Source organism: Pongo abelii, chromosome 15 (assembly GCF_028885655.2).
Source record: "Pongo abelii isolate AG06213 chromosome 15, NHGRI_mPonAbe1-v2.0_pri, whole genome shotgun sequence".
In the NCBI taxonomy this organism is placed as follows: Eukaryota; Metazoa; Chordata; class Mammalia; order Primates; family Hominidae; genus Pongo; species Pongo abelii.
This window is the reverse complement of record NC_072000.2, coordinates 100,443,222-100,515,110: the sequence shown is the minus strand read 5'-3', so window position 1 is coordinate 100,515,110 and position 71,889 is coordinate 100,443,222. Positions and strand designations below refer to the sequence as shown.

At 47.9% G+C, this 71,889-nt stretch overlaps 1 protein-coding gene and 1 pseudogene across 1 annotated transcript; both read right to left on the bottom strand.

Moving 5' to 3' along the window:
• Positions 1-12,493: 12,493 nt before the first annotated feature.
• On the bottom strand, positions 12,494-18,780 carry LOC129049832 (uncharacterized; annotated as a pseudogene).
• On the bottom strand, positions 12,494-66,953 carry C15H14orf132 (chromosome 15 C14orf132 homolog). Its single transcript, XM_024231610.3, has 2 exons — positions 66,708-66,953; positions 12,494-19,886 (listed from the first exon to the last, which is right to left on the bottom strand). The coding sequence occupies exons 1-2, from the start codon at positions 66,732-66,734 to the stop codon at positions 19,662-19,664; spliced, it is 252 nt and encodes an 83-aa protein (XP_024087378.1). The 5' UTR covers positions 66,735-66,953; the 3' UTR covers positions 12,494-19,661.
• Between the last annotated feature and the right edge of the window lie 4,936 nt (positions 66,954-71,889).

The following is a 71,889-nucleotide window of genomic DNA, read 5'->3' as shown; positions in this document are numbered from 1 at the left end:
CTTTTGCCCAGTGATTACATTTTGGAGAACCTTTATCTAAATGAGGGCATCCTCTCCACTGATGTGTGTCAGCTCTCCCGCCCTAGGCCTGGCACACGACACACTTTCAGTGAGTTGTTGCTGAGGGAACGCCTGAAAGAAAGAACGCATGTGGGCAGTGACATTGTCATCCCGCCCAGCTTGCAGCCTGCTCTGGCACAGCTGCCTCATGGTCTGCACACCCGTGACTCCGAGGTGAGTCCTAGTGGCCCCGCCTAGATCTCCAGGGAGGACCACCCCGCACATGGCCCTGGCATCTCACGGGAGGATGGGAAGAAGAACTTTGAAGGCCACGGTCATTGTCATGGACACCAGGCTTACTCTGCTTGCACAGAGTAAGCAGGGAGGTGGGGGGGGATAGGCTTCAGTAATTTGGGGGAGGGGTGTCTGAGGTGGGGGCAGCTCCCTTTTGGAGGATCAAAGCGCATGCGCTCCAGCCTCCTCCTCTGTGCTCCAGAGCCTTGCCCAGGTCTCAGAGGGGAGGGCGGGTTTCTCAGCTGCTCTGGTTTATATCCACACTCAGATGGGGCCTGGTGTGAAGTCTCAGTACAGACGGTTTCTGGAGCAGGGCTGTGTCTAAGGGACCTGAAAAATGGGAGCCTGAAGTCCCAGGAGCTCCCGGTGCGTCCCCGCTGCTCGCTGCTCTCCAGCCCATTAGACTCACATGCCAGGCAGATCAGGCCATTCCCCACCGCACAGCTAAATGCCAAGCAGCCTGTCTTCTGCCTGGAGCGTGTTTTCTGTGACATCAGTCTCGTCGTGGGCTGGGAGTCCGAAGGACACAGGTGACTTGGGGATTCTTCTCCTGCCTTTCTTTCTGTCTTTCTTCCTTCCTCCCCTCCATCCTCCAGACATGATATTTTGAGGTGCAGCGATAAGTCAGGCAGTGTGGCAGGCACTGAGGACTTCAGGGACCTGAGTCAAGCAGAAGGGTCCCTGCCCTCCTGGAGCTTACGATCTAGTTGGGGACAAATATGTAGCTGGAAGGTAGTGAAGGCCTATGAGAAAGACACAGGAGCAGTGACCCCAACAAAGTGGGTTGGTCAGGGCCCCAGGGCAGGGCCAGCCATGGCAAATCAGAGGAAGAAGATGCTGGGTGGGGGGTCAGCATGGGGCGGGCCCTGAGACCAGGCAGAATCTAAAGAGAAGGAGGCCGTCCTGTATTGGGGAGCAGGATCAAGTACCATGGGGCAGGCTGTCTCCACACTAACAGCTGAGTAGGGTGACCAACCCTCTCAGATTGCCCAGGACCTAAGGGGCTTTCAGTGCTAAAACCAGGAAAGTCCTGGGCAAACGGGGATGAGTTGGTTACCCTGGGGCTGGGTCACTGGGTGAAGCCTCCCAGAGGAGAGACGAGCTGTAGCTGGGCCCGGAATGTGGTGCGGGCTGAAGCATCCCAGGGAAAGGCTGTGGGCGGGGTGACGGCATCCCTGCCTGGTTTATTACTGCAGGGAATGATCTGGCCAGCTGGCCACCCACTACCAGCCTGAGATGAACTTTTGCTTTCACCGCTGGCTGCACTCGAAACCAATGACGCAAGCCGAGGCATGTAAATAATGACTTCACGGCCACCTGGCCTGCCTCCCGTGGCTGTGCAAGTCTGGAAGGGGCCGAGGATGCAATGACTGTAATCTCCACCATATGGCCTCCTTCCCTTCCTCGCGTGGTCAGAGGTCACTCCACGTTTCCCCCAGGAGGTTCCTGGGGCCGGAAAGAGGCAGGAGGTGGATAGGGGCAGAGGTTCGGAAGCCCCAGTATTGACCGAGTGGCAGTGGCTTCCACTTACTGAGCTCCAAGCTGTGCCCCAGGGACCGAATGCTTAGAGGCCTCATCTCAGTTCATCCCTACAGCGATCCTCTAGGGGAGGTGCTTGTGGTAGAGTTTCCTACATCTGCTGTTACCAGTGACTGCAAATTTAGTGCTTAAAACAACATCAATTTAGTACCTTACAGTTCTGGTACTGGAAGTCCAAAATTAGTCTCACTAGGCTAAAGTCAAGGTGTTGGTGGGGCTGGGTCTTTCTGGAGGCTCCAGGGGAAAATCTGTTTCCTTGCCTTTTCTGGCTTGGAGAGGCAGCCCACACCCCCAGGCTTGTGGCCCCTTCCTTGCATTACTCCAACCTCTGGCTTCCTTTGTCACATTCTGAGAGCTCACTCTGACCCCCTGCTCCCTCTCATGGGGACCCTTGTGATGACATTGGGCCCACCTGGATAATGCAGGATGGTCTCCCATCTCAAGATCCTGACTTAATCACATCTTCAGAGTCCCTTTTGCCATCTAAGGTAACATATTCATGGGTTCAAGGGGTATCTTTGGAGGGCCTTCATCAGCCTAGCACAGTGCTACTCTTTCTCCCATTTTACTGATGAAGAAACTGAGGCTCAGATAATGTGTGTCTCTTGCCCAAGGTCAGGGCCAGGATGGATATCCAGCCCAGCCCCTGGAGGGCCACCACATTAGCTCATATGGCTCATGGGTTCCTTTATGAAAACTAAGAGGAAGTGTTTGTCCTCTGGGCACAGGTGGCCCACACTGGGTACACAGCTTGGTGAGTGGCACAATCTGCACGTCAGCCCCTGGAAGCCCCTAGGCCAGATGCCTCTGTGTAGTGACCACTTGTCACTGTGCAGCCATATGTGGCCTCCAAGGCTGCTTCCATCTGTCTCTCTTAACCCGAGGGCTAATGATAAGTGGCCTACTCGGGGTAAAGATGGGATGAGAGGACAAATGATTGTGGGGCTGCCTTCTCTCTGCCAGTTGTGTACACAACTGCTTCCTCCTAAGCTCCCTAGGGGCAGCTGCCCCCAAAGATGACAAAAGGGAGGGTGAAGAAGAGAGACTTTCCTGCTGGACTAGCCAGGTGACCTTGCCTGGTCTTTAGGAAGGGCTAATTCTCAGAATTACCTTCTCTGGTGAGGCTGGCAAACGTTTTCTATAGAGGGCAGATAGTAATTATTTTTTACTTTGCTGGCTATTTGGCCTCTGTTGCAACTACTCAGCTCCTATTGCAGTACTTAAACAGCTATAGACAAGGACTAAACTCATGGGGATAGCTGTGTTCCAATAAAACTTTATTTATAAAAACAGGCAGTGGGCCAGACTTGGCCTCTCCTTAGTGCACTTTCCTCTCTCTTGCTACCTCCCAAATACTAACCAAGGAGAAAGGTGCTCCCTAAAGAACTCTAAGGGAGATGAGGCCCTGCCCAACTCTTCCAACCATGAGGGAATGGGTTTTAGTAGGAGTTGGGCTGCTCTGTTGAGCAGTGAGCCCCCACAGTGGCAATCACTGCTGTGGTCTGTGGGCACACACTGTGTGTAAGGCCCACTGCTGACATCATCTCTTTAAATCCATAGGATGCTCCTCTGTTGTATTCCCAGGAAATAGAATCGTAATCCCCCACCTCCCATCTCCCACCACCATACCCAGTACAAAGGCGGGGGCTGGGTGACTTTGATGGGATTTCATAAATATTCACAGAACTAGAGCCAGTCTGAAATTAATAGGCTGGCTAATAATTTCATCCCCTCTATCCCTTTCCAAACCGATGTTCTTTAAGTCCAGGATTGCAAACACAACACCTACAGGGCCAGACAAGTAAGATGAGGCTAAAGCCAGCTGCTGTAGAAAAACCTGGCATTTCAGGGAGGCTTCCATTAACTCACGCTGGGCCAGGGCTACTGCACAAATGGAGGACAACACGCCATTTGTCAAAACGTTTTAAAGATATGATTCAGCTAATGAATTGTGAGCAAAATATGCCCTCTCCTTTTACCTGGACAGATGCACCTTTGCACCCTGGAAGGAAGGCTGGGTTTGAATATAGCCTTCTGGGAATCTGTGATGATGACTTTTATATCAGCTTGGCTAAGCTATGGTGGCCCAGTTATTTGGTGAAACCCAGTCTAGCTGGCGCTGTGAAAGTATTTTTTAGATGTGATTGACATTTAAGTTACTAGACTTTGAGTTAAGCAGATGACCTTCCATCGTGTGGCTGGGCCTCATCTAATCTGTTGAAGGCCTCAGGAGATAGACTTTCCCCCAGGAGGAAGGAATTCTCAAGACTGAAGCACAAAAACTTCCCCTGAGATTCCAGCCAATTGCCCTGTGGAATTTGGACCTAAGACAGCAATATCTGGCCTACCAGCCTGCCCTACAAATTTCAGCCAGCCCTGCTTGCCAGGACCCACAGTTGCATGAAATAATTCCTTATTCCTTAAAATAAGTCTCTCTCTCTCTCCCCCCATGTATACACACACACACACACACACACACACGCACGCACTATATTGGTCTGTTTCTCTTGTGAACTCTAATAGTGGCTTCTTAGGGTGCTGTGCTGGGGTGAGGTGCCCAGGACAGTGGGCTTGGCCCCAGGTCTGCCCCCCTTGTCTTCCCACCCACAGCTTGAACATCATTTATTTATTTATTTATTTATTTAGAGACAGAGTTTCACTCTTGTTGCCCAGGCTGGAGTGCAATGGCGCACTCTTGGCTCACTGCAACCTCCACCTCCCGGATTCAAGCGATTCTCCTGCCTCAGCCTCCCGAGTAGCTGGGATTACAGGCACCCACCACCATGTGCCGGATAATTTGTATTTTTAGTAGAGACGGGGTTTCTCCATGTTGGCCAGGCTGGTCTCAAATTCCCGCCATCAGGTGATCCACCCACCTTGGCCTCCCAAAGTGTTGGAATTACAGGTGTGAGGAAATTACAAGTGTGAGCCACCGTGCCCGGCCAGCTTGAACATCTTGCACATGCCCTTTCCTCATGTCACAGACAGCTGCTCCTGAACCATGGCAGTCAGCTCTCAAAAATACGAACACAGACAGAATTCTGGGGTCCTGAGTACAGAAGTGTGATCTAGAAGGGGGATGACAGAGCCAGGTGGACATGTCTCCTGGCCTTTGGAGCCCTTGCCTTGTGGGGAAGGACCATGTCAGAGGAGGACAGGGAGGGCCTTTAAAACAGAGGGCACATGGCAGGTTCCCCTCTTCCCTGGGCTAGGTGGCCAGGCATGAACTGCTGTTCCAGGCACGGGCAGGCAGCTGCTGTGTGAATCTTTCCATTTTCTCCAGAAAAACCAGAAATCCAAATTTTCTGTTGCTGTTATTGTTGGCAACCAGTTTAAGTGAGTTTCACAACAAGGTGCAGGCTGAAGACGTTTCTGAGAATGTTCCGCTTGTTGGCCCCATTTCTGGATTTATGGGGTATGAGGACTTTGTCAAAATTTGTTGAACGGTATACACAGTTTTCTTTCTGTATGTTGTACTTCAATGCAAAGCTTTATTCAAACAAATCAGAGCCATGCCCAGTTCCATCAGAGGAGGTCTGAGGACCGGGTTCGACCTGTTCACCTGTCTGGGTCCTGTCTTAGAAGGTTTGCTTGGCATTTATTTTGGGGGTGGGGCAGGGTGATCCCAGGGAGTTATCAGTTAATTTCCTCTCTGGGACCTCGTGGTTTGTGGGCTATTTCTCGTATGGGAACATGAGTTCCTGAAAGGTTCTGGGGGGAATCTCAGAGCTTCTTCTGTTTTTCTTTGCAACCACCAGCGGGCGACAACCCACTGACCCCAGAGGCTGCCGGGGTCTCTTCCCATCCCTAACACCCCACTGCCCCCTGCTGGTCCTGGCTCACTGCATTTTTCCATCCGACTGATTTTCCAGGCCCAGTAACTCATAATTGCCCCTGGGGGCAAATTTTGGGAATAAATTAAATGTTTTGGAGTTTCTTGGGCAAGGCAGGATTTTGAATGTGTTTCCAGGGAGTCAAAAATTGAGCATCAACACAGGTGCAGACAAACACAATACTCCTTGCAGGAGGAGAGTGCAGGTAGGGAGGGGAGCACAGGGAGGGAGGAGGGAGGTAGGGAGGAGGGGAGCATAGGGAGGGAGAAGGGAGGTAGGGAGGAGGGTAGTGTAGGTAAGGGAGAAGGGAGGGCATCTCGGCAGTGCCATGTGCTCCTCTGAAGGCAGCCCCGGCTCACACGACCCCCTGATGCTGCAGGCCTGTGGGTGTAAGGGAGCCCGGGAGCTCACAGCTCTGAGCGGCCCACCGAGGATTCCGCCTCTGATCCAGCTTCTAGCAGCACTTGGAGCCAGCCAGTAGGAGTCACACGGGGTCATCACACAGCCACGTGCCTGCAACTGACCGGTCATCCATCACATGGTGTTTTCATGTTCACATTTGCCCAGTAGTGCTCTTGCCCCCTCCCCCAAACAAAAGGAACCCTAAGCACACTGCAAGGTGGGGAAGCCTTGAGTGGATATAAGAAAACCTTCATCAGTGGCTGGCTTCATAAGAAGTATCTTTTTCTTTTTTTGCAAATTTGACTCTACAAAAGCACATTATCACAATATTGACATTTTGTATAAGTATTGCCCACGTACGCACAAACATTGAAACTTCCTCAGTAAATGGAGAGATGTCCTTTTTGTACATCTGCACATATGAAAAATGAAATATCTCGGGATCTCGGCTCTTTGGTCACCATCATGGTGACCCATCACAGTTTTTGACAGAACGTCTCAAAATGCTTAGGTTATTCATTGCAGTATCTCAGATGACTGCAGTTAGTGAGCCAGCCATTGTGGTATGTGTTTATACATCTCCCTTTTTCACCGGTTTCTTTCCTTTCCTTTTTTTTAAATTTTTTAAAATTATACTTTAATTTCTAGGGTACATGTGCACAATGTGCAGGCTTGTTACATATGTACACATGTGCCATGCTGGTGTGCTGCACCCATTAACTAGTCATTTACATTAGGCATATCTCATAATGCTATCCCTCCCTGCTTCCCCCAACAAGTATCTTTTTCAGAGGGTAGAAACAGTCACAGTTGGGTTCAGACCCTGCAGCAACTGGGGCTCTGTGTTTCTCGTCTTCAGGGCTATCTGGATGGACATGAAGGGTTCCATCCTGGGATCCACACGGTTGGCTTACAGAGCAAGAAAAAGGATGGACAAGGCTCGGGTGAGAGGGCAGATGAATCTCAGGGCTGTGGCTGCTGTGGTCAGTGTTTACGATGACTCTGGGCTGCAGAGAGCTCGCTAAGGCTCTGGTATTAATGTCCAGCTTCTGAAGACTTGATTGCTAATTGCAATCCCAGGCATCTAATTAATCAATGGAGGATGGAGTGCCTTGGGTTGTGGGGTCTAGAAGAACTGAGTTTAAAGCCTACCCTGTCACTCACTGGCTGTGTGATATTAGACAGGTTGCTTAACCTCTCTGAGCATTAGCTTCCCTATGAACATATCTAGCTCTCATGGGAGTTAGGGCCATTTCTTTCTATGTGTTCCCCAGAAACAGACCTAAGACAAGGGTTCAATGCAAGTGATTTATTAAGGAAGTGCTTCTGGGAAATGGGGTGTTTACAGGAAGCAAAGCCAGGGTAGCAGTTCCAGGCAGTGTCCTGCTGGGGGCAGCCTCAGCTTGGTCCTGCAGGGAGCTCAGGGGTGTAAGTTGTTAGAGCCCATCGGAGGCAAGGGAGCTGGGACACCTGTCATCAGTTCCACCATGTGGGAGGAGGAAGGGAGCAAACTGCCTGGCCTTCCTGGCTGCTCCCTCTGTGTGGGCAAAGCTGCTGGACCCATAGCCGGAGGGCAGGCTGCAGGAGTTGCAACTGGAGACAAAGGCACACTGCTGCTGGGAGGGGGCAGACCAAAATGCACCAGCCCTCCGAGGGCATCTGGGCAGTGCACTGCAGGGCTCCTGTGTGATCAAATTAGAAAATGTATGCGAAATGTATTAGCTTGGAGAAACAACAGAGATTTATTTCTTGCAGCGCTAGAGGCCAGAAGTGTAAGAGCAAAGTGCCAGCAAGGTTGAGTTCTTCTGGGTTGCAGAGGGCCATCTTATTACATCCTCACTCAACAGAAAGGGGGAGAGAGAGCTCTCTGGGGTCCCTTTGATGAGGGAACTTCCCATTCATGTGGCTCCACCCTCATGATCTAATCACCCCCCAAAGACCCCCCCCCCACCTCCTAATACCATCACATTAGGGGTTAGGATTTCAACATAGGAATTTTTTTGGGGGGTGACACAAATATTCAGTCCACTGCATGAAAGATTTCTGCAAACTACGAAGTGGGATGCATAATATTGGTGATGTTAGGCTTCCCAGATTCCCAGAGCAGCAGTAATGACAAAGGGCTGTACCGGGGCGGTCCCCCACCCCACTCTACTGGCATGAAACAAAAATGAGGAGGGAGTTTGTTTGACACATTCTAATTCTTTGGAGGCAGGGTCAGGCTAATTCTGGGGTCAGGTCCTAGGTGTTGAGCCTCATTGGTGGACAGTATCTGAGGCCATCAGAAACCAGCAGATAAGGCCAAAACCAAGGACAATGTGTCGAGCCAGACAAGCTGAACCTGTGGCTGGACTCAAAGTTCAAGCTTCGAGGGACAAAGGGAACTGGGTGAGAGCAGGGATAGAGTGAGGCAGCAGCCAGGCAGGAGAGCCCAGGATGGCCGAGGATGAATAGGACGGCCCCCTAGGGCTCCTCAACCTGGGGGTGGCCATCCCCATGTGGGGTGAAGGTCAGAGTGCACTGAAGGAGTATCGCCAACACCCTTTCTATGACAAGGGGCAGAAACCCAACTCAAACCGGTTCAAGTAGACAGGGAATTGATCAGCTTACATGAGGAGAATCAGATGTGGCTTGATCCACAGGGGTCCAGTTAGACCCAGCAGGAGCCAATCTCTTTCTTCCCAACTCTGGGCTCTGCTTCCTGTGCCTCCACTCTCAGCAGCTTCTCTCACAGTGGTGAGATGGCAGCTGCCATGACAGGCGCACATCCTCCTGGCTTTCCTTCCAGCAGAGAGACAGAGTCCCCCGTGCAGACCACTTCCCAGTGCTCGCTTACAAGTCAGGGCATCTGTGCTGCCTGCATCTGCCTGGTTGTGTAATCACTCCTGGCCCAGCCACTGGGATCAGGGGGTTGCAAGGCCACCACTGCCCAGGCCAGAGCCAGGCACACACCCTGCACATATCACTGTGGCCATGGGCATTCAGGCTACCCAGCCCAGGAGGGATCAAGTACACAGACTGCGGATTGTGGCTCCCCAAGAGGAAATAGCATGCTTTACTGAAAGGAGTGACAACAGATGCTGAGAGTCCAAGACCAGCATGCACCTGCCCCAGCAGCCATGTCTGACTGCTTGAGATAGATGCCAGGGTGCTAGGCCCCAGCAGCACCTGCAGGAGCCACACAGGGAGGTGACTGTCCCACTCAGAAAGGTCCAGCGAGGTATAGGGCACCACCTGAGCATTCCCTGTGGGCAGCAGTCTCCAGCCAGTGTCACCCGCATGCAGACTTTGGCTGGTTAACCAGGTGTCTTCTGAGACTTAATCTCAGGGGAGAACTGGGTCCTGCTGCCCCAACCGTGATCACGACACAGGGACTTCAAGCCTGGACCGTGAGTACCGTGGGGGCAGGAGCCAGGGTGTATTCTTGCCTGTCCAGCTCAGAGTAGAGACTCAGTGAAGGAATGGGTGAATGAATGAATGAATGCTTGAATGAATGAATGATGCTATTTCCAAAAGCACTTCTGGGACAAGACAATACTCTGTAAGAACTGAGTACAAAACTTTTTCTATCCAGAAGCTTGGGGTGGCGAGGCACATTGTCAGGTCACCTCTCTGAACTGTCACCCTGTCCTGAGCCACTGGCACCACCTCTCCCCTGGGGATAGGAGTGCCTTGATCATCCTCTCCAAAACCGCATGCCCCTCCCGCTCCAGCCCCACACTTACTTTCTGTTTCCCCCAACACTTGTCTCTATTCCACAGCGCATTCTTTCACTGTTTCTTTCTTTTGGTTTTTCAGAAAGTGAGGCTTGATCTTGTTTCTTTATTGGCCTTCGCCATCAGCAGGATGGGGGCTTTGTTTTGTTCACTAGACACCCTGAGTGTCTAGAACAGTGCCTGGCTCATAGCAGGTGCTCAGTCATTGCTTATTGAATGAACAAGTCAATGAACTTCAGTTTTGTTTTCTAAAAACTGGAGGCTTGTCTCCCTGGCGTTCTAGCCTGGAGTGCTAGTCTGGTTAGGGGGCCCTCCTCAGCCCCTGCCCATTTCAGCTTCTCACTATCACGCAGTTACAACCCATTGTCCTCATCTGATCATTTGCCTCCCCAACCCCGCCACACACAATACAGAGAGTAGGTGCCCTGCCTAGTTGTGCTTGGGGCATGGGAGAGGCCGACACAGGTCACCTGTTCAGAGGATGGAAAACTGGAATGGAAAGTGCTTGCAAACCCTAAGGGCAGCACAGCTCAGATGCTGGTTGCTGTGGTAGTTAATATTATTTGTCTTGCTTGCGAAAGAGGCCTCAGCAGCTGGCTTGTATCAATATTAATCGTGGGGCCATCTCTGCTGCCTGGTAAGGCCAGCACCCTGCGGGAGCCTGAGCCACTGGAAGCCAAATGGAAAATCCCCAGCAAGGACAGGCTTTGGAGACGTGGGTAGCAGACAGCGAAATAAACAGGCAGCCTCGCCAGAATCACTAAGGGGCCCATCTCAGCCCTGGAAACCCGTTCCTCCTCTTCCTCTCCCCCTCCTCCAACCCTAAAGGCTCAGGCAGCTCTGGGGAGCGGATGCAGGGCCTGGCCATTCCAGCAGGCACCAAAGGGAGGCTGCGGTGTTCATCCCTGCCCCCCCTCATTAGTTCATTTATGGAAAGCCTGACACTGCCATCCCTGGGCTGGGCACTGGGGAGGACAAAGGGGTGAGCCAGAGGAGGCATTAGCCCTCCAAGGGTACACAGCTAATGGGGGGCTGGCTCATCCCTAGGGGAGAGGAACACCCCACTACCCACAGCATAACCAACTCCTGGACAGAAGTGAAGAGCTGTGGTTGTCTGAACCTTTATTTCTTTACAGGCCCCACATTACAGATGGACATTCTGCTCCAGGAAAGCTGCCCATACCCTTACAATACCAGGGTTGACTAGGAACAGGCACATTGCATGAGGATGTATGTGTTTACAATCCTGATTGGTAAAACCAAAAATTCAATTAAATGTTAGCAAGGAGGGTGGGGCAGGAAGTGAGGGACATGTTGTGGCCTGGGCTGGACTGGCTGCAGCTTCTTGAGACATAAATTCAGCAGCATTGGACCAGGGATGCCTCCTTTTCTTGAAAAACCTTGCTGCTAGCCATTTTTGCTGTTTCAGAGTGATGCTTATCAGTCTTGAGAACGCAGTCCTTTGGGCCATGTGAAAGCCTCTGCCATCTTTGCAAGGCACACGACTGGGAGGGAGACCCCAGCTTATCAGCCACGCTGGTGCAGGGCGGAGGTGCCATCCAGCGAGCTAGGGAAGATGCCAGAGGGGCAGGTTCGAGGGGCAAAATCAAGAGCCCCTTCCCAGTTCTCTTGCTGCCTCCCTGCTCCAGAAACTGCAGCCCTCTCTACTTGAGAATCAGCCCTGCTTCCCTATGGCCAACGGTGGCCCATGACCCACCATGGTGCCCACCTTGACATTCAAGGCCCCTTCCAGCTGGCTGTATCCCTTCATCCTCAGAAGCCTCAGATCTACTGCTGCCTTGACCTTCATCCAGCCTGGCCTTCTAGCCCAACCCCCATGCAACCTCTGCTCTGCACCTGCTTCTGCAGATTCCATGCCAAGTTAAGTCTTGCCTCCTCCAGGCAGTCCTCAGTGATCTCTTTAGTTGCTGCCTACAAAGTCCATGCAGCTCTTGACATTATGGAACACCTTCCTGCTCAAACCCCTCCCTTGGCTCTCTTATCTGTTGGGCTGTTGGCAGGCTAGGAATGGCCAGGCTCTGGTCTCTCCTCATCCAGCAGGCTACCCTTGCTTTCATCCTCAGGGTTCCAAAGACAGAATAAAAAAAGGCTTCTTGAGGCCTAAGCCCAGGACTGACCCAGAATCAGTTTTTCAGTCCTGGTTCACCAGTTACATGGCCCTGGGCAAGAAACCTCTGCATGCCTCAGACTCCTCATTTGTAAAATGAAGATTAAGTGAGTTAACATGTGTGGAAAGAGCTCAGAGCTGCGCCAAACACCTCATAAGTGCTATATGAATGTTTGTTATTATCAGTGAACTAATAAGTAAAATGATATGGTCCATGTTCCTGGTAGTGTTGAAATGTACTGGGCTGCTCATTCAGGTGTCATTCACTCATTCACAAAATATCGGATGTTTGCTAGGAGCCAGGCACTGTGCTGGGTGGTGGGGATAACATGTTGAATAAGATAACTTTGCTCTTAGATGGCTCAGATAGTTGGGAAAACTGAATGTAGCTTCTGCGATTTGATTTGCTACAGGTGTGATGATGGAGTGGGATCAGGACGAGATAGGGAGGAGGGGACCCATCCTGCCTCGGTGGGGCAGGAAAAGCATCAGAATGGAGGTGACGCTGGGGCTGAGCCTTTTAAAGCTGAGTAGATCATCTCCTTTACATAAAGCACAGATGAGAACCAGACACAGAGGAGTTCATGTTTTCTTCTTTTCTCTTTTCAATTATCATAATAGAAAATGACAACAGCAACAACGCTAACAAAGTGAGATTTCACAGATACATTTTTACATCTTTTAAGGTTAGATATTTTTAATCAAAAGAGCACAGCGAAATCCTACATTAAGAAAGAATCTTCACTGTAGAAAAGTCAGTGATGATTGCATGGTGAAACCAGGTGCTTGGGTAGCAAAGGACTCCAAGAATAGTTAAAATACCTTTTATGAAGTCAACTGGTTACATTTACAAGTTGATCATGAAAACATCAGTAAGACACAGAAACATTTCTGATGCTCTCAGCATGAAGAACTGGTATCTGGAGAGTAGCAAGTTACAATAATAAGGTTTCTGCAAAAGATTAAATAGTATAAAGAATATTAGTATGCCTTCAACTGGCGGAAATAGGACTGGACACGTGGAAAAAGGTCAGAAATAAGATTAGATGCAGATTTGCTCAAAGGCTGCTACCCAGCACTCCCATGCCCAACCAATTCCTAAGCTCTTCCCCAAGCATGCTCCTCAGTTGCATTGGTGAGGGGCCAGGTCCCTGGAGTTCCCAGAGACACAAAGTTAAGGGTAGGGAAAATTTCAGCCCCACACTCCCATCCACTTTGTAGGGCTTTCTCCCTCCTGTCTGGGGATCCCCACAAATGCCCAAGATGGTGGAAACAGAGTCACATGGATTTCTAAAAGACTCATATGACATGCTGGGAGTTCCAGATCACTGTCCTCAGCTGGCATTATTTGAACTCAGGGCAGTGACCATGGTCACTGCTGCTGCTCAGAAGAGCTTTGATTTATTCGATGACTCACAAAGGGGGAAAAGTGGAAAGCATGCATAGTTTTAGAATCAGAGATAGGATGGCCCAGAGCAGGGTCCCCTGACCTCGGCACTATTGGCATTTTGGGACTGGATAATTCTTATTTGTGGGGGGCTGCCCTGTGCATTGTAGGATGTTCAGTGGCATCCCTGGCCTCCACCCATGAGATACCAATAGCAGTCCCCACCAAGCTGTGAGAATCAAAAATGTCTCCAGACATTGCTGATGGCCCCCAGCCCTTCCTTGAGAATGACTGGCCTCATGAAAGTCACCACTAAGTCTCCCAGTGAAAACTTGATTGTTAGGTGTCCTGGGCTCAAGACCCCTGTCTCCTGAAAATCTCCACCTGGCAATACTCCCAAGCCTCTCAGAGATTCAGTTTCCTCAAGTTACAAGGTTGGAAGCTCCCTTCTGCCAGCATATAGAGCCCTTGTCAGAACCATCTGCATTGTTGGGACAACGCTTCAAACGGCAAACGCAGTAATGGCGTGGTTCTTTAAGAAACTGGCAGAAAGACAGCCAGTGAGACAGATACAGGGGACACAGGGGTGTTGCTCAGCCACGTGGATGGGGCTTGGTGTGGAATGGGCTCTGATTCCCCCAATAATTGAGGCCTGCAAATTCCCTGCAAATATGCTGTTCACATCTGTCAGGATTTATTTCCAAGGCAGGATGGGGCTCAAACCTCCTCTTGGGGAGGCAGGAAATCAGCTTGAAAAAGGACCCAAGAGCAGATGACAGCCTTGCCAAATGTCTGGATGGAGCCATCCGGGCAGGCGTGAGGCTGCCGCCACGGTCAAAAGACCAGCATCTGGATTCCTCCGAGGACTGCACCACCTGTGCAGCCTCTCCAAGGACCAATGTCCATGTCATTCTCTGCTCTTTTCTATCTTGATAATAAATGCATGACTTCTACAGTGACTCAGAACACACTATACACTTTTATTTCAGAATTTATGGAGTCAATTTTGTGTATTTTTTGGCTCTTCCATTCTGCTTCTGGCAGTAACTGTTTTCTCGCTCCAGGGAGTCTTTTATCGTCTTCAGTCATGACGATTTGCATTGTTTTGTCCTTTGTCACTTTCCCTCTTCCTCAAAAAGAAACCCAGTAAATGCTCAAGGTCTGAGCTCAGAAGGACGTGCTGGGAATGCGTGGGTGCTGTGATAATTCTGGTTATCCAGATTTTTCAGAGAGGTCCCTTTTCCTGCTTGGAAGCTGTGGGCTCGCTCTGTCCTCTGGGTTCTCAGTATTCAGTTCAACCACCTTCTCCTCCATCCCTCTCAGTGAGTGACCATGGTCAGGGGCCTGCGGAGTGGGCCAGGGCGGGAGGGGCTGGGGTGGGTGAACATAGAACATTCAGGGTCTGTCTGTTCCCTTTGGCTCCCTGAGCAGAACTCCCTGGGCCTCCCTGTCATAACAGCTCAGCCCAACCCTGGCACTTGCTCAGGGACAATCACTGGGCATCTGCCAGGACGAAGCAAAGCGGGCCGGTGGCAGCTGCAGCGAGCACAACCCACCTCGGGACTGGGGCAGGTAATCCTGGGCGAGCCCTTTGCTTCCCACTGAACGCACAACGTGCTGGACCACGGACCCCTGGGCCAGGAGCCCAGACACTTGTCAGCTCTCCACTAATTTTCCACATGGCCTCAGCTGCTCTCCCCCAAAAATTAAAGGTCTCGATTAGATGCTCTCTAAAGCCTCTTATCACTGTGAGGTTCTGAAACTGATAAATCCATGTGCGCTGCTGCCTGCCCCTTTCCTGGACTTACACTGGAATGTGGCAATCTGGCTACAAGCTCTTCAGGACCAAACCTCAACCCCAGCCTCCAAGGCCTCATATCCCGAGATGGTTCATCCCAGGGGGATCACCCTGGTGGGCATGGATGCAGGGTGCCTCTGGAGCTGACAGAACTGGTCTGAATCACAGCTCCTTAGCTGTGAGCAGTCAGCCCTGGCCTCCGTTTTCTCCACAGAAAAATGCGACAGTAATTGATGTGCATCTCTCTGCATCCTCATTCCTGCCCCCAGGGGCAATTTGAGAAGTAAATGAGATACAAATAGGGCAACAAAAAGATGTGCAAAACCGGCACCAGTAAGAATAATAACTGGGAATAATATTACTGCTAATAACGAAGGCAGATGATGCTTCTGAAGAAGGAAAGTGCCATTTGTCTTGCAGGGATCAGGCAGCAGCGCTGACAACAGACAGACTCCACTGAGCCTCTTCGGTCTCCAGGGACCCACTTCAGGATACGCCAGAGTGGTCTGGCCGGCCTCCAAGCCTTCCAGCTGAACCGGGGCTGGAAAAGCGTCTGCTGCCTTTCCAGCGAAGTGCTGCTGCCCCTCCTCCCATCCTTTCTCCCTCAGATCCTGGGGGATCTGAAAGGAGTGAGAATCATTTCTCTCAAGGGGGTGGAGTGGAGCAGGGAGTCTTATTTGCCTCTTGACCTTGATTTCATGGGAAAGGGGAAGGCAAGCATTGGCTTGGAGTAGGGAGAGCTGCGCCATCATCCTGCCTGGGTCCCTGGAGGCACAAGTCCTCTTAACACAGGCCTGGCTACAGTGGCATCTGGCCTCTTCTCAAAGACCTTCAGTGGCAGCCACTCACAACCTCACAAAGCAGCAAGTTGCTCTTTTTTTTTTTTTTTTTTTTTTTTTTGAGACAGAGTCTTGTTCTGTTGCCCAGGCTGGAGTGCAGTGGCACGATCTCAGCTCACTGCAGCCTCCGCCGCCTGGTTCAAGCAATTCTCCTTTCTCAGCCTCCTGAGTAGCTGGGATTACAGGCACATGCCACCATGTCTGGTTAATTTTTGTATTTTTTGTAGAGATGGGGTTTCACTATGTTGGCCAGCCTGTTCTCGAACTCCTGTCCCTGCCCGCCTCGGCCTCCCAAAGTGCTGGGATTACAGGCGTGAGTCACTGCGCCCAGCCTAAGTTGCTCTTTTGAATCACCTAATTGCTTGTAGAGGAGCAATGGAGGGGCACACAAAGGGGCAAGCACAGAGAACATTCCAGAAAATGCAGGACCCTTTCTCTGAGGCACAGCTATTTAACAGGCAACCCCACCCAGGGAGAAGCCAGTACAGAGGGCCCAGCTAGAGTCTGAATGAGGACGATCCCTCTCCCCTGTCCTGGGGAGCCTGGGATCACCTTGCAGAACAAGATGGTCCCAGGACTCTGACTCTGCACTTCTGGCTGCAGTGAGCCTCTTTCTATGTGTGGGTGCTTCTGTTGGGCTCCTGGGTGTTGGTCAGGGAGGGTCCCCTTCTGCCTGCATCCCAAGAAAACCAGTCTCTGGGAGCTTCACCGGGGCCTTCCAAGGAGACTTGAGTTCAGTCTTAAAGAAGGGGGCAGGCCTTGGGGACCGGAACCCCTGAAATCTGGGCAGAGAGAGAGCAGTGGGTGGGAGGTTGAGCATGTTCCACTCTGAGGACAGTCAGGGACCTGTGGAAGCCAGAGCTGGCCCAGGCCACACAATGATGGGCATCTTGAGAAACAGCCTCTGCAGATTCAGGGCCTGGTGTAAATGTGCCCTGGAGGTGCCACCCAGTCACAGAAGGCAGTACAGTGTGGCAGAAAGGTGTGGCAGAAGGCAATACAGTCTAGCTTTAGAGCCCAACTTCCCAGGTTCAAATCCTAGCTCGTCACTTTCATGCTGTGAGACCTCAGGAAGGCGACTTCACTCCTCTGAGCCTCTGGTTCCTCATCTGTGCACTGCGGCGATGATGCTGTGTGGTGATTGTAAGGAGTTAGTGTGCATGCAAGTCTAGTGGCACCTGGCCACAAAACTCAAGCAGTGAGGACTGGCATCTTTTTCCCCTTTCCGAATTGCTAAGATGGACCCCCGCTGAGGCAGGAGGGAGAGTGCAGCTCACTGTGGTCAGAAATCCATCCTTTGCTCCTTAATCAGACACTAATGGGCACATCTATCTTCATTGTTATTTGAGAGATGGTGGTAAAAAAGTTGATGAAGAAACCATAGGAGACCAAGATGGGGCAACCCCGAGGAAGTCACTGTAATCTGCAATGCAGAGTGGTCGAGGCCTCCAATGCCCTGGACCATCTACTGCTCTGACACTGAAAAGGGAGAGAGGCTTGAAAACTGAATTTAACTGACATTTATGTTAGGGCTGGAGGCTGAGGGGCCTCCACAGAGAAAACTCAGCAGCCAGAAGCACCCGGTGCCTGGGATGCTGGAGTCCTCTTCAGGGCTAGAAGCCATCCTTTCCTCCTGCCTTCTCCTGCCTTCACCGCAGCAAACACAGAACCCTCTCTCCCGTCTGCCATCTCCATGGGCCATTTGGAGGCCAGGGAGCTGCCTCCTGCGTCTTTACAGGGGTCAGGCCCTCCTAGGGATGTGGGGCCAGAGGGAAGATTTGAGCATGTGGGGCAGAGTGACTCCATGAGGACGTCAAACAACCCCGCCTTGGCTCTGGGCTTCTTGCCTTGGGTTTTCTCATGGAGACATCCATCTGTTAAAGATCTTGCTTATGGGTCAGACCTGGGGTTTGATGGAGAGAGACTTGCTGGAGACACAGCCACCCATGCACACTGCGGCTAACTCCCCAGCCCAGCCTCCGCCCTGTCAGTGATCCCAGGAATTCCAGGCAGGTGGTCCATGTTCCTTCTCCCTCATTGCCAAGGGTCAGGTTCTTTCGCACTCGTGACCTCCCCTTAAGCTGATGCACTGGCAGATGATATACGGTGGCAGTGAAGGATGTGATCGGTAAGAACTGGCAGCCATGAGCAGGCACTGTCTGGAGCCAGGCTAGTAATCCTATTATCGTGGCGGATTCCAGGGAAGAGTGCGGCTTCTGGACAACTAAGATGTCCCTTTGTCTGTCATCAACAACACTCATTTTTCCTGAGGCCACAGTGGCAAGTCCAGCTTTCTTGTAATTGTCCCTAAATATACACGAGAGCTTCCTAACCAGCTTTTTAAGTTTCTCCACCACAGAGGGTGTTATTGACACAATTTTTCTGTTTTTGCAGTGTATAAAGTGAGGAGAAAGCCTCTCTGGGCCTAGAGGTGAGTGAGCCCCTTTCTGGGACCTTTCCCACTCTATCTGCACTGGGAGGCTGGCTTCGGAAGGCGTGGGGGGTGGGGGTGGGGGTGGGTCCTGTGCAATAAGAGTTCCTAATGAAGAAAGAAAGTGTGCCCTTCTCTCTGGTTTTTACTTGGAAGCTTCCTTGTTTGCCAGGACCCCAGATGCTGATTTTTCAGAATTTAAGGAAGTGGCTTGGGCAGAAGCACTTTCACCGCTTCAGGAGAATGCACGGTATCCACACTGAGTGTAAAGGACAGGTGTCTGAGCGGCCCGCCAATCTTGCACCCACCTTCAAGATGCCTGGACATTCTCCCGAGGGCAGCTTCTCAGCAGTCTCCTCAGGGAAGTGCTTAGTTGGGGCAGAGAGCGCAGTGAGCTGAGAGTGAGGACACATCTTTCTGTTCCGACTCCTCCACGAACCTGCCTGGTGACCACAGGCAAATCACCCCTCTTTCTGACCCATCCGTTGAATAATTCAGTGGACATGAATCTTGTTCATCTTTAAAATTCCACGATTCCTCAGAGAAGAAACAGCATCCTCACGTGGGTGGCCTGAAGAGTCCACTGCCTGGCAGATCTAGCTCTTAAAGACATCCTCTCCTCTTCTTAAAAAGAAGAGAAAGTCTGACCAGGAGATAAAAACCGCCAACAACACCCCCAGAAACCCCACCTATTACCAGTAACCCCCCATCCCTGGGTCTCCCAATGCACTTGGGTCTTGGAAGGGACCAGGTGTCTCGTGGCAAAGGTGCCATTTCAAAGTCAAATTAGGAACATCCAATGGCCCTACTAGATGGCCAAGGGACTGAATGTGAAACCAGAATTGGGTCAGGAACACTGAAGTTCTGAGGATTGCTCTTGCCCCAGCACCCCACGCCCTAGGTTCGATAAGTTTGCATAAAAACAAGACACACGAGTGATTATTTACCACCAGCAAGCGATCATCAAATCATGTCTATGTTTTAAACTTAACTAGCTGTCTCATCTGGTCTCATGTTCCTGGAATGTAGTTTCAAGGATCCCCAATCTGCCCTCTGAAGGCCTTGCCCCGTCATGCCTCTAGGGGCAGGAGGCCCATACTTCCATGTCTTCTGACTCAGCTGGACCACAACATGGGATATTTGAAATCAGGGCTGCTGGGGGGAAATTCCAGAAGGATGGCAGCTGCCCCTGGTCAAAACTCCTGGTTCTAGAACACAGGAGAAGCCAAAGGCCAACAGCAAGTCAGAGTTACGTGCCAAGCCTCACCCCATGGTGGTGCAGGGTGTGCCGTCCTCAGAAGGTGAAGGCATACACCACGCCCACCACCACGATGTTCCCCAGCGTGGCTATGATGGCAATCCATAGCAAGACGGCGTCGTTGGAGGACCGAGGAGGATCTTCCGGCTGGCCCTGGCCGTTGGCAGCCGCGTGGACGTTGGCAGAGGAGTTAAACAGGGAGTACTCGGTGCTGAAGTCCTCGTTGGGCGAGTCCATGAAAGCTCCCCCCATCATGGGCAGCTGCGAAGAAGGAGAGAGAATTATCCAGGGCCATGGGGGCTTGGGCCCTGCAAAAGGGAAGTGGTCTGGTCAAACAACCCCACATGAAGCTACGACCTCTACTGCACCTGCAAAACGGGGCTTTGCTTTTGTAGTTTTATAATTGATGGTAATCTATAAAAATCAGTGTTCACAGCAGCCTTTTGAGGCAGATGTTCTCATGCCCACGCTACTATGAAAGCATCAAGGAACTCACCCAACAGCTAGCTGGTGACTCACCAGGACTCACAGCAACCCCTCCAGCCATTCCCCTCCCCTCCGTGCCAGGCTCCTCCATAACGATATGGGTTGTAAAATGCCTTCATTCCTCTTCTAATTTTAAAAATAATATATGCTTAGCATAGAACCCTAAGAAAATATAAAACAGGATAAAAAAATGAGAATCATGATCCCACCACACAATCAGTGCTAACATTTTGATGGTTTTTCTTTTCAATCTTTTTTTCCTCTGTGTGTGTGTGTGTGTGTGTGTGAGAGAGAGAGAGAGAGACAGAGAGAAAACACATTTAAACGTGTTTTTTAATCCCTGTTTCAAAACGGCCACCAAAATTCCATTTTAACAATTGTGTATTATTCTATCATGAACATAAGCCACAGTTTAACCACTCCCCTAGTGTTGGACATTTAGCAATTTCCACTTTTCCTATGATAAATGACGCACTGATCAACATCCTTGTACATCCATTAGCATGTACATGCATCATTGTACACACATTATTATTTATTAGGGCAGACTCCCAGACACACAATTTCTGAGTCAATGAGTATGAACATTGTATACCTTCCGGTGGATAGGAACAAATATGCTAGAAGAGGTTCCCTAATTCCCACCACCCACGCCGCACATCACTGCACACGGGATGCCAGAATGTTTGCATTCATGAATCAGAACTTCCTATTTCTGTTTTTAAAGTTTCTCTGCTGCTCAGACTTCAGGTGGCAGGTGGGGTGCTCCAAGGGAGGGGGTGATCCCAGACACAGCAGTGAAGAGGAGGCCCCTTCCTGCCCCAGCCCAGGAGGCCCATGTCCAGGCTTCCCAGGCCCTCTCCAGAGGCAGAATGTGCATGTGTATTCCCAGGCTGGCACTGATACCTATTTGGCCCATAATCAATGTTTCTTTTGAAGGGAACCTGAGTGAATGAACACGACACAGTGAGGCCTGCATCAGATGCACAGTTACCGAGCACTGCATGAGACAGTATTCTGTGTGGAGCTCCTGCTATGGTCAGGGACTGTGCTAGAGATATTAAAATACTCTCAATCACTCAACTATCCTGGGGGAGGCTAATACTGCAACCCCATTTTACAGGTGGATAAGCAGAGGTCAAGGCCACAGCACTAATCTGTGGTGGTGTCAGGGTTGAGCGCCACGAGTGTCTGACTGTGAGCCCAGGCACTCCCGGCTCTGCCCCATGGGCTTCAGGGTCAGGCTCCTGGAACATGAGAGGCACACAGGTGCCTGGGCAGCTGCTGCTCAGAAGCTCTCTGGCCTGCCTTGAGTCTCAGTGGCCTCCTCTTAAAGGATGACCGTTACTAGGTTACCAGGTGGTCCTTGAGCATCTGCTTCTGATGGGCTCCTGCCAGGAGGCACTCGGCACCTATATTCCTAACATGGTGCTGTCCTTGAGGGGACGGAACAGGGCAGTTGTTGACCTGGAGAGTGCAGTGACTGGAAGGGACTGCTATGTGGCTCAGGGCAGGCCAGGTGCAATTTCCGAGTGGGGGCTGCAGGTTACCATGCTGTGTTCACCCCTCGTGGGGTACATTTTTATATAAGTGCTTCTTATATGTATAACATAGTCTATTAATATATTTCAATTAAATATAATAACCAATGCAAACAAGAATATTACAACAGTTTTTTATGCTAAAAATACAATTATAAGTGGAAATAAAAGAATTACAGGTCAGATGGGGTGTGGGTGCATCAGACACATGCCAGCCTAATGGGAGGCTTCCCCTTCCCCAGGCGACATCATCAGTGCCTTTGCCCAACTTGTCCACAACAGAAGGCCTCCCAGGCTAAGGTAAAGCCGCCAACATTTGCTGGAGGCCTCTTGGAAAGCAGGCTCAGTGTGGGAAGCTGTGCTTTTTTCCTCTTGGGCATGACGGGGGCTGCGGGGGCTTGTTCTGCCTCCACATCCCCCTGTGACCCCTGCCAGATTCCCCGGAATTAACCAGCGTTTCTGTGCCTTCCCACTCATTGCTTCTTGTCTCTCCTCCCTTACCAGGCCCATGCTGCTGGGTGCTCAGACAGATGCCTCCCCGGACTCCACGCATGGGATCTGAGCCATTCTCCCACCCTATGGAGCTCTCTGGGCATATGTCCTGTCTCTCTCTTCTCTTTAGGGCAAATGTGAATGAGATGAGTATTTTCATCCAAATCACTGGGGAAAGAGGAAGGGAATCTGGACAGAGCCTTTTGTAGGGCTCCTGCCAACCAGGCCATCAGGTGGCCCTTGAGCACCTGCTTCCGATGGGCTCCTGCCAGGAGGCACTCGGCACCTGTATTCCTAACATTCCTGCCAAACGGGTCAGGGCGATGCCCTCCAGCCTCTGCACCCCTCACTTCTCTGCCTCCCTGCAGGTATTTATTTAATAGCTTTGCATGTCAGTTTCCTGTTGCTGCTGTGACTAATTACCACAAGCACAGTGGCTGAAAACAACACTAATTTATCATACAGTTTCAGAGATCTCACTAGACTAAAATCGAAGTGTTGGCAGAGCTGCACTCCTTCTAGAGGCTCTAGGGGACAATCTGTTTTCTCGCCTTTCCCAGCTTCTAGAGGCCGCCCACATTCCTGGGCTCATGGCTGGGCTCATGGCCCCTTCCTCCATCTTCAAAGCCAGCAGTGTAACATCTTCCAATCTCTCTCATCTTTCAATCTCTCTCTCTCATCTTCCAGCCTCACTCTTATAAGGGCCCTTGTGATGACACTGAGCTTCCCTGGCTAATCCAGGCCATTCCTACCATCTCAAAATCCTTAACTTACTCACACCTGCAAAGTCCGTTTGGCCATGAACGGTAATCCATCAACAGGTTCTAGGGGTTAGGACGTGGACATCCTTGGTGGGGGCATCATTCTGCTGACCATACCCCGGACTTCTGTTCCAGAAAGGAGTCAGGACGGTGTGCATAACTGGATGTCCACCTCCCATTAGACAGAGAACTCCTGAAGGCAAGGATATGGTCTACTCATCACAAATCCCCTCAGCCCCATCCTTAACATACAAAAAAAGTGACAAGTAAAAGCATGCGGAATTAATGAATTTGAAATCAGCAGGAGGGCTCCCCACAGGCAGTACTTCATAAACCCCAATCCTGGAGCTCCCAGCCATGGGACAGGCCTCATGGGGAGTCCCCTTTGCCCTGCACCTGTGGTGGGAGCTCAGAACTGCCAGAGAGGATGGTCAGTGTGGGACGGATTCTGCTGTCTCAGAGCGTGGGAAATGAGGGTGGGTTCTGGTGTCAGAAAGGCTCGGGGGTGAATCCTGCTTTGCCACATATGGTGGAGCTTGGGTGAGTTACTTACCCACTTGCCTCAATTTCCCTGTAAGTAATGAAGAAAATGCAGTCCAACCAGTGAGATTGTTGCAAGCAGTGAATAAGATCATGTATAAGAAAGCATGGCCCAAGACAGTTACACAACAATTACCAATATTCCTTCCCTCCGTCATCCTTGTAGGACAGTATCACATGCATCTCTTATCCAGCTGCTTAAGCTAAAGTGAGGAAATCAGGAACACGGCATTTCTGGTCATGTGCTTTTTGTGTGATCGACAACCAGATACTCATTTTCAGTTGTCAGCAGATGGCCGCCCATGCCCCCAATGTATGCTGAGACAGGCGGCTGAGAGGTGCTCCAAAGCTGGTCAGCCCTGTTGCTCCATCCGTCTCAGGTTTGTTGGTTTTATTTTGTTTTGATTTTTTTTCCTTTGTAAAATAGGTTCTAAATGGAAAGTGCTGAGTTAGACATAAAAATAACTTCCAACAGCAGAATTCCATGACTCAAAAACAAAAAGTCAGTCTCAATTTCATCATTTGGAAGTCACAAAAATTTGATCAGGAGCTGGCTTGTGGTCAGCATGAGGGGTGTTGGCTGAGGTCATCCTGGAAGCAGGTGGTGAGAGAATGTCACTCTCAAAGCTTGCCCGACTAGCTCCAGTCTACTTTTAGCCACTTTGAAAGATGCCCTTCTGGTGGTACGCCACTGCTGGAAACGAGCAATGGGGCTTTCTCATACCAGTGGGCAGGGGTGGCCACTGGCCTTCAGAGAATGGGATTCTTGGATGAGGTTTTCACTCAGAGCAGATTTGGGGGTGTGACCCTAACCTTAAACCCTAGAAAAGCTATCGTGCAGAAGACAGAGTGGCTTAAGGGGGCAGAACAAGAAAACTAGTCTCCTCTTGCTGAGTTAGACACTGGCAACCAGGACAACACAGGGGGTGATGGGGGGCTTGTTTCCCTATCAGAGGAGATATTCACATCAAGATTAAAAAAAGAAACAACAACAACAACAAAAACATTTGTTGGCCAGGTGCGGTGACTCGTGCCTGTAATCCCAGCACTTTGGGAAGCCAAGGTGGGAAGATTTTTGAGGCTATGAGTTCAAGATCAGTCTGGGTAACATAGTGAGACTCCATCTCTACAAAATATAAAAAAAAATAGCGGGGTGTGGTGGTGCACACTTCTGGTCCCAGCTACTAGGGAGGTTGATGTGGGAGGATCGCCTGAGCCCAGGAAATCATGGCTGCAGTGAGGTCTGATGGCACCACTGCATTCCAGTCTGGGCGCCAGTGAGACCCTGTCTCAAAAAAAAGAAAACAAAAACACTTGTTGGCCTGTTGAAGAGAGAAGGCTGTATTTTCTGGCTACACTTTTCAGAAGGCAAGTCTCTTGCACAGTATCACAGTATCCCCAATGCCTAGACCAGAGCAGATACTCAAAAAATATTTGGTGAATGAATGAATCCTAGGACCATCAGTCAAGAATCCTGAGGGCGTGATGAGATTTAGCCCCAGGGCCAACATTGCCTCGTGGTATGATCTAGGCCCACTTCTTAACCTCTCTGAGGCAGAGGTTTCTCAGTTAAAAACAAGGGAAATAATAAAGACAGCTGTATAGAAGGGGGCTGCTGGGAGGTTCTTAACACTGGATGAAAAATGCTTTCTAGGGAAAAAGGCAAGTCACAAAATAAACTCACATAGCATTCTTGAAATCAAAAACATGCATGCATAATATGAGCATGTACTATGCATGGATTTATACAAATGTTAGTAAAAGTACCAACTTGGATTGTGAAGCCAGATTCATGATCGCGGCTGCCTCTGGGAAAGGGGGAGATGGGACAAAGGAGACTGATTTCATCTGCAGTTGTTTCATATAAGGAAAGACAAGGCAAACATGATGAAATATTAGAAATGGCCTATTCTGGTCAGTGGGTATATGAGTGTCTGTTATTTTTTGGTATTTTTGAACTTCCTAAAATTAAGAGCAGGGCTTCAAGCATTGGAGTGCACCAAACGCATGATGGTTATAATCGATTGTAGCTGTGGGATTAAGTGCTCTCTGAATTCAGGAGCGTGCCCCAGGCTCAGGGTCCCTGCCCCGCAGTGTCAGGGCGCCATGTAGCATGTGGTGGCTGAGTGCGATGTGGGGTGTTCCAGGTGGTCCAGGCCATTGTGGAAAATGGGACGGCATCCCCCAGGGGCCTCAGAGGGCCCTGCCTTCCCGACAGTCTCCATCCTGCTCCCAGAGCAGAGCTGCTCCAAGGAGTGGGGTGGCCTTTAGGCCTCCACCTGTTCCTGCTAAGGAGGTAGGTGTCCGTTATATAAATCTCCCCTAAGCTCCACCTCTACAGAGAAGGGAATGGAAAATGCTTTCAGAAGGAAATCTTCAAAGCATGGTTATCAGAGGTGACCCCAGCAGGCCTTTCAGAGGACGGGTAAACACAAAACAACAGAAGTGTGATTGTGATGGCTTGTGATACGGGGGCCACCAGACCCTCCTCCCTTAGATGCAGTCTCAGTGCCCGTCTTGGCCGCGCCCGTTCTGCAGCAACCTGGCCCAGAACAGTTAGAATCTGATGTCCCTGGGCTATGAATTTTACAGTTAAATTTGTGTGGGGGTAAAGACAACCATGTCCCCAGTGGGCTGTGCTGCTCCCACACTGCTCTGGGTCTGGAGACCTGAGATCTGGCCCTGCTCCAGCCCTGCCCTGTCTTGGATCCTTACATACTAGGGAGTGGCTTGGATGGGGTGATATCTAAGGTCAGAAGTCCCTGCCCAATACTAAGAAGGCTGAAGTCAGTTATAGACGGGCCTAAAGTGAGAGTCTGTGTGGCAAATATTGCCATATAAACCCTTCAATAAAATTCTCAAACAAAATTTAAGATGCTCAGTTAAATTTGAATTTCAAATAAACAACAACACAATTTTTAGCATAAGTATATCCCACATATTAGCATAAGTATATCCCACATATTGCACAGACTATACTTATCCTAAATAATTATTTGTTGTTTATCTGACAATGAAATTTAACTGTGCATCTTTTATTTGCTACATCTGACAACTCAATATGTGGCTAATCTAAAAACTAGCAGCAATTTCAGAATTTGTACAAGGGACCACGCCTTCAGTTTTGTCTCTTCAGAACACACCATCTGTGGCCCAGGCTCTCTGGGGGACCTAGCACATCAGAAAATTCCAGAGAAGACTCCAGTTAGTGTGCAAACATTATAAAGATAATTTCTCTCATCACTAAATTCTCACAGGGTCTCTGTGGTCTAAACATAAAGGCTGGATAGATTTGAATACCATCCATCCATGCTTTCATTATTCATTCAACAAATACCAAAGGCCCACTTGCACCAGGAAGACCAGGAAGTAATAGACAGACATTAGGCACACCAAGAGTTACTCATGACTTCTGAAGGGCTCAACATTTAAAAAGAATATAGACTGAAACACACCGTCATAAAATGGTGTCATGTGCACTTTCACAGAGAGAGGAAAAAGGTGATGGGATTTCGACGGGGTGAAGACATTTCGGCTAGAAAGAAGCAACACAGGTTGGGATTCATTACAAGAGCTGCAGAATCAGGCATGAGACTGAGCTCCCGCATGGTTCCTTTTTAGCTGTATGATGAGGGCAAGTGACTAACCATCCTATGCCTCAGCTTCCTTATCTGTAAAATGAAGATAAGAGCAGGAACCACCTCCTAAGGTGCTGTGGTGTGACAGAAACGCACAGCACCTGGCTGTACGTGTTCCATGCTCGTGAACTGTCATTGTAAGTTTCATCCTTGCTGCCTGGCCCCATGACTCCCAAGGCAGAGAGCTGGACCTGCTGTCTCAAGGTGTCTCCAGAGTGGGGTCTCTTTCGATTTTCTCCATTTTCCACATTTGGGTCTGGTTTATTTTATGTGGATTACACTGGGAACGTAAGAAAAAAAATGGAAGGTGCATGGCTAGGTACACGCTGATCCCCTCATAAATGTCCTCTGATGGGGAGAGCTGAAGCCCCACCGAGCAGGAGGGTCAGCAAAGGATGGAAAGGCACCTGAGTTTTCATTTCCCACTCGTGGGCTCTTACAAATCAGCAGGAACTGCTGGGAGGCTCGGCTCTGAATGGCACAGTGGCCTCCTGACCTGGAGCTGGCAGGACTGCAGGACCGGAACAGGCAGGCAGGTCCTCCTGAAGGGATGGGTGGTACATGAAAGGGCCCCAAAGGGAGATGTAAGATCTTGGTGCCAGCCCAGTCTGCCTGCTGGACTGGGCCACTTCTACTGCTGGATCTGTTCCCTGTCTCAACATGAGAACTCCTGCCTGGGACCCACAGGACCATTATGAAACTAGGAGAATATGATAAAATGCTTGCAGTGCCAGCACAGATGGAGTAAGCCCACTGCAGATTCCAACTAAGAACCCCAGGCAGGCTCCAACAAGCAATGGCCGAGGCCCCTGACAAGAAGGTGGCAGCAGCTGGCTCGGGGAGGGAAGATAAACCTGGAGAAAGACAGGCATCACGAGCTTACTGGAGTTTTTGTCTTTTTTATCTCCCAGGACTGAGCACAAAAGCTCTAGAAGAAACCTTCTCTCTCTAGACAGAAGACTGAGAAACCAGGCTCCTGTGAGCTGGCAGTTTGAGGGGAATCCCCGATTTTTACTTGCTTTCTCTTTTTTCTCTCCTGGTCCTGCCTCTCAAGGCAGTGTCAGTTGCTGAGCTGTGTTGCCATGGTCGCGATGGCAGCAGTGACAGTTCCGCTGGCCAGAGGAAGCCGGGGAAGGGCCCCATGGTCTGAAGGGGGTGGGGGCTCCCTTGATCTCTTCCATTTTCTCTCACTGCTTTGCCTGCAGGGTGCCCCGGCAGTGCAGACCTGTGCAGCAGCACAGAAGGATGCAGCGGGCAGAAACGCAGGCTTTGCAGCCAGAGGGTTACAAAGAAAGGCCCCTGGGAGCTAGACAGTGTCAGGGGAACCCAGAGGGAGGAAGCTGGAGAAGGGAACCCCCTAAGTTTGTGGTGTGAACCTATACACATTTTGGGCTCACCCCAAACTCACGCACAAAAGAGATTCAAAGGAGCACTGTAAAGACTCTGATAACTGAACTATGGTGCAAACCCCTGCCATGTCGAGACTAACCCCCGAGGGGAGCACCTGCAAGACACACCCAAACGACATGCAACCACTGCTTATAGAAGGTGACAGAGAATTTTCAGACCAGACCCAACCTGCTAAAACAAAGCAATGCTCTAAAATTTTTAACAAGACACAGTGTACTAGTTTGCTCTGGCTGCCATACGAAGTACCTCAGACTGGGTGGCTTAAACAACAGAGATTTACATCCTCACAGTCCTGGAGGGTGGACGGCCAAGATCAAGGTGTCGGCAGGGCTGTTTTCTTCTGAGGCCTCTCTCCTTGGCTTGCGGGTGGCCGCCTTCTCCCCGTGTCTTCACATGGTCTTCCCTCTGTGTGTGTCTGTGTCCTAATTTCCTATTCTTATAAGGACGCCAATCATACTGAACTAGGGCATACCCTAGTGACCTCATTTTAACTTAATCACCCCCTTTAAAGACCCTATCTCCAAATACACTCATGTCTAAACTATTGGGAGTGAGGGTTTCAACATAGGAATGGTGGGGTTGCGAGAAGGAGCAACAACTCAGCCCATAGCCCCCAGCATCTCACAACATAATATTCAGAACACCCAGAATCCAATCCAAAATTATCACACCTCAGCACTTCTCTCTTGGTATAGAAAGAAATAGGAAATCAACAAGGACACAGAAGACCTGAATGTCGCCATCAACCAACAAGATCTAACTGACATACTGAACCTTCCACCTGACAACAGAATGCACATTCTTCTCATGGGCAAGTGAAATAGTCACCAGGACAGACCATATCCTGGGTCATAAAGCAAACCTTCACAAGCTTAAAGGAATCAAAATCCTATGAAATATGTCTTCTGATCATAATGGAATTAAACTAGGAGTCAATAACGAAAGATATTGGGGAAATCTCCCAAAACTTGGAAGCTAAATCACACACTCCTAAATAATCCATGGGTCAAGCAGGAAGTCTCAAGAGAAACTAGCAAATATTCTGAACTGAATAAGAGTGAAAATACAAGTTATCAGCACGCATTGATGCAACTAAAGCAGTGCTTAGAGAAAAATTTATAGTACTAATTGTTTATATGAGAAAAGAAGAAAGGTCTCAATTTAATAATCTAAAGCAACCTTGTCCAACCTGCAGCCCATGGGCTGCATGCAGCCCAGGACAGAATGTGGCCCAACACAAATCCATAAGCTTTCTTAAAACATTACTAGATTTTCTTGCATTTTTTTTCTCATCAGCTATCATTAGTGTTAGTGTATTTTATGTGTGGACCAAGGCAATTCTTCTTCTTCCAATGTGGCCCAGGGAAGCAAAAAAAAAAAAAAAAAAAAAAAATCTCTGTTGTTTAAGCCACCCAGTCTGAGGTACTTCGTATGGCAGCCAGAGCAAACTAGTACACTGTGTCTTGTTAAAAATTTTAGAGCATTGCTTTGTTTTAGCAGGTTGGGTCTGGTCTGAAAATTCTCTGTCACCTTCTATAAGCAGTGGTTGCATGTCGTTTGGGTGTGTCTTGCAGGTGCTCCCCTCAGGGGTTAGTCTCGACATGGCAGGGGTTTGCACCATAGTTCAGTTATCAGAGCCTTTACAGTGCTCCTTTGAATCTCTTTTGTGCGTGCAGTTCGGGGTGAGCCCAAAATGTGTATAGGTTCACACCACAAACTTAGGGGGTTCCCTTCTCCACACTTGGACACTCCTGATCTAAAGTATACCTTAAGAAATTAGGAAGAGGGGAAGATTAAATTAAACCCAAAGCATACAGAAGGAAGGAAATAATAGAGATAAGAACAAAACTCAATAAAATTGAAAACAGAAACAATAGAGAAAAATCAGTGACTCTACAAACTGGTTCTTTTAAAAGATCAATAACAGTGATAAACCTCTCGCCAGGCTGAGCAAGAAAGGAGAAAACACAAATTACCAATACCAGAAATGGAAAAGGGATATTGCCACAGATATTACTGACAGCAAAAGGGAAGACAATAAGGAATTACTGAGATGATTAAAAACAACTGCATATCCATAGGTTTGACAATGTAGGTAAAATGAATCAATACCTTAAAAAACACAAACTACCAAAACTTACTCAAGAAAAAAAGATAAACCACACAGTCCTTATAGCTATTAAATAAATTAAATTTTTAGTTAAAAATCTTCTGGGAAAAAAAATCACCAAATGATTTTATTGAAGAATTTACCAAAAATATAAAGAAGAAAAATACAAGTTGTAGACATTCTGTTCCAAAAAATAAGACGAGAGAACATTTTCCAACTCATTTTATGGAACACTTCCCAAATCATCTTAATGAGGCAGCATTACTCTGCTAACAAAATCAAAGACATTACAAGAGCAGAAAACTGTGGATCAATATCTCAATTGAACACAGACAAAAAGTAGTCAACGAGATATTGGTAAATTAAATCTAGCAATATATAAACAAGATAATGCAAAGCATTCAAATATTCAACATGCAAAAAAAATCAGTCCTTATAATTCATGCCACACTGACAGAACTATGAAGAAACAAAACAATCATATCAATAGATGCATAAAAAGCATTTGACAAAAGTAAACATCCACTCATGATTTAAAACTCTTAGTAAACTAGAAATAGAAGGGAACTTCCTGGATCTGATAAAGAACATCTAGAAAACAAAACCAAACAACCTATAGCTAACATTATACCTAATGGTGAAAGAGCGAATGCTTCCCTCTATGATCTAGGAATACGAGAGGACGTCTAACTTCACCACTCCCATTCAAAATCACACTGAAAGTTTTTGCCAGGACAATAAAGCAAGAAAAAGAAATAAAAGTCATATATATATATAGATGCCTTATATATAAAGAAGACATAAAACTGTCTCTAATTGCAGAAGACATGATTGTCTATACAGAAAATCTCAAGGAATTTCCAAAACATCATATAACTAATAACTGAATTTTGAAAGGTCATAGAACACAAGGTCAATATTAAAAGATCAATTGTATTTCCACACTCAAGCAACAAACAATATGAACTTTAGCCAAAAAGCACCATTTACAACAACACCAAAAAATAAAACACTTAGCCTAGATCTAACAAAATACGTGCAGGATCCAAATGCTGAAAACAACATACTGATGAAATAGCAAAGAAGATCTAAATAAATGGAGAAAAATACTATGGTCATGAAATCAAAGACTCAATATCGTTAAGATGTGAATTCTCCCCAAATTGATGTAGAACCTCAATGCCATCCCAATGAAGATCCCAGCAGGAATGTTTGCCAATGCCAACAAGCTGATTCAAACATTTATTTGCAAAGGCAAAGGACTAAGCATAATCAAAACAATTTTGAAAAAGAAAACAAATTTGGTGAACTCATGCTACTGTATTTCAAGACTTACGATAAAGCTACAGTTATCAAGACAGTGTAGTGTTAGCAAAAGGATGGATGCATACATTAAATAGAGGGTCCAGAAATGAGATGCACATAATATGGCCAATTAATTTTTGAAAAAATTGCAAAGGCAATTCAATGGAAAAAGGATAGTCTTTTCAACAAAAGATGCTGGAACAAGTGGACATCAATATGCAGCAATATAGAGAGAGACAGATATGTGAACTTGGAACCCAAACTCTTATACAAAAATTACAAAACAGCTGCAGCAAAAAAACAAAACTCATGCCTTATACAAAAAAACTCAAAATGGATCTTAGACATAAATGAAATCATAAAACTATAACACTTTTAGAAAAATATGTAAGAGAAAAATGTCTGTAATCTTATGGTAGGCAGAGTTATTAGATCCAACATTGAAAGCATAATCCATACAAGAAAACACTGCAAACTGGATTTTATTAAAATTAAAAACATTTTCTCCATGAAAAACACCATCAAGAGAATGAAAAGACAAGCCACAGGCTGGAAGAAACTATTTACAAATCATCTATCTGACAAAGAACTTATAAGTAGAATATATAAAGAACACTGAAAACTCAACAATAAGAAAACAACCCACTTTGTTTTTTCCTTCAACTTCTATTTCAAGTTCTGGGGTCCATGTGCAGAAGGTGCAGGTTTGTTGTTACATAGGTTACATAGGTTAACAAGTGGTTTACTGCACAGATCAACTCATCACCTAGGTATTAAGCCCGGCCTCCATTAGCTATTCTTTCTGATGCTCTCCCTCTTCCCACCCTTCCCAACAGGCCCCAGTGTCCCCCATGTGTCCACATGTTTTCATAGTTCAGCTCCCACTTGTAAGTGAGAACATTCAGTGCTTGGTTTTCTGTTTCTGTGTTAGTTTGCTGAGGAGAACAGCTTCCAGCTCCATCCATGTCCCTGCAAAGGACATGATCTCATTCCTTTTTATGGCTGTGTAGTATTCCATGGCATATATGTACCACATTTTTTTATCCAGTCTATCATCAATGGGCATTTGGGTTGATTGCATGTCTTTGCTATTGTGAATAGTGCTGCAATGAACATACGCATGCATGTATCTTTTTAATGGAATAATTTATTACATATTCCTTTGGGTATAGCCCCGATAATGGGATTGCTGGGTCAAATGGTATTTCTGCTTCTAGATCTTTGAGGAACTGCCACACAGTCTTCCACAATGGTTGAGCTAATTTACACTCCCACCAACGGTATAAAACCATTCTTTTTCTTTACAAACTTGCCAGCATCTGTTGTTTCTTGACTTTTAATAATCACCATTCTGACTGGTGTGAGATGGTATCTCATTGTGGTTTTGATTTGCATTCTCTAATGATCAGTGATGTTGAACTTTTTTTCATAGGTTTCTTGGCCACATGAATGTCTTCTTTTGAGAAGTGTCTGTTCATGTCCTTTGCCCACTTTTTAATGGGGTTGGAAAACGACCCACTTTTAAAAATAGGTAAAAGATCTGAACAGCTAAATAGGAGATATGTCACTGAACAAGAGATATATATATACAGAGGGCAAATAAACACTTGAAAAGGTGTTCATCATCATTAATTAGGGAAATGTAAATTAAAACTACTATGAGATAACACTACACATCTATCACAATGGCTAAACTTTAAAAAAAAAAGAAAAAAACAACCTGGCGTTACTAATTTCTGATGAGAAATTGGAGCAACCAGAACTCTTGTACCTTGCTGTGGGAAGCAATTATGCAGCCATTTAAAGAAAACAGTTTAGCCAGTTCTTACAAAGTTAAACATATGTTTATCATATGACCCAGAAATCCCACTCCTACATATTTACCCAAGAGGAATAAAAACTGATGTTCACCAAAAACCTGTGTGCAAATGTTTACAATAGCTTTATTCATAGCTGCCCCACACTGGAAACAATGCGAATGACTTTCAACTGGTAAATGGGCGAACTGTCTACATTCACCCAATAGAATCCCACTTGGCGATAAAAATGAACAGGTTATTGATGTCCGCAATGATATGGGTGAATCTCAAATGCATTAGGTTACACTGAATGAAGCTATGTGGAAAAGGCCATTTAGATGGTATTCTGGATGATGCAAAAAACAATGGGGTGGACAACAGTAGAGACAGGGATGTGTCAGCTAGGGGGTGGTTGACCGCAAGAGACAGCAAGAGGAGATATTTTGGGGTGATGGAAAGTTCTAGATTTTTATTGTGGTCATGATCACAGGGTTCTGTGCATTTGCTACAAGTTGGAGAACCATATCATCCCCTCCACCAAAACAATTTTCGGGTGTGCATATCAGCAAGTAAATCAAAAGCACAGCTGGGAAGGAGACTGCAGCATTTGCTCTGAGCCAGACACTATGGCAAGCCCGGCGTTCACCATTCCATGCAGTCCTCAGGGCCCCTGGGAGGTGGTGGTGGCCTTCCCACTGCACAGACTCAGCTGAGGCCCAAGCACCCAGGGTCAGGCTGGACCCCAAACCACGTCTGCCTCCACGTCCCAAGCTCTTTCTACAGCGCCAAGATTTTACTGCATATATGACAAAGGTGCTTGGCAAATCGAGACTCAGTGGACCTCAGCCCACAGCAGAGATCACTGTGGTGTTTCGACAGGCCTGCAGAACATGTGACAACTTTCCTGAGGAAGTGCTCGGAAGGATTCCCCAACAGCGTGGCCACGGCTCCCTGAGTCCCAGGCCTTTCCATTCACATCCCCCACCTTACCCTGATGGCCATTCCGACTTGGGGGATCTCTTGAGCCCTGCATGACCATTGTGGAGTCTGAGTCAGAGGCAACTCCAAAAAGAGCTTCTCTCTTCACACCAGGTCTCCCTTCACCTCTCTGTGAGGCCACATTCACATGGCTGTCCCAGGCATGCCCCGGAACTGTGCTGAAGCTCAAGCTGATTGATTTCAGCAAAAGTCCTTTGTGACGAAGGCCCAGGGCTGGACAGGCACAAGGCGACGTTCACCAGCCCTGGCAAGGCACCCTGTGTGCCCCACCTCCCTGCAGTTGTCTACACTCCCCATGGGGCTGGTCTCCTGCTGAGACATCTGGGGCTCTCACTCACCACAGAACGCGGCCCAGCTTCCCAAGGTTGAGTGGCATCATCCCTCAGGGTGGCAACAGGCTGGGTCTACAGGCTGCCACCTGAACCCCTTCAGGAGAGAGGGCTGGGACTGTGGCAAGCTGGTCAAAGACTGGGGATCCCCAGGGGGCAGTGTGTGTTTATGGCTTAATTGGGGTGACAGTAGTAGCAATGATGGCAATCAGAACACTTGAGTTTATGCCACCAAATCCAGGGAAAGTGGAGAAGAGACGGGCTTGCTTGCATTTCACTATAGGAGAAAGACCCCTGGTGATGAAGGCTTGAAGGGAGACATGGGCAACAGAGGGAGAGTGAAATAGTTTGGCTGTGTCCCCACCCAAATCTCATCTTGAATTGTAGCTCCCCAAATCCCCATGTGTTGTGGGAGGGAACTGGTGGGAGGTAATTGGATCATGGGGGCAGTTACCCCCATGCTGCTGTTCTCGTGACAGTGAGTGAGTTCTCACACAATCTGATGGCTTTATAAAGGTGCTTTCCCCTCTTTTGCTCAGCACTTCTCCTTCCTGCCATCATGTGAAGAAAAACGTGTTTGCTCCCCCTTCCGCCATGATTGTAAGTTTCCTGAGGCTTCCCCAGCCATGTGGAACTGTGAGTCAATTAAATCACTTTCCTTTATAAATTACCCAGTCTCAGGTATGTCTTTATTAGCATCATGATAATGGACGAATACAAACCTCATTGGATGTTGCTTCCCCTTCTCAGCACATCACCGAAGGCTCAGAGTGAGCTCAGCTGTCTCTGCAAACTGCAGACAATGATCAATGACCTTTACAGTGCGGCAGTCATTAACTCACAGTGGTTTAGCTGCCTTTCAGAGACTCTGCCACCCTAGGGATGAAGAAACTAAGGTGATGCAGTGCACCCCATGAGGACACAGGGCATGCAGCTACTCCCCTGCACACCTTCCATCGGAATCTTCAGAACTGCCAATGACTCTGGTGGGGTAATTTCTATCTATGCCTTTAACAAAAGGGGATGCAGAAACTGCCTCTAGAAAGGGTTAAGCTATTTGCCCAAGGTTAGTCCCTCAGCTAGCAAGGAGTAGAAGGGGTCAGTGCAGTGTGTGTGTGTGTGTCTGTATGTGTGTGTGTCTGTATGTGTGTGTGTGTGTGTGAGAGAGAGAGAGAGAGAGACTTCATGTACACTGGCGAATGAACCTTTGCAATCCAGTTCAAATCAGAATCTGGGTTTCCTGGGACATGCTTCAAGTGTCTCCTCCTCCCTAAGGACTTGCATTTCTACAAACCTGGCTCCAGTTTTATCTGCCACGGGCTTCCTCAAGGAGAGAACTTTAGATGGTGCAGAAGGAGAAGAATGAGGCGGTGATAGGTAACCGGCTCCAGAAAGGGACGGCTGGGCTGAGGTCAGCTCCAGTGATCAAGGGAAGGATGGCTACCTGGCTCATGAGACACTGAGGTGGGCAATCAATTATTTAAAAAGTAAACAACCAGGTAAAGAACGTAGGACTCTAGGCACCTAGACTTAATTACCAAGGAAAAGGGACAATTCCAAGGGGCACAACCTGAGTGCCCTCCAGTGAGTTTTCCAGTGGAAAAACCCTCATTTGTACACAGGGCTCCTACCTCATAGGCTCTTGGTTTAGCCCTGGCTACAAGTGGAGGTGAGGTCTGGGGGTGCATTTCAGTAAATCTACCTGGCTTAGTACAAAAGTCGACCCCTCTTCCTGGGGCAGGGCTCTCCGATGTGGAATGTTAAGTGGAAGCAGGACAACAGCATGCTCTGTGAATTTCCTCCCAGGGGTCTTTGGAAGGCCCTGGAAGAAATGCTAACAAGCACAGGCCCTGGAAGAAATGCTAACTTCTCCTTAGTGAGAAGTCTGTGCCAAGGGCATCAAAATAAACTTCCAGGCTGTAAAAATAAAGGTTGGTTGGTGTTTGGTGGAAGAAGGGATCTCAAAGTAGAAAGCCATCCTCTCTAAAATAATACATATTGAGGTCCTTGAAACTTAACAAAAAAGCAGGGTTTTGTGGCATGCATTTCCACATCATCAAGGCCCTCAACTCCATTACATGAGTAACTCATGGAGGTCCCTGGTCAGATGTCAGCCTCTGAGACCTGGGCCTTTGAAGCCAGTGCAGGAGGCTGAAGCCTTCGAAAGCCGCCTGCCTGCCCAGGCTGACTGCGCCAGCTCCAGACTGGGCTGCCAGTTGTCCAGCTTCATGCACATCCCATGCCTGCCCTGGCTAATCATGGTGTGCCTCACAGGGAGGAGGAGGTGGTGTCTTCCCACCACACAGGTATTATAACTGAGGCTTTGATAGTTTAAATATTTCCAAAGAACCAGAAACTAAATTCAAATTGCTTGAGTATCACGGTATACTTTGCAATATTCCAGGATTATAGAAATCAATAGTTTCTACCAAATCTGTATTAGTCCGGGTTCTCTAGAGAAACATAACCAATAACATATATATATATATGAACGTAAACAGAACCAATAACATATATATATGAACATAAACAGAACAATAACATATATATACACACATACATATATATGAAGAGATTTATTATGAGGAATTGGCTTACGTAATTATGGAGGCTGAGAAACCCCACCATCTGTCACCGGCAAGCTGGAGACCCAGGGAAGCTGGTGGCATAATTCAGTCTTAAGTCCAAAGGCCTGAGAACCAGAGGAGCTGAGGGAGTATAACCCAATCCGAGAGCAGAAGACCAATGTCTCACCTGAAGCAGGCAGGCAGGAGATAAAAGGGGCAAATTCCTCTTTCCTTCTCCCTCAGTGGACTGGTTGATACCACCCACATTGGGGAGGATCATCGGCTTTACTGGGTCCACGGATTCTAATGCTAACCTCATCCAGAAACACTGTCATGGACACACCCAATCTGGGCATCCCAGGGTGCAGCCAAGTCGACACCTTAAATGAACCATCATGGTCCTCTGGTGCTCAGCACAGCGCCTGGAGCACAGCACATGCTAAAGGTGACAAGAGCTAATGGGCAGAACTTTGTACAGAAGCCAGGTGCATAGGCTTTTGCTGATGCATGTGGCCAAGCTTTCCTCCCAGGGGTAGTAAGCGGCTGCTGCTCCCTACATGGTCCGTGTGCTCATCCTGAGGGAGGTGGAAATAGAGAGCTCCGAAGAGTCCCAGCTTTGATCTCATCTGGAAGTGAGAAATCCTTTTCTACTTCCTGTAGAGGGTATCAGCGGGTGGGGTCTGCCTCTTTCTACAGACAGGGAGGCTGAAGGCTGGAATCAGCGCCCACGCATCTGCAGTGGGTGCCCGCCGGACGGGCACGGAGCACCCCGCCTAAGATCACTCACATCACACACCTGGGAATGGCGTCCAGGCCTCCTCCGATCCCCAAACCCCAAAGGCTTTCTCATTAACTTTCCCAGCCCTACAACACGTTGGGGTGACATCCTGCAGAGAATTGGCCTCTGGCTGTTTTGCTGAAAAAACATAATCTGCCCTTTCATTAAGCTTTCCAACACACAGGGAGCTACCTGTGTGTTTCTGGCTGTTTTGCTGAAAAAACATAATCTGCCCTTTCATTAAGCTTTCCAACACACAGGGAGCTACCCAGCCTTTCTGTGCTGTTCACCCACGCAGGGTGCAGTTAAGGGAAAGATTTGCTACTGGATATCAGTACTTGCCACTCTCCTTGGCTAATGTTTCCATGCTGGAGAGTCTTCAATTTACAATGAGGTGGATGAAATAAAAATGAAAGCTAATATTTATTGACAGCCTGCTCTATGCCAGATATGGGCTGAGCACGTTACAGGCATGATTGGGTTTTATTATCACAACCCTGTGGGGTGGGTACTATCATCACCCTTGTTTGACAGGCGAGGACACAGGCACACATAGTAAAGAAGACATAACCCGCTCTGGAACCCCTATAAGTGGCCACCTGCATGTGCTAACATTGCGCAGGACAAAGAGGGCTGCTTTCTTCCCTCAAAGAGCATCTAAGCTGGTGGAAGGTGGACGGCACGCCTACAGCACTCCACGTGTGACCAGGCACAATGACACTGGGACCTACACTGAGTGCATGCTAATTTTTTTTTTTTTTTAAGACGGAGTTTCACTCTTGCTGCCCAGGCTGGAGTGCAATGGCCTGATCTCCGCTCACAGCAACCTCTGCCTCCTGGGTTCAAGCGATTCTCCTGCCTCAGCCTCCCGAGTAGCTGGGATTACAGGTGCCCGCCACTACGCCCAGCTAATTTTGTATTTTTGGTAGAGATGGGGTTTCTCCATGTTGGTCAGGCTGGTCTCAAACTCCCGACCTGAGGTGATCTGCTCCCCTCGGCCTTCCAGAGTGCACACTAATTTTTAGAGCAATGTTCATGTTTGTTGCAGTGCCTCCCTTGTAAGCACTTTACCACTGTGCTATCTTTCTGGTTCAGTGGAAGCTTTCAAAAGGGGTCTCACCCAGAGCCCAAGGATGGCAATGGGTTCAGATCCAGTCCCCTGCACTGGCCACACTGGCTTTCCTATCTCCCTCTGAACTGATGTGCCAGGTGTGCTCACGCGGCCACCTTGCTGCTGGTGCGACTGCCTTTGACGGAAGTGCTGGCCTGCTGCTGCCTGCAGGTCCCTCTATCTATGCTCACTTCCTCTCCTGAGCCCCTTCTGGGCACTCCAGCACCTGGGCAAGGAGGAGCACTATCTTTCAAGTAGCAGCTGCTCTGAGACTTCGTGGTGTCCCCTCATTTTTACAACAGCTCGGCATGAGATAGAGGATTGGAGCTCAGAGAGGGATGTTCATTTCCCTGAGCTGGCACAGCTCATACGTAATTGATCAGGAATCAAACTCTAGATCTACCGACTCCTAACCCTCCTCACTCCAGGCTGAATTAACAGCTTTCTCTACTGGGGTCCTACACTAATTTATTCCTAGAACTGACTAAATATTTATTACATTACATTATATTTACTACATTACATGTATTATAATACATTATATTATATTACATTACAATATATTATGCTATGTTACATTATCTTATAGTTAGATGTGTATTTATGTTACATTATAGTTAACTGTGTACTTGTCTATTTTTCATAGGGACTGTGAGCGCTTGTAGGATATGAGTTGAGTCTAACTTCTCTTTGAATCCCAGTGCCTAGCGCATCTACTGACATAGAGCAGATGCTAAAAATATTTTTTATTTAAAAAAAGGCTTACCCAATCAATTGCTGTGCATTGAGCTACTTGATGTAATATATACATGGTGGAGGAGATGGCTCTATTTTCTGTGTGTCCGACATGCCTTGACCCACAGTAGGACCCAGGGAAATAAGGATATTTTTGGAAAGCCTGAGAGCATTTCAGAATTAAGACGAAAAAGCAAATTCACCTCTTCTGAAAGTGTTGCCATAGTAACTCAGCACAACGCAGGGGGAGAAAACGCTGTCTCATCAGAGCACATCATCTTAGATTAGCAGTAATGGAGGAAGCACTTGCCCTGGGGGGACAGAAAGGCTCAGATGGTGTGGTCCAGGGCCCTGGGGACCTTGTCCTTCACACACACCCCATGGTCCATGGTGAGAACTCAGGGGACAGAGCCACAGCTTGCATTCAGAGGAGGCTGGCTAAGAACCTTAAGGAGAAACAGCCAAGGCCAGTTTGAGATGCCCCACCTCCCTGGCTTTACCTGAGGAGCTCCTCCACCTGGCTCTGGCTTCCTGAGGTGGGGATAAGGGCGAGGAGGCTGTGCCTCTGTTGGTTCAGCTGTGAGAAGTTCAGGCCACTCACACTGGATCTCAGCAGTCAAGCAAAGCAAGAGGATGGGGAGTTTAAAAATTTTCCCTTAGGGAAGAGCTGGCAAAGGTTGCCATAAATTAGTATTTATGCTACCCCAATTAACTCGATAGCATCTTTGAAGTGATTCAGCAGTGTCATTGGAACCAAATGGGCGTCCCCTGTGTGGGTCGGCAGCCTCCTAATCAGATTAAATTCCTTGCCACTGAGCAGAATAAAGTCTCAGGGCCTTAGGAGGATGGGTGGGGAATTTGTTCAATTGTTATCTCGTTCATTGGCTAAACAGACATTTTACTGGGCACCTACTACATGCTGGGGGCGGGGGGGGGTCAGGTTAGAAGCCAGAGGTACCAAGAGAAAAATTATGTAATCCCTATTTTGGAGGAAGAGAGAGAGAAGGGGAAAGTGGTTGGGGGTGATGAAGGCTAAGAGGAGAGGACAAAAGGAATAAAAGTGAAACCGAGCATCATTCTCCATCAGCGAGCACACGCAACCTGGAGTGAAGCAGGGGCCGGGGCAACGGCAAGCCCAGGATGTTTACCTCCCTAAGTGGATCCTTTTGGTTTATTTTTAAACATCCTCTCCTCTATATGGCAAAATTGTCTTCAGTAGTAATCATGGCACGAAACAACAGCAACAAAAGGCCAGATTCTCCACTGGAGATGAACATCGGAATCTCCAGGAGGACGTTCTAAAATGCTATAGTCTCCTCCAACCAGTGTAGCTCTCGGGGGAACACACTGCACCCTCCTCCCCAGGGGCACCTGTATGAGCAGAAGAGGAAGGCACAGAGGTGGCCGTCCTGTGCCAACACAATCCGGCTCAGGACCCTGCAGGCTCACAGTTATTTCAGTACACCCAGCTGGGTCAGAAGCCAGAGAAAACTCCCCCTACCGCTACACATGATGTCCAGGAAGTCACATCAAAACCCCCTACCTATGTATGGGAGGAAGAGAGCACACTGGGTTAGGAAGAAAACAGGGCCAGAGAAGCTAAGGGAGGTGGTGCCATGTGTGTGCACAATCCCTGCCAACCAGCAAAGCCTGTTCAACAGAGCTGGCCAGAGCGGAATCCCAGCATGGAAAATGCAAAATGCCAGGAGAGCAAATTAAGATGAGGACGTGACTTTTTAAATTTTTTAATTTTTTAAATTTTATTTTTCCATAAGTTATTGGGGTACAGGTGGTTTGTGGTTGCATGAGTAAGTTCTTTAGTGGTGATTTGTGAGATTTTGGTGCACTCATCTCCCGAGCAGTAGACGCTGCACCGTATTTGTAGTCTTTTATGCCCCCTTCCACTCTTCCCCTAAGTCCCCAAAGTCCACTGTATCATTCTTGTGCCTTTGCATCCTCATAGCTTAGCTCCCACATATCAGTGAGAACATACAATGTTTGATTTTCCATCCCTGAGTCACTTCACTTAGAATAATAGTCTCCAATCTCATCCAGGTCACTGCAGATGCTGTTAATTCATTCCTTTTTATGGCTGCCTAGTATTCCATCTCATATATATATGTCATAGTTTCTTTATCCACTTGATGATTGATGAGCATTTGGGTTAGTTCCATGATTTTGCAATTGTGGATTGTGCTGCTATAAACATGCGTGTGCAAGTACCTTTTTTGCGTATAATGACTTCTTTTCCTCTGGGTAGATACCCAGTAGTGGGATTGCTGGATCAAATGGTAGCTCTACTTTCAGTTCTTTAAGGAATCTCCACGCTGTTTTCCATAGTGGCTGTACTAGTTTACATTCCCACCAGAAGTGTAGAAGTGTTTCCTGTTTATCGTATCCATGCCAACATCTACTCTTTTTTGATTTTTTTTATTATGGCCATTATTGCAGGAGTAGGGTGGTATCGCATTGTGGTTTTGATTTGCATTTCCATGATTAGTGATGTTGAGCACTTTTTCATATGTTTGTTGGCAATTTGTATATCTTCTTTTGAGAATTGTCTATTCATGTCCTTAGCTCACTTTTTGATGGGATCGTTTATTTTTTTATTACGGATTTGTCTGATTTTGTTGTAGACTCTGGATATTAGTCCTTTGTCAGATGTATAGATAGTGAAGACTTTCTCCCACTCTGTGGGCTGTCTGTTTACTCTGCTGACTGTTCTTTTGCCGTGCAAAAGCTCTTTAGTTTAATTAGGTCCCAGCTATTTATCTTTGTTTTTATTGCATTTGCTTTTGGGTTCTTGGTCATGAAATCCTTGCGTAAGCCAATGTAGGGACGTGACTTTTGTTGTTCCTCAAAAGGATGCCACATGGCCAGGCATGGTGGCTCACCCCTGCAATCCCAGCATTTTGGGAGGCTGAGGCAGGTGGATCACCTGAGGTCAGGAGCTCGAGACCAGCCTGGCCAACACTGTGAAACCCCGTCTCTACTAAAAATACAAAAATTAGCTGGGTGTGATGGCATTTGGCTGTAGTCTCAACTACTAGGGAGGCTGAGGCAGGAGAATCGCTTGAACCCAGGAGGCAGACGTTACAGTGAGCCAAGATTGTACCACTGCACTCCAGCCTGGGTGACAGAGTGAGACTCTGTCTCAAAAAACAAACAAACGAACAAAAAAGGATGCCACAGTCCTGTTCCTTGGGTGGACAGTACTTTTCGAGAGGTCACTTCTTATAAGGAACCTCCATCCTATTCATCCTCTGTTCCTGAGGGGATGGCAGCTTTGACAGGAGCAAGGAGGCCTGAGACCCACCCCAGCTGCAAAGTCAACGGCTGCTTCACAGCTCCCTGGCCTCCGCTTACCCAGCTTTCAAACAGACATGACGATTCCTGTCTCATCCACCTTCCAAATTCTTTAAAAGCATCAGATGAAAAATTTTTTTCTATGATAAAGGTACTGACACCCACTCTTTTAGTGACTCTGGGCAAAAAGGGTCTGTGGTGTCTCTTTGATCCTCAGTGTTTTGCACATAGCAGGCACTCAATAAATGCTCAGTGGCTTGTCTGGGCGAAATCAAGTCTATATTATGCTCCATAGATAACCTGTCTGTCGGAGAGAAAATCGTCTGAGAAACAAGATTGGATTCATCCTGAGAGTATGTAAGGGCACTCCGAAGGCCAAAGAAGAATGTACCTGGCAGCCCAGGAGTGAAGACAGCACTTTAATTCTCTGTTGAGAAACCTGGGTTCCAGTTGCCGAAATGTTTGGCAAAGGGATCTGGGCCACTCCCTAGGGTTTCTGACATGGATGCAGCTCAGAGTGGTGGAATTTCGAGGATGTGAACCTTAGCAGCCACGAGCAGGGAGCTGGGCAGGAGGACTTTTTCCTAAGAGGCAGGAAATGCCTCCTTTCCAATCGAAACAGGCAGTGCTGCTGTTTCAAATTATTCAAATTATTACCATAAAGACACATGTGGAGGGCTGCAATGTCCATGTCAGCTTTTGCAAATGGCAGGGGAGATAGAAAATAGATTAATGAAAGGAAAACACGAAGATCCGTTGGTCCTTTTTGTTTTCTTTCTTGATTAATGGGGAGCATTTGGAGCTGGTGATGCTCATCTCATGGTTGAGGTTGAAAGAGGACTAGGGGTTCAGGCCAGGGTGCAAAGTCAGGCTCTCTCTCCGACTGGTAGCATAGCCACACATCCACTCCTTCACTCCAAGCCCATTTTCTTTACCTGACCTGTGGTTCAACACCCTAGTGGGCAGACTGTGGAAGGTTCAGAGAAGACATATGCACATGGCAGGGACTTGATCCATGGAGCGACTTGCTGGAGAAAAGCCATGAGCAGACAAGAAAAGCTGCCTGCAAGGGCTTTTGACTTCAACATGAGCCAAAGGACTGGACCAGCTGGATAGAAGGTTTATCCTCAGGAAGTTTGATTAACTCCTCGTTAAGGGGGAATGTGGTGACTGAGATAGAAGACAAAGTATTAGAATAATTGTTCTGTTGAGCATTTGTAAGAAAGCTGTGGAATTATGCTGAGATGTTTGTTTATTTATTTATTTATCCATTTATTTATTTTTAGAGAGAGGGTCTTACTCTGTCACCCAGGCTGAATGCAGTTGTGTGATATTGGCTCACTGTAGCCTCAAACTCTTGGGCTCAAGCAATCCTGCCGCCTCAGCCTCTCAAGTAGCTGAAACTACAGGCATGCACCACCACACCCAGCTAACTTTTTATTTTTTGTAGAGACCCGCCCTGTCTGGTCTCCAGCTCCTGGCCTCAAGCCATCCTCCTGCCTCAGCCTCCCAAAGTGTTGAGATTACAGGTGTGAGCCACTGCACCTGTCCTGAGATGTTTGTTTCTTTAGATATTGCCCACCCGAAGGCACATGATGGTAAATTAGTGCTACTTAAAAGAAAATACAATAAGTTAAACCCACAGAGAATCAGAACCGCAGTGAATCATATCTGCCACTGCAGACGTTCATCACACACAGCTCTAGCTCTGGTGGTGGGCTCTCCAGGCAGCCACGTTTGCTGTTTGTCACACACACAGTTAGCTCCTTAAATGAACCTATGAACTAAAATGAGGGGTGCGAATACATGCCCAATGGCAATAGATAACACCAACCCCAGCTACTCCAACAGGGAGAAGGTGCAGGAACAAAGAGCTGGGCCATCCGCACCCCATGTCTGACTTGGCTACTAAGGAGCTGTGTGACTGTGGACTAATCCCTCACCCTCTCTGGGCCTTATCGTTCTTACCTCTAAATGTGGATAATGAAAATATTTCCCTCCTTGAGGTGCCGTGAGGACTTCTTGAGCTGACAGAAGAAAAGCCCTGAGAACGAGGCCCAGTGCGTGGTTTTAGGCACAGAGCCTAGCACCAGGGAAATGGTAATTTAATAAGCTGCCACTGTGTTTAGTTTTAGTAGCATCAGTAGTAGGTGACGGTCGTGGCATTGTCTTTGTTTTTACAATTTAAAGATGGTGAATGTTCTGGGAAGAACTTTTTCAAACTTGAGAATTATGAGCTTACTGTTTTCCTTCCTATTCAAAGGTCTACGGCAAATACACAGTGGGCTGTGGAAATGGGCAGGGATGTGTCTCAGGGCTCAGGGAACCCTTTACCCAGACCCCTCCCATCTCAGCTCCTTGGATGTTTGGCATGGGAGATGTGGGACTTATTTCTCTTTAGACAGATGTGTTTGCTGGGTTTTCTGATGCTGGGCTGAGAGGGAAGACGCCTCTGGTCATAGCATGGAGGTGAAGTTCCTGCCTCTTTCAGGCATGCAGCACAGGAATTGGGGGTGGCTGAGGAGGAAATCAATGAATGGGTGAGGCAAGGGAGAAAGACAGAGTAGGGAAGGACACTGCTCTGTCAGGGAGCTGAGCCCTGAGTCCCCAGATGGTAGCATGAGAATGAGGGTGCAGAGGATAAAAAATCTGCTGAATAAACTCAATATTCTGTTTAGCCACTCATGCACGGCGCTGGAACTCTCTACATGTCACAAAGCATGTCGCAGCTCACTTGGCTGGTCAGTACTGGCCGTGCTAATAGAACAGCTGTCATTCCATTTTTACTGTTGCAGAGATGGTAGCTGTAGGGGGTCACCTTTGCAAAGATCACACAGCCAGTGTGGGGGCCAGCAGAGACCTGGGCCTATGACACCAATCCCACCTCCTTCATTTTCTGTGCAGAATTGACTTCATACCAGCCCTATGTCCTGTGCTGGGAAGCCACACAAGAACCAGCCGATCAGCTCCACAAATGACAATCTAGCCGATAGGGAGGGAGAAGTCCCTAGGAATGCTACAGAAGAGCACTGGCCACTCGGAAGAAAGGACAGTGTCTTAGCGTGTGGGATCCAGGCACCTGGCTTTGTGGGAAGGGGATTCTGAATCCAGCATTGAAGGAGGGGAGGGGGGCATCCCAGGGACAAGGCACTGAAAATTTGGGGCATCACTATGGGGAGCTGCATGTGTCTCAGCCTGACTGGTGTGGGCACCAGGAAGATGCATTTCAGGCCCAGGCCTAGAGATGGGATCTGCTCATGGGAACAAGGGTTGGCCCAAGGACCTGGCACTGTATCCCATGGATGGAGGAAGCCACAGAAGACCCTCAGCAGGAGAAAGCTCCCTCTGGCAAGGGTGAAGAAAGGAAACAGATCAGGAAGCAACTGGAGACACCCCCCAGGTGAGAAGCACCTGCAGTGGTCCAGGGAGGAGGAAAGGTGGGGGCAAGGGCTGCAGCAGTGGCATGGGAATTTGGATGGATGTTACTGGGTCAAGAAATACCCAGCCCAGCTAGGGCCCCCTCAGCAGAGACTGCTACCAGGTTAAAGAATATCTTATGAGCTATGCTGCCATGTGACAAGTGAGCACAGCACAGTGGCTGACAGCAAGGATGCCCAAACACGACCTGCAAATCCCCCTCTGCCACTTGCTCCCTGTGTGGGTTGGTGACATAATCCTGAGGCCTCAGTTTCCTCATCGGTAGAATGGGAATGATGAGAAGTGCTGAGAGCAGTGCCTGGCCCTTCATGAGTGCTCAATACATGTCAAGCTGTGTCATTATTATCTGTTATATTTGCAAAGCTGTTTGTACAAATTACCACATCCAATGTTCAAAATAAACCCATGGGGCAGGTTTTTTGTTTTGTTTTGTTTCTTTGACAGTGTCTCATTCTGTCGCCTAGGCTGGAGTGCAGTGCTGCAATCATGGCTCCCTGTAGCTTCGACCTCCTGGGCTCAAGCAATCCTTCCACCTCGGCCTCCTGGGTAGCTGGGACTATAGGTGTGCATCTGGCTAGGCTAATTTTTTAACACCGCACCTGGCTAACTTTTTTGTAGTTTTTGTAGAGACAGAGTCTCACTATGTTGCCCAGGCTGGTCTTGAACTCCTGAGCTCAAGCAATCTGCCCACCTCAGCCTCCTAAAGTGCTGGGATTATAGGTGTGAGCCACTGCGCCCAGCCTGGAGAAGGTAATCTTGAGCCCCTCTTCAAATATGCAAACAGGCTCAGTCATGACTTTCTCGGGATATACAACCAGGCTCTGGCAGAGCCAAGACTGGAGAATCGAAGCCCCTTGGGCAACCTGTGGCTACCCTGCACAGGAGATAGCCCCCCAGCTGTTCCCAGCCCTGCCAGTGGCAGCCCTACTGCTGCAATGCTGTAGGAGGCACCTGGGAGAGCTGGGCCAGGCAGGGAAATCTATGGATCCTTCCCATTCTCTGTTTGAGATGCATCCTGTCTGATCTATGAGCCCAGGTGGCTGCTGCTTTCTGCTTGAGGGCACAGACTCGTGGATGCATTTTCCAACATCACTTTTAATCTCCCCAACATGCCTGAGTGTCTGGCTGTGTGGGAAAATCCACAACGTTGACTTCAATTAAAAACTGTTCTCATGCCTCTTGCTTTGCTTGAAATGTTCTCAGCATGGGTGAAGGATTGGAGTCTTTCAAGATGTCTCCAGCAAGAAGGTAGATGATTAAAACCTGCCCCAGGAGGCCTGAGATGGTGCATAAGTATAAATAAGCCAATGTTCACAAGATTCTTAAAAGAAGGGGGAGGTGAGCTGAGGTGGGAGTTAGGGAAGAGGGGAGGTAGAAATGGTGTCATTAAGGATCTTTATTCCAATGGAATAAAATAGCATCAGGTCACAGAAGGTAGTTATTTCCAGGAGCCACAAGTTGTGTTTGTGAGTAAGTTGGACACAGACAGAGGTGTAGAGTGACCGAGTGAGGAGGATCTGCCCCATGAAGTGCGGGCAGGGAGGAGAGTGGAGACCCTGAGCTGAGGAAGTGAGCCATGAGACACAGCACGTGGGAGCCAGCTGGCTGGTTCAAATCTGAGCCTCAGCTGCTTCACCTGAAAATTGGGCTCAATTGTAATCTCGACTTCAGAGCATGGTGTTGAGGCTTAGCTGTGCTGCTCTGTGTAACGCATTCAACAGAGAGCCTGGCACATGGCAAGGCAGGCATTAGCATGGTCAGTATGGTCAGTTTTGGTTATGGTGACTCAAGGGACCAATGGCACCTGACAGTTAACTTCTCCAACCTCCGCAACAGGAACCAAGAGATGTGAAGGAATTTCAGTGCCTCCACATGGTTCTCCACGAAGGATCCAGGGGTGGAGGTGAGCTTCCTTCCGGGTAGAATACAGGAGGCCTGCAGGATTCTCTCCCAGGATGTCTACTAGCACCACGTGATTTTCCTGACCCAAAGTATAAAAAATGGACTCTACTTCCAAGGATCAATAGACATCATTCATCAGCAGGAGGCCAAACAGATTCCCCTTTTGCAGAAGCCATCACTCCTGCAATGTTTGGCAAAAAGGAGTCTGCTGCTGGGCCGGTTCACCCTGTGTGCCACTGGGGTTTAATGAGCTCCTTCAGCCTTAACCATTCCAGTAGATGTCCTGAGGTCTACTCAGCATCAGAACAGAGCAACAGGCAGCTCCAGCCATTGGAACTGGTCTTAGTTTAGCTTGTTTGTGCTGCTATAACAAAATCCCACAAACTAGGCAATTTATACACAATAGAATTTTATTTCTCCCAGTTCTGGAGGCTGGGAAGTCCAAGATCAAAGTGCAGGCAGGTCTGGTGTCTGCTGAAGGCTTCTCTGCTCTCTGCTTTTGTGCCTTGCTGCTGCACCCTCTGGAGTGAGGAAGGCTGCGTCCTCACAAAGTGGAAGGGACAGGAGTGCATTCACCACCTCAAGCCCTTTTAGAAGGCATTAATCCATTCATGAGGGGGTTAAGCCCTCGTGGTCTAATCACTTCCTAAAAGCACATTTGTTTCTTGACCGGGTAATACCATTGCATTGGGGATTAAGTTTCAACATGAGTTTTGCAGGAGACACAAACATTCAAACCACAGCAGAACCCTGGAGGTGTGCCTGTGAGCCCCATTAAGTGTCTGATGTTTGAGTTACCTTCATACTGGCTATAGCCCTGATTAGATGGAGCATACTTTGAGGCCAGTGGCCCTGATGATTGACAACCCTGGAGCTGAGAGTGACCTTGAGCACCTACCAAAGTCCTCTGTCATGTATGGTGACCAGTGTTTTTGCCATACATCACAGAAGGAGGCGTGGGGAGCTGGCACCATCGACAGGTGAGGTGCAGATAAATTGTATGAGGCTATAAAGAATTTGGACTGGGGTTTTCTGACTGCAACTCCAGGAGTTTTTCCATCTCCCTATGAAATAAGAGATCTTAGGGTCTACCCACTCAACCTGCATTTTGCAGACCAAAAAAACAGAAAATAGTGCAATGTCATCATAGGCACCATTTCCTGGCCAGCCTCTGCACACACATGGACTTACCTAATCCTTACCCCTCCACGAGCCAGGAGAGGTCATTATCCCCACTTTACAGAAGAGGAAACTGAGCTCAGGAAGATGGGTGATGTGCTCGAGTCGCCCAGCTGGTTTCAAACTCGGGATTCAAACCTAGGTCAGTCTGATTGCCTCTCAAACCCTTGACCACTATGCAGTGCTGAGTCCCTCAGTGGAGCCCAGCGAGAAGGAGGAGGTTCCACTCTCCTCTCCCTGAGGTCACACAATATGCGAGCAATATTGTCAAGACCAAAAAAGCCCAGCTGACCACCCTGACCCCCTTGCAGGGTGCCTTAGGCAATTCTGTATTTCCCAAGCCAGAAGCTCACAGAGGGCCCTGTCACGTGAATGCTGAATGTACAGTCAATTGCTGCTGCATGCCACCAGCATGCTGAGTGAGCTGCAAGAGGCTTGCAAATTGTTTTGCTTTTTCTAATAATTTCCCTCTGGGGAGCAGCTAGAATGGCCTACACTGCATTCCGAGAGGCTCAAGCTATCCAAATAGCATCATAAAGGCTTTACTGAGCACCTGTCCCTTGCAGGAACATTCCAAACATTTCATGTTTATTATCTCCTTTAATTATTTCTTAAATCCTAGGGGGTGGGTTCCTTGTAACAAAGGACACTGAGGCTTAGCTTAGAAAGTACCACCCAGTCCCAGAGCCTAGGTGTGACCCGGGCTCTGAGATCTCTGCTCCAGGCCTTGCAACGCCAGCTACCCAGGTGATTCTGCCCCACTTGGCAGGGAAGAAACAGGAGCCAGAGGGCTAAGTCAGGGAGGGATAGTGAAGGAAAGAGATTTAAGTGGTCAGAAGGATGGGCTCTAAATCACAGTGATCTCGGCCCTGCTGCTTCCTCTCCATGGTCTATTCTGTATCAGGCACGGTGAGGAGGCTTCATGAACACTACTTCAGAGAATCCCTTACAGAACTTCTGGAAGATAGGAATTATACCTCCTCTTACAGGCTGCAGAAAATGGAGGATCAGAGAGGTTAAAGAGTTTGCCCAAGGTGATACAGCTCAGCAGTGGTCAAGCTGAGATGCAGGCCCAGATGTACGCAGCTGCATTTGTGAGGGATATGTATAAATGCATTGTTGGAAGGCAGTTCTCCATAGAATCCTGTTCTGTATGCCTTTTGAATAGAGGATTTGATAGGCTGTGTTCTGGACTATCTTTTCAAGATATGGGTAAAGTAAACAGCCCTGAAAAAAGACAGTGTCCCCTCTCGGGCAGATGGCACATCTGTTTCCTGACCGGGATAATTATATCTCTCACTCTGAGGCAAAGGCTGGGCAGGTTTGTCAGCAGTCTCCCTGAAAAGAGTGGGTTTTCCTAAGCTTGAGGTTCCTCAGCTGTCACACAAACCCACCGCATGTGCAGAACCCACCCGGGCTGCTCCACGTTGCCCCATGGGACCTGCAGAGCAGGGAGCACTGATGTGAGCATGAAACTCAAGCTGCTTGCTGCGGTGTGAGTGATAATGCCCTTTGACTCCGGGAGTCTCATGTCTTCTGTCTGCATCTTTGAAATTTTGGAAGACTAACTTGAAGGCAAAGTAAAATTGCAAACCCCTCACAGTTCTTGACGTATCTGTGCTAAGCTTCAAAAAAATCAGTTGTAAAAATCCTGGAGGAGAGACGTGGCTGAACAGCAGTGTTTAGGAAAGAGAGATCTCCTATCAGAATGAGTCAAAGGTTTTGCATTAGACAAGGCAAGATTTGGCCCTCACTGGCCACATTAATGAATGTATTAGGGCTAGATCCAAGGAGGTAATAGATTTTCCTGAATTATTATGTCCTGTTATGAAAAAACTGTTCTATAAGAACACTGACAGACTAGAGTCTGACCTAGTGAAGATTTTTAGAGAGAATGTGCATTTGGGAAAACAGTTGAGGAAAATGGCTACATTTAGTCCAAAAAAAGGGATGATGTGGAGGGGGGATATAGAGTTTTGGTTCAAACATAATAATTGCTGGTGTTCGTGCTGCCCTGCACAGTTTGTTCTTTCTCATTCACCATCTCATTTGATTCTCCCACCCATACTATGAGCTATTACTACTGTTCCCATTTAACAGAAAGGGAAACTGAGGCGCCAAGAAATTAAGCATCTTGTTCCAAGTCAAACAGCCCCAAATCATGAGTGGCGGAGCCAGGCCGGGAACTCAAGCCTCCTGCCTCCCCATCTCAGGTGCCACATTACCATATTTAAGCGGCAAAATCCCAAGCCTTGTGGTAACTTATCATAACTACCATCAGTGCACTGCACAAATGAGAATGCCGTGGCTGGGGACCATGATGTGATTTCCCCAGCAGCACGGTGGCAGGGCCATGCTGTAGCCTAGGGAGACCTGACTCCCGTGGAAGTCTCTGTTTGGCGAGGTGGTGAGCCTCGTGTTGCTAAAGATACAGACACAGCGGGTGACTCACCCTGCATAAGGGATGATGGGGAGGGATTCTGGCACATTACAGTCTGTGCTTCTACATAGGCGGTTTGGTCAGGGTCCCAGAATAGCGCAAACAGAAGAGTCAGAACATCCACCACGTTCTCCAACTGAGGGGTCATTATGCTCACGGCAGGCATTTATTAAGGCCTTCCACCGGCCAGGCCCTGGGGCTGTAAAGAGAGGCACAGCTTACTCCATTAGCTCTGAGGGTCTCCTATGCAGAGCAGAGGCAGACAGATGGGTAAAGAGAGTGATGCGACAGACGCTTGAGTGTTCTGCTGGAGGCTATGGCTTGACTCCCCAGAGTGCTCCCTCCCCAAGGCCTCATGACTGTGGGTGGGACCACATCCCTCCTTTTTTTGGTACCTCCTCCCACAGTGGGCTGCTGGAGACTGACGGGGTGAGCCGTGTGACCTGGCTAACAGTGTTCTGTAACACCGGGAGGCTTCTGGGTGACAGGTGGCCATTGGAGACTGAACAGGCCAGGGCCATCATGGAGGTGGGGCTCTGCTCCTCCTACAAGACCACTAGCTGCTGTTGGGGCTCAGCCTGGGATTTCTAGGACTACAGAAGAGGAGGGGGCCTGCCTGCTCCATGCTGGGCCTGGCCAGCCCAGGGAGAGTCCCCTTCCGGGGGCCGGGGGTCTGCCCAGGCTCTGCTCATCTTCTGCTGCCTTCCTGATGGATTCATCAAAGTCAACATGTACTGGGCACCTCTCTGCATGGCTGCCGGGACACAGAGGTGAGCGGACAGCAGGGGCTGTGTGATGCCCTCGCTCCTTGGTCACCTTTCATAGGAGGTGAGCAGCTGTCAGGACAAGGTGCCATTAGCGAGAGCAGGCACTTTAGTGCTTGTTCCCCAGCGTCCCCAGTGCCTAGAATGGTGTCTGGCCCATCCTCAGTGCTTGTTAACACTTGAGAATTAAATGGGCCGGGGAAAGGTGTGGATTCTGGACACAGTTTCAACCAACCCCACTCATTTTTTAAAAGCAAGAATATTAGTCAAATACAGTGAGGCCCACAAAACTCTGAAACAACATTTCAGTCTTCCCGAAGGGATCCAAAAAGCCCCTCTAAATGGCCTCTGGGTAGGGTGACCAGCCATCCCAGTTGGCCTGGGGCTGTCCCGGTTTCAGCAATGGAAGTGAAAGTCTCCTGTCTTGAAAGCCCCTCAGCCCTGCAGAAACCGGGGTGCTGGGTCACCTTACCTCTGAGTCATGATTTTGACAGAGAAGTCCAGAGGTTTAGAGAGGTCAGCCCTCTCCAAATACAAGCCCCACTGCAAGACCTTGAGCCGGCGTCTTACCCTGTCTGGCCTCCACTCTCCTCCTGAGTAAACTGAATGATCACAGGTTCACACCATGGAATCGTTCAGAGGAAGAAGAGGGTACTGTGCAGAATGCCTGTAGTGCTGGGCCCAGCATGCAGCAGACACTTTGTAGGGGTACAAGAGAGCGGCGCTGGGGACTGGGGAGTTTGAGGACTTGGGGCAAGGGTGGGGGACTTGGTGCTGTCCAGATCGCTGGCCTTGGGGAAAGTCATAATCCAGATTCCAAGAGGAGGTGCCCGGCAAGCTGATGCAAGACATAATTTTCTGTCCAGGTTTTTCTTGTGCCTTTATTGATTCCCTGCTCTTCCTTGGTTGGTTTATGAAATATTTACTGGGTCTAGCCCTGGGCTGGGCAGCAGCAATCCTGACATAAATGAGACGAGGACCTTGGCCCTCAAGGGAGCCTCGGAAGGTGAGGGATGCTCTGATGGTGAGCTGCTTGGAGCTGCAGGGGCAGAGGAGAGGGATGGCCCCTCCCAGGAGGAGCAAGCTTCCTGTCCTCCAATGCCCCTCTCAATTCTTTCAGCCTCCTGTGGGGTCCCCACCCCCACCTCTGGCACCAGCCTGTCTGAGTTGTGGGACACCTGGCTTCAGCCACAATACACTCTGCCCAGACAGGCTGCAGAGACAGCCAGGCTGGAAGGGGTTGTGACATAGAACCACACTCTCTGGGGCTCAGATCTGCCTCCATCTCACCCCAACACTCTAGATCTGTGACTCAGATCTAGCCTTGACCCCAGCTTAGCCTCTTCTCATCTGGATGACTTTGGGCAAGGCCCCAAAGCTCTCTGAGCCTCGGTATCCTCTTCTCTAAAATTGGCGCACTGAATGTGTTGCCTTCATAGGCTGCCTGTGCAGCACAGAACCTGGCTCTTAGCAGGTGCTCAAGATTCACCTACGACATCTATCCTTTTCTTCCACCAGAGGGCGGGGCTCCTGCCTCACAGGTCTTCATGCCTAGGAATGATGTTCTGTATGCAATGTGTGCTCTCACGCTGTTGGCAAGGATGACAAAGACGATGAAGGCTGGCAATCACTTCTTTCTGGCTTTCCACATTCCCCAACACAGCCTGCCTGCATGGCTGGCCCTGCTTGATTGATTTGATTATTGGGATACACAGCAGGACCCGGGTGGAACCTCCATAGGAAGAGAAGAAGGATTGGCAGGAGGTCAGAGAGAAGGCAGGAGATGCAGGAAGGGCTGCTAAGACTCGGTGGAGAGAGACGGTTTCAGGGTGCCTGGGAGAGCAATTAGTCAGCCCCCCTCGGGTGTCCCTCAAAGCTGCTGGAAACCAAGTCTTAATATATTTCTAATCAGCTTCCAGAACTTCATGCTGAGGAGACAGATGAGGGGTCCTCACGAGGGCTGGAGGAAATGAGCAGTGTTCCAGCTCTTGGCTAAACGGGAGGCTGGCAAACTGCGTAGGCCTCAGGCTGGAGCAACCTGCTCCCACCATTTCCCCTCACTTTCATCCTTCTGGGGAACAAGGCTTTCTAGGGCCCAGGTATTTGGGATGGAGGCCTAAAGAACCCATCTCTGCTCACTGAACTGCCCAACTCTGGCTCCTGGTCTACAGACCCCACACCTGAATCACAGACTGGCTCCCTCAATGTCTCATGGAACCTGTCACAGGATACTTGGAAGAACGCCAAGTGGCAACGGCAGATTGGAAAGGAGTTAGTTAGGCTGGTCCATGCATGATTAGGCGTCCTCACTTGTTATTCCCCAGGCTCACTTGACCTGTAGAGTATGTATGTATGTTACTCACATTTTGTGGCATTTGGGAGACAGGGAGAAAGAGAAGTGCTGGCTGGACCAGGGGTCCATAGCTGGGAGGTAGGGGTAATGGTCTAGATTTAGATTCAAGTGTTAACATTCCTTTTCCCACAATGGGAGAAAAGGAGGAAGGGTGGAAATACAGCTGTTAAAAACACAGGCTTATGAAAATTCCACATCCAGCCAAAATGGAGTAATATGGACTAGATTTACCCTCCCAACTGAAACAACTGAAAAACCAGATAAAATACATGAAAATGATTTTCAAGACACCGGACATCAGACAATGAAGGACAGTGACCTTGAGAGATGGGAAATTAGCAAGGTGAGCCATACAGGTGCTCCAGTTTACTGCCTATGGAAAGTTTCCAGGCCATGGAGCAGGAAACTCAGACAGGGCTCAATGGACTCCCTGAGTTGAAGAATGGAAATGAGAGTCTGAGGAGAGTAAGGCAACTGGAGACCACATGGCAGAGTATGGAGAGAAGACAGCTGCCCACAGAAAGAACCCTGGGGTTTGAGAGAGGGACCACTCAAACATTCAACAAAGGACAGATGAGTGCATGTTTGCACAGAAACTGCCTGAGGCAGGGAAAGAATCACCCTAAAAATTATAGAAAATAGTGCCTGGAACCCATATAGGGCCAGAAATAATGCCTGCTTCCATCACCCATTTTGAAAATCTCATCATTTATGAGGCACTGAGTAGGCAGAATTCTCAGAACAGCATTGCCTTAGTGATGGGGAATAATTACTCTTAGATTAAATTTGGCTTGATCCTGCCTAACAAATCTTAAAAACAGTACTTGCAAAAATCAAACTGTTCTCAAGCATCTGAACTGCATCCCAGAACAAAGCACAAGAATATTTATGGGAATACAAAAATATCTAGCATACACCACAGTAAAATTCACAATGTTTGGCATCCAACCAAGAATCATGAGGCATGTAAAGCAGCAGGGAAATATGAAGCATATGAGGAGAAAGGCAATCAATCAAAACCAATCCAGAATTGACATATTTGGAATTAATAAGTGAGGACATTAAAACAGTTGTTATAACTGTATTCCATACATTCAAAAAGCTACAGGTAACAATGAACATGTTAAGAAGAGAATGGAAGAGATATGTTTTTATATAAAAGATCCAAATTAGCTTCTAGAGATGAAAACTATAGTATCTAGTATCAAAAGTACACTGGGTGGGGCTATTACTAATAGCAGATTAGATATTGCAGAAGAAAACCTTGTTAACTTGAAGACATATCAATAATAACTATCCAAATAAAACACTAACAGAAACAAAGACCAAAAAAAAAAAAAATGAAGAGAATATCAGTGAGCTGTGAGACAACTTCAGGTGACCTAATATATGTGTATTAGTCCCAAAAGAAGAGGAGAGAGAAGACAGAACTATATACATATATACACACAAACACACACACATATGTATATATATGGATACATATCCACATATATATCCATACGTGTATATATATGGATATATTTGTGGATATGTATCCATATATAGGCACATATATATATATACATACATATATATATCTCCAAAGAAATAATAGCAGAAAAATTCCAAAGGTGATGCAAACTATAAGTCCATAAGTGCAAGAAACTCTCCAAACTCCAAGCAAAAGAAACATGAAGAAAATGACACTAAAGTACATCATAATCAAATTGCCCAAAATCAATGATAAGGAAAAAATCTTAAAAGCAGCCAGATGTCAGAAAGATGTATTACGTTCAGAGGAACAAAATAAGGATGGCAGCAGATTTTGTGCTGAAAATAATGTAAACTAGAAGATGATGGAACAATCTTTAAACAAACTGTTGACTTAGAATTCTATGTCCAGGAAAAAACAAACAAACAAACAAACTTTAAAAAAAAAAGGCTTTTCTCCTCCGAGACATACAAAAGATGAAAGAATGAATCACCAGCACTTCTGCATTACTAAAAAAGTCTTTCAGGCAGAAGGGAAATGATACCATATAGAAACATGGATCTGCAGAAAGGAATGAAGGGCACTGGCTATAATAACGACATGGGAAAATAAATGAAAATTTTTCTTACTATTGAAACCATTTAAAAGAAAACTGACTTTCAACAAATAATAACAATGTAGTTTGAGGTTCATAACATATATACAAGGAAAATGTGTAACAAGAATAGCACAAAAACTTAGAGAGGAGAAATAGAGTTATACTGTTTTAAGTTCTTTCTGTATGTACAGTGGCATACTATCACTTGCAGATCCAATCTGACAATCTCTGCTTTTTAATTGGAGTGTTTAAACTGTTTACATTTAATGTGATTATTTATAAGGTTGGGTTTAAATCTATTATTTATTGTATTTGCTTTCTATTTTTTCATCTGTTCTTTCCTCTGTTTTTCTTCTTTTTCTGCCTTCTTTTAATAGGTTGTAATAAGTTAAAGATCTATCCTATAAATACAAAAGCAGCTGTAAATTAACAAAACAATGAGTTGTGTTTAATAAGCCAGCAAAGGAGATAACATTGAAACATTTAAATTTCCCAACCCAAAAGAAGACAGAAAAACAGAGCAAAGGAAGGATGAATAAATAGAAAATACATACAATAAATAGTAGATTTAAACCCAACCATATCAATAAACACATTAAATGTAAAAAGTTTCAGCCAGGCACGGTGGCTCATGCCTGTAATCCCAGCACTTTGGGAGGCTGAAGCAGATGGATCACAAGGTCAGGAGATGGAGACCACCCTGGCTAACATGGTGAAACTCCATCTCTACTAAAAAATACAAAAAAATTTAGCTGGGCATAGTGGTGGGCACCTGTAGTCCCAACTACTTGGGAGGTTGAGGCAGGAGAATGGTGTGAACCCAGGAGGCAGAGCTTGCAGTGAGCCGAGATCACGCCACTGCACTCCAGCCTGGGCGACAGAGCGAGACTCTGTCTCAAAAAAACAAATAAAATAAAAGTTTCAACACTCCAATTAAAAAGCAGAGATTGTTAGATTGGATTTTAAAATAGGCTCTTAAAAATTTATGTCCACAGAAAAACCTGAACACAGATGTTTATAGCAGCTTTATTAATAATTGCCAAAACTTCAGGTCATCTGCCTGCCTCAGCCTCCCAAAGTGCTGGGATTACAGGCATGAGCCACCGCGCCCGGCCCAACATGGCAAAACCCTGTCTCTACTACAAATACAAAAAATTAGCTGGATGTAGTGGCAGGCACCTGAAATCCCAGCTACTCGGGACGCTGAGGCAGGAGAATTGCTTGAACCCAGGAGGTAGAGGTTGCAGTGAGCTGAGATCATACCACTACACTCCAGCCTGGAAGACAGAGCGAGACTCCATCTGAAAAAGAAAGAGACGTGATGCAGAGACCTGTGTTTGATCCCCAGCTGTGTGCCCTCTAAGCCTCAGTTTCCTCACCTATAAAATGGATCTGAATGTGCCTATTCCATGGGGCCATTGCAAGGATTCAGTGAGATTCTGTGTGTTGCTCAGCACAGGGTTTGTCTGGTACCTCAAAGGCATCTGTTGAATGGTAGCTGTGATGGGAAGGTACAGGGACGTCTTGAGGGGACACAGTGAGGAGGGAGTGAACACAGATGGGTCTCCATCACCTAATTGTAGAAAGAGCTGGGGTGCAGGACCTGAGCAGGACAGAGCACACAGCAAGGGCTCCCTAAACACTCAAGCATTTCATTGGAGACCGGCCATCCACCCACGGATGTCCCAGTTCTCTTAGCTTTGTGAGAGTCTATTGTTTCAAGTCAAATGTCTGAAATCTTAAAACACTAGAAATTTGGTCTAAAAAATCACTGGAATGTTTACTTCTTGAACTGCTCATTACACCTCTGCATAAAATGTAGCCTTATACCCTCTCCTGAAGCGGGTCTAATTAGAAGGATAAAATATTTAAATCTTTGCAATGGAAACCTGAAGTACAACAAGACAAGCCCTAAGATAACAGGCAATTTGTATTTTACTGATAATTCTTGCTTGAAGAAAAAGAAGCACTCATTGACTGAAGAAAATATTCTCTAAGAAGTGGACTGCCAGACTCCCTAGAATTCTGTTTTTCTGGGCAGTGATATGTTCCTCTGGGGACTGACAACTTCTGCTAGTTTCTTGCATATCTGTCAGAATGGGGCCCTTCCCGGTAGCTAAGACAGTTTCAAAAGATAACAAAATCACCTCTCCAATAGGAAGAGGTGTCTTTTGTGTCTTTTTTCCCCTCCGTGAAAAATGATTAAAATGCAAATTAACTATGAGTCTTTCAAGGTCCTGGGGGTGAAGAGAAGGGGAATTAGCAGGGAAAATGACAAGGACAACGACCATCCATTCTGTCCCTCGCTCCTAGACACACACGCTACATCAACAGCTGGAATCTGACTCCCCTCCCTTTAAATCTGGGCTGGCCTGGAGACTTTCTTGACTAAAAGAATGTAGTGTTAATGACATTCTGGGACTTCTAGGCAGGTCCTAAGAAGCCTGCAACTTCTACCTGGAACTGCTGGAACACTCTTTCTTGGGGGAGCCAGCACCATGCAACAACAGCAACAACCTTGGGACCTCCATACTGGGAGGAAGCCCAAGACAGCTGAAGAAGCCCTTGCAGGATGAAATCCCAAGATGAGAGTGGCCAAGTTGCCTAGGGGCACCAGACAAGTTCGGAGGAAACTACAGGCTGGAAGCCTAGACTCCAGCCCCTGCTGTTCCAGCTGATGCCACTGGGGCAAAAACAAACTGTCTAGCCAAGCCCTTCCTCAATTCTGGTCCCACAAAATCATAAGCACAATAAATGATTGCTTTAAGCCATTAAGTGACTGAAGTCATAAGCAGTAAGTAACAGAAACAGTCCACACCATGGTTGGTAGGTCTGGTAAAAATTTCTAATTAGTTGTTAATATTAAAACACCCAGAGTGCATGAGAAAATCAAAATTTCAGCTTTCTTTTAAACACAGAAGCACCTGTGGCCCTAGGCCTGTGTTTCTGTATGGCATGAGCAAGGGGCTAGAGCTCCAGAGCCGCCTCCAGGCCAGGCTGGCCAAGTTCTCCAGGGCATCACAGCCCCCACTCCATCCAACTCCACTCCATGAGGTCACCTGGCTGGTTTTGGGCTCCCTGGCCTCATACACCCACCCCTTCGCCTCCTGACCCCTCTGCTCCAATAGCCACTAGCAACTCACACTCCCAACAGGAGACACTGTTTCAAGCCCTCTTGCCTTTGTGCACACAGTTCCCTCTGCCCAAAACACCCTCACTCCTATGTTTGCATAACCGCCATGCATCTCTCAAACTCAGTTCAAATAAAAAATCCCTGAAGGCTTCCCTTACCTCTGGGCTCTTGGGGCCCCTGTGTTTACCCCCATCTTGTTATCTAACACTTGGAAGGCTCTGAGGCATATCCCTTACCCCAAGCATTCCATGTAGGGAGGGCCTGGCACACAGGAAACATTTTCTAAGAGACTAAATGAACAGTTTTGTGAGGACACAGTTTTACCCCCATTTCACAGATAATGAAACTGAGGTTTAAATAAGTGATCTGTTCACTGCTGCTCTAAGATCAACAGCTGCTAATATGAGGGCCAAGATGCTTATCCTTTACGGGTCTTCAGAACCTGTTGTGGGTTGAATTGTGTCCCCTCGATAGGTAGAATGAGGTTCTAACCCCTAGGACCTCTGAATATGTCCTTATTTGGAAACAGAGTCCCTGCAGACGTAATCAAGTTAAGATAATGTCATTAGGGTGGGCCCTAAGCCAATATGGCTGGTGTCCTCATAAGATGAGAAGAGACTCAGAGAGACACACTGGGAGAATGCCACATGATGATGCAGGCAGAGACTACAGCAATGTGTCCACAAGCCAAGGAATGCCAAGGACTGCAGGTAACACTGTGATGCCAAGAGAGTGGCCTGGGACAGATTCCACCCCCAACCCCAGCACCTTCAGAGAGACTACTTTGGCCCTGCTGACACCTGGATTGTGGACTTCCAGCCTCCAGAACCATGACAGAATGAATTTCTGTTGTTTTAAACCACCTAGTTTGTAGTAATTTATCACAGCCTTAGGAAACTAATAGAGATTGGTTCAAGAATTTGTTTAAAAATGTACACGGCTGGGCACAATGGCTCATGCCTGTAATCCCAGCACTTCAGGAGGCCAAGGCAGGAGGATCGCTTGAGCCCAGGAGCTCTAGACCTGCCTGGGCAACATAATGAGACCTCATTTCTACTAAAAATAATTTTTAAAAGACTAGCCATCCATGGTGGCGTGTGCCTGTAGCCCCAGAGACTCAGGCAGTTGAGGTGGGCAGATTGCTTGAGCCTGGGAGATTAAGGCTGCAGTGAACCATGATCGTACCACTGCACTCCATCCTGGGCAACAGAGCAAGACTCTGTCTCAAAATAAAAAAGAATAATGATAATAAAATAAAAATGTACACAAACACAACCCCCTGGATGGATCAGAGGATGGTGATTCCCTGAAGCTAATCCATGGAGGGTCCCTGGTCCCCCCAGCTCTTGCAGGGGTGCTGCGATGACATGGAAGGATGGCCCTGCATCAGCGGATGTGGCTCCACTCCTGGCCCTCTGTTTGCCGGCTAAGCCTCCCTGGCTATTCATTCCAAATCTCCCTTTCTCGATGATGGGAATAATAAAGGCACCCACCTCAACTCCAGGTTTCCCACCTCTGGCAGGTGTGGCCTGGAGAGAGGGAGAAGCTCAGTTTTGGAGCAAGTTCCAAGGCTATGTCATTCTGGGCCCAAACATTTTAAGTTGCTGAATCGATACTGTGTTAGGTGACTTCCAGTGACCACATGAGTTTTTAATGGCCTAAGGGTGACCAGAGAGGCAGGGATCTGTTTCATCCAGGGAGGGAGAAGTGGGAGGGTGGATGTATCCTATAGGGTGGGCTTACACTCTGACTCTCACCCTTCATTGACCACTGGGATCAGCTGGGGAATGCAAGGAAAGTGCTGGTGCCGGGCTCCCACCCCTGGAATCTGATGGGAGTATCGGAGGTGAGACGTGGGCAGCAGGACTCTTGAAAGCTCCCAGGTGATTCTAATGGCAACAACATTTGAGAACCACTGGGTTGAAACCACTCACTACAGGGACGGGACAGTGCAAGACAAAAAGAAGGTGGAGCTTTTACACCTGAGGCATGCTTTAACAGGAGAGTTACACCGTAAGAACAAGTGAAGGAGCCCTCCTGTCTCTGTTGTCCATCCCATTCCCCCATAATGAGTGCTGGCTTAGCATGCAGAACGTTCCTGAAATGTTCGCTCACTTCCCACAGCATGATAGCCTCTGTGTCGCTGCACTTCTTGGATGATGTGGGCTTCCCCTGGAGCAAGTGAGCATCCCAACAGGCCCAAGTGGAAGCTAAGGCTTTTTGGGACTTGGCCACAGAATGTCACCAATACTGTATTCTCTTCACCAAGAAAGCCACGAGACTTTCTCTTCACCAAGGACAGTCCCAGATTTAAGGGGAGAAGAATCAGATTCCAGCTCTTGAAGTGGTGGGCAGCAAGCGTGTCCAGAAGGGAGAGAGGGAATGCATGGCAGCTGTCTTTGAACATGGGTAATCCCGCCAATGACACAGGGATTTTGGACTCAGTCCTAAAAGACTGTGATTCTCCCCTTGTCCCCAGCCCACTGGGCATCCAGGTGGCCCTGTCTTCTTGGCCACTCCTGGCCAAAGAGAAATGGATGCCCTTTTTCACGGTTCACATCCTCCAGAGTCTCCAGAGACTCAGGCACTGCGTGGAGTGGGGCTGGGGTGTTTCCAGGGTGGGGGAGAGGGCAACTGGGAGCCTCCAGGGCTCAGAAGCAAGATGGGGCCCACGAGCACACTCTCAGTGCCTGCAGCCTCTCTTACACCGTCATACAGCCACGTGTACTGCACCAGGGAGGGCATCTCTGTCTAAGAGGATTTGCCAGATAACTGGGGTCTACTCTGTACACCCAAAGAGGGTATCTATTTAATGCTTAGCTTTTGAGTGGAAAATCTTTCTAAAATGGCTTATGTGTTCTGGGTCTTCTTAAGCCAAAAACAGGAATCACATTTAACAACACAGGGAAGAAGAAACGTGGGCTTGGAGTCACGTGGATCTGGTTTCACTAACTTAGTTAATCACACAAGCGTGCACGCCCAGCCCCAGGCATCCCTCCAGCTTCTATCCTCTACAGGGGCTGAGGTTTTCCCAAGGGTCTGTTTCAACTATATGCCATTCCCCTGCTCAATAACTTGCGGTGGCTCCCACTGCCTTACTGTAGATGCAAACTTCTCACCCCAGCAATCAGCACCTTCTATAATCTGGCCCTGGCCTCTGTCTCCCAGCCCTCCTGCACCCCTATCCTCTAGCTTTCTGAAGAACTCTGTGAATATTTCCCGGGATTCCCTATCTCGATACCTCTCCAACTAGAACAGTCTTAACTCCCAGGCCCACCAGGAGATATATGCCTATAGTTCTAATCCATCTACAGCCCCCATTCTCAAAGTCCTGATGATGACAGCTGTTCAGTGGCATTGGCATTTGACACTTTGAATTCACCATCTTTTCCTGTCAATGTCTTTTCATGAACATACATCTTGTCCTCATCCAATCCTCTAACAAATACTTGAGGACCTACTACGTGCTGGGCACCTTCTTCAACCCAGCACTTTAGCCATTCCCCTCTTTGGGTCTTAGCTGGGCCCATCATTTCTCGAAGATTTTATGAATATGCAGAAAGAAAATCTACGTCCTATTCAAGTTTATCCTACAGGATCCCTGTCCCAGTGCCTGACACAGAGCTTGTCACAAGGCAGGTACTAGACATTTGCTGAGCAAGTGGATGGATGCACCAACATTTCGCTGCAAACTGCCCCCTGCTGAGGGAAAGACTGCACAGGGAGACGGTGACCATCACACACACCTGGTGGCCACAGGACACACCAGGAGCAGGGTCTGAGCACTTGCTCCAGCCAAGCACTGTGAAGTATTGCTGGTAGGGAAGTAACAGTTCCCATCTTTATGGGGATAATGGGATGAATCAACAGCAGAAAGCAATCTACTAGAAAGGCACAATAGTAAGACCACTTCCCAGAGGGAGGAGAAGAGAGAAATCATTCTGAAATAGATCTGTCCTGTACCTTACATTGTATCTTTCTCAGGATGAAGCAATAAGGTGGAAAACCCTTTGCGGATACTCAGGCCCAGATTTGAAATCCAGTTCTCCTCCTTACAAATGGCATGTTCTTGGGCAAATTATTTAATCTCGTTTAGTGTCCTGACCTGTAAAATCCTTACCGTCATGGACTTGTAAGGATTTGCTGTGATAAAATATGCCAAGCACCCAGCGTCTGGCACATAGTAGGTGCCCAACAAACCTTAGCATCTGTTCTCATGTGTGTGGTACTTCATGTTTCTGTTCCTTGCAGCTAGCACAGTACTGCGCATGTAACCAATGTCAAAAATGTGTCAAGGAGAACACATTGACCAAGTGGAATATGAATTGTAAACAAAAAAGGAAAAATAGGAACCTGGTCTCTGGGCAGATTCTGCCTAAAGACGTTAAAAAGCCCTGTATTTATTTTGTCAAGTTGCCATGGCAGCAACTGATGCTTCAGCCAGCTCCGGGGTTAGCAAGGATCAATTTATCTTGTAACCATGGAAATTCCGGAGGTTCAGTGGGATCCAGAGGGGAAGGCAGACACAGTTCTTCTCCAGTCTAGAAATAAATCCTGGAAAGCCTCCTTAGTTTTCATGTAGCTAAAACCATCATTATCTAAAATGATGTTTACATGACAATTTTTATAAGTATGGATTTAGGCACAAGAGATGTAAAATCAGGCAAAAAAAAAAAGGGCCAGCGATACTCAGAAGGGCAATTAGCATCATGGAAAATTTAAGGGGCTGCGGGAGAGCCAGGATCTAGACCCCCAGAACTAACTTGGGGCTTCTGCATCTTTTAAGCCTCCATTTGCAGACTCGCTGTCCACACACAGTCTGGATTTTGCTGTCACTTTTTAAACAGGCTTCCACTACAGGTGAAGCCTGGGGAAAAAGAAAGTGTCCCCTCAAACTTCATTCCCTGTAAAAGAAAACAGCAGCAGATGGGATCCCTGCCACACACCCTGGAGACAGAAGGGAGCCTGGGTGGCCTCCCGACCTCTCTGCTCCCACCATAACCAACCAACACAACCAGAGAAGGTGCAAGATTTGGCTTTGGTAGATTGGGACTTACTCTCCCAGGCCAAATGCAGCCCTTCCCTGGAGCCAGCTCTGGGTCTTCTCTAGGGCCACAGACTGATGGAGAAATCTGGGATTTGTCTTTGTTCTGGCTCAGGAGAGTTGAGGCACAGAAAGAGAATCATCACCCAAGCTCAGAACTCCAGGGCATTCTGCTGGAAGAAAATTCAAGCTGTGAGCGATTTGTTTTTCCGGCCATTGGGAGCGTGTTTGTGTCGGGGGGGCGGGTGGGTTCTGGCCGCGCTGGGCATTGGTGGCTCCATCAGACTCTACACAAAGCAAAACAGGACAAACGACCGCGGCGCGTCGACGCTTGGCGGGTCACGGTCACAAAGCGGGTCTCAGCGCCTTCCTCAGGCGGCGGCAAAGGGGGCGCTCGAGGTCACCGGCAAGAGACAGATTACTGGCGCCTCGGGAAAACAGAGTGGGGAAGAGCGAGACTGTGCGCCCATCCACGTTCGCGCGGGTCTGAGCTGCCCCGGCCTTGGAGGGCTCCGGGACCCCAGAAGGGGGACAGCAGTGGGGGATGGGCAGGAAGGGGGCGACTCGGGCTGCCCAGGCTCCTCGCAGCCTTCCTGCCAACGAGAGGGGCCCGGGTGAGAACAGCTCGAGCCGCGGGGGTGCCGGGCGCGCAGCCCGCCCCACCCCGGGAGAGCCGCGATCGCCGCCCCCGACGCGTGCACCAAGTGGGGGTGCCCGGCTCTGGACAAAGGACCGGGACGCGGATAGCGGGCGGGCGCCACTGCCCAGCCCCAGCGTGGAGGGCGAGACCGTGGCCCCGAACCTCCCCAAACTTGGCGGTCCGGGGCGCGTGGGGAGGGCGCCCCGTTACCTGCGCGGCCATAAAGGAGAGATCCATGGTGTCGATGCCGCCAGCGCTCGAGTCCTCGCTGCTGCCGCTGCCGCTGCGGGTCAGCCGCCTGCACAGTTGGCGGGGATCGGGCGGAGCAGCGAGCGTCCGGAGCCCGCACGGCGCCCTCGGCTGTCTCTGGACTTCTGGCTCCAGACCTCTACTAGGCGGAGGGCCCCGAGCGCGGGGGCGGGCAGGGCGGGGCGGGGCGGGGCGGGGCGGGGCTCGGGGGACGGGGCGCCCCTCCACGTGACCACTCCCGGCCCCACCCCCGGGGCGGGGTCCATCAGAAACCCCAAGCGCTCACAATCGCCTCCCTTCGTGGGCGGGATGGGGAAACTGAGGCCCGAGGCCGCCCTGCTGGTTTGTGCAAGAACCAGCCTGGAACCCAAGTCCTGAGCTGTTGGCGCCCCGTCCCGTGCAGTTGAACCCAACCCACCCGGGGCTGTGGGCAGCGCTCTCTTGGGGCTGACACGTTATCCCGTGCCTGAGGACCGAGATCCGAGTGACCTGGCTTTCCACGCCAACGCTCCTCGTAGAGTCCGGTATACTCCCGGCTCGGCATCTGGGCAGAACGAGGTTTAATCCTAGCCCTGCTTTGTCGTGCAGCTTGAGCAAGATAGTGTCTTTGAGCCTAGATTTCCTCATCTGTGAAAAGAGAATACAGAACCGAATAATTAAATGAGAGGGAATATAGCACGCGGTGTCCTCAATAAATGAGAGCCCTAACATGGCTAATCATCCAATAGAGACGAGGCTGTGAGTGGTGTCTTCGAGGACTGCACGGTGCTCAGGTTGCACAGCGGGTACTCCACGGCTCTCAGCTCAAACAAGTATCGAAAATCATGCACGTGCCACAGTTCAAGTAAGGGGAACAGCAGAGATGCCCATAGGGGCCCATTGCTCTGTGTGTGTGTGTGTGTGTGTGTGTGTGTGTGTGTGTGTGTGTGTGGTGTGGACACCCCAGACTTGGTGACACGAGGAGGCTTTGCCCTTCAGGGGCTCACTGGGAGGGAACCAGTTGTACTCTAAGGAGTCTCAGTGGGTACGACTGCTCCCTTTGGGTGGTGTCTCTTCCAGGTACTTCACACTCATGGTCATCATGAGCCTCTGTGAGGGGCAGCCTGGGACTCCCAGACTTTGTCACAGGCAAGGAAGCTGTGGCACAGGGAGATAGAGGGGTTTGTTCAAAGTCCCTCGGCAGCTGGGGGCCCAGTAGGGACTGTGGCTGTGGGAATGGGACCTGAACCTCACTGCCCTATAGAAGGCTTTCAGTGTTATCTTTCCTGTAACTTTCCTTTCTTTTCCTTCCCTTCCTTTCTCCCTCCTTTTCTTCCTCCTCTTCCTTCTCTCCTTCTCTCCCCTTCCCCCCATTTTTTTCTTTCTTTTCTCTTTTCCTGTCATGCTTGCCTCCTCCCTTGCTCCTCTGGTCTCTAAACCTTCCAGTTCCCTGGCCCTCCCTTTCCTCCCTGTTTTTAGCCAGTACCGCTCTCTCCGCACCCATCATTCCTGCCAACTCCCAGCCTAGTCCACACGGGGCCTGCCCAAAAACAGTCCATGCCAAGAGCCGCCCACCTCCTCCCGTCCTTCCTGTGGCCAACAGCGAAGCAGCCTGCCCAGGACTCTCCAGGGCTCCCCGTCTGCTGTAAGAAATATGATGTACATGGCATACTTCACAATAAAAGGGCATATATGTTGTGTGTGTGCAATTTGAAAAATAGTATAGCCTTGCATAGGTTAAAAAATGGAACAATAAAAAACAGTCGTCAAGTCCTGCTGTGTATCTCTCCAAAGGCATCTCCTACCTGCCCCCTTTCCAGGGTCACCTCCATCCTATTTAGTATTCACTCGTGCCAATTCTCTTGCTTTTCTTTATAGTTTTATCTTTATAGATTACCTGCTTTAACCCTTTGTAGAAAAATTAAATTGCTCTCAATTTGCTCTTCCATGTCTTCTTTGTTCTTTTCTCAGCATTATTTGTGTAGTTGATGTCTATTGTTTTTCAGTGCTACACAATGTCCCATTTGTATGTCCTTGTCACAGTTTTTATTGATGCACTAGCCCTTTGATGGATACTTTGGTCATCTCCAGGTCTTCTGATAATGCCAAAAAAAAAAAAATGCTGCTATGAATACTCTCGATCTTGTCTTTGGATGCACAGGTGCAAGGGGTCCTCAGGGAATATGCTAGGAATGGAACAGTTGGGTCTTGTGGTCAGCTCATCTGTACTTTTACTAATCGATGCCCATTGCTTTCCAGTTTCTGATTTCCAAGGAGGCTTCGTCCATTTTATTATCCTACCTATAGTAGGCATGGGTTTTTATTGCTCCACAATTGACCAACACTTTGTATTGTTAGGATTTTTTTTAAGTTTTGCAAATATGATATGATGAAGTAGTGTTTCATTCGGATTTGATCCTCATTTCTCTGATTACTAATGACACTAAGTATCTTTTATACATCTATTGATCAGTTTCATTTCCTTTGATGAGAAATGCCGTTCACCGGGTCTTTTGTGCTTGCTTTGAAATTTTGTTTATTTTTTTATTGACTCAGGAAAAGTATCTATATGTTTTAATGTTAATCTTGCTAGTTATAGGTTTTTAAATATCATCTTTCATTTTACATTTCTTTTCACTCTATTATATCTTTTCATGCATAGAAGTAAATAATTTTAATTTGGTCAAAATTTATTAATATTTTCTTTTATAGTTAGCTCTTGTTTAATAAATTCTTTGCCAACTTGAGACCATAAAGATATTGTCCTGTAGTATTTTAGTAAAAATTTAAATACTTTTCTCATATTTCAGCTGATATATTGTGTGTGACTGATATATTGTGTGTGAGGCAGGAGTAAGGAAGCAATTTTATTTTTCTCACATTAATGTTCAATTATTCCAACCCCATATTGACTAGATCAGCTTTTTCCTATTGATCTGCAGCACCAAATTTGTCAGGTGTCCATTTAACCATCAGTCTGTTTCTAGGTTGTTCTGTCCCATTGGTTGTTTATCTGTCTAATACTAATGCTATTCTGATTTAGTTACTCTAATTTCATGCTAATTCATGTATGGGACAGCAAGTTTCCTCACTGCATTCTTTGTTTCCTTACTACCTTTCACTCTTTGCTCTCTGAATACATTTTAGGGTGACCTTGCCAGCTCCCCCAAATAACCTGGACTTGAACACAATTCTATTAACTTTTTGGGGGATAATTGACATCTTACAGATAACAAATATTCTCTTCAAGAACATGCCATATCTCCTTATATGCTTAACTTTCCTTTAGTATTTCTATATAAAGATCTTGCAAATCTTTTGCTGAAATCATTTCATGGTGCCTTTCTTAAAGATTTTATTTTGAGATGATTATAAGCTCATGTGCAGTTGTAGGAAATAATACAGAGATCTCATGTACCCTTTACCCAGTTTCTCCCAATGATAACATCTTACAAAATTAGGGTACAATATCGGCCCAAGGATACTGACATTGATATGGTGAAGCATTTCTCACTTTGCTCTTTTACAGCGAGACCTGCTTCCTCCCTGCCCTACCTACTCTTTAACCAGGGACAACCACTCATCCGCCCTCCCTTTCTATAATTTTGTGATTGCAAGGATGTTATTAAAGAATCATACAGTTTATACTCGTTTCAGATCAGCAGTTTTCACACAGCATAGTTCCATGGAGGTCCATCCAGATTGTTGCCTGTATCAATAGTTTGTTCCTTTGCATTGCTGGGTGTTATTCTATGTTACGGATGTATCATAGTTTGTTTAACCATTCACCTGTAAAAGGACATCCTGGTTGTTTCTAGCTTTTGGCTGTTGTGAATAACGCTGCTATAGACATGGTGTATGGCTTTTTGTATAAACATGTCTTCACTTCTCTGGGATAAAGGCCCAGGATCATATGGTAGTTACAGTTTTCATTTCAAAGAAACTGTCAAACTGTTTTTCACAGTGGCTGTAACATTTTACATTCCTACCAGCAACGTAGGAGTGGTTTTTCCATATCCTTGCCAGTATTTGGTGTTGTGATAGTTAATTTTATGAATCAGTTTCTATTGGGTGCCCAGATAAAACATTATTTATGGGTGTGTCCCTGAAGGTGTTTCTGGATAAGGTAAGCATTTGAATCAGTGGACTCAGTACAGTAAATTGGCCTCCCCAAGGTGGGTGGGTATCTGTATTAGTCTGTTCTCACACTGCTAATAAAGACATACCTGAGACTGGGTAATTTACAAAGGAAAGAGGTTTAATGAACTCACAGTTCCACATGACTGAGGAGGCCTCACAATCATGGCAGAAGGCAAAGGAGAAGCAAAGTCACGTCTTACAAGGCGGCGGGCAAGAGAGCTTGTGCAGGGGAACTTCCCATTTGGAAAATCATCAGATCTCGTGAGACTTAATCACTTCCATGAGAACAGTATGGGGAAACCACCCCCATGATTCAATTTTCTCCACCTGGCCCTGCCCTTGACACGTGGGGATTATTAAAATTCAAGGTGAGATTTGGGTTGGGACACAGCCAAACCATATCAGTGTCATTCAGTTATTGAGGGCCTGTATAGAACAAAAAGCTGGAAGAAGGCAGCATTCTCTTTTTCTTTTTATCCTACCTCACTGCCTGAGCTGGGACATCTCATCTCATCTTGTCCTGCTCTCAGACTGGGATTTAGATATGCACCATGGCCTCCTCTGATTGTCAGGCTTTCCGATTTGGACTGAATTACACCACCAGCTCTCCTGGGTCTCCAGCTTGCAGATGGTAGATTCTGGGACTTCTTGGCCAACTCTTCATACTAAACCTCCTCTTATATATCTCTAGGAATGTCCTACTAGTTCCGTTTCTCTGGAGAACTTTGATTAATATGGGCATTGTCCTTTTTTTTTTAATTTTAGCCATTATGATAGGTGTGACATGATATCTCATTGTGGTTTTACTTTGTATTTTCCTAAGAAAAGGCAAACAATGTTTAACATCTTTTCAGATGTTTATTTGCCATTGGTATATCCTTTTTTGTAGAATGTCTATAGATGCAATCGTACAACTGTACTCTTTTCTTCGTCTGACTTTTTTGTTCGGCATGATATTTTTGAGAATCACCCATGTTGTTGCCTGTATCAGTAGTTCCATTTTTACTGCTGAATAGTTTCCTGA

What these genes read in the sequence shown, in the direction of transcription:
- C15H14orf132 (XM_024231610.3), bottom strand. Translation starts at nt 66,734, where the DNA reads ATGGATCTCTCCTTTATGGCCGCGCAG. An exon ending in TCTCCTTTATGGCCGCGCAG is followed by an intron (nt 19,887 to 66,707) that starts GTAACGGGGCGC and finishes CCTTCTTCGCAG; the next exon opens with CTGCCCATGATGGGGGGAGC.